A 72,089-nucleotide genomic window follows, 5' to 3' on the forward strand; every position below is an offset into this window, starting at 1 on the left:
AGTCCATTTCTTTGTTAAAGTATTTGTTGTTGCTATGAGTGTGGTCTGTTTTAACAAAAAATTAAATTCCCAGAAAACTACAAACAAGGTTTCTTCCTCAAAACATCAGTGACTCTTGAGTCCTCAGCCTGCTGAACCTCCCTGTGTGTTTCAGCCCTGTGACTGTCTGAGCAGCTTCTTAAACCCTGTCAACCTCTCACTCTCCCTACCTTTCCTGTCTCTCTTTGCCTTTCTGTAAGAATACCCACACTCTCCCTCTCCCTCCCTTCCTCTGTCTCTGTTTCTCTGTCTCTCTCTATGTTGCCTCTCCTTTAGTTTTAAATACATTTTCAAGTAATAAAATTATGGGCTATATAATTCTGTGCCTATAAAATTCCAGAAACTATAAAGTAGCCTGTGATGACAGAAAGCAGACCAGCCTTGCTGGAATGAGCTGCAGGTGACAGGTAGGATTGGAAAGCTTTCAAGAGGGGCGGGTCTGCTCCCTCTCTCAGCCCTTGCCTGGTTTCAGGGGTGCTCAAATATGTCAAAACCTATCAAACTTTACATGTAGCACAAAGGAACTTTATTGTATGTAAATAAAGTGGTTTTATTTTAAACTTTTTAAAAGAAAAAATAATGGCTTCTCAGAAGTAGTAGCAAGTGTCCATATGTACAGGGAAGTTCTACTCTTGTTTTCTTGAAATTACAGTTCTTAAATAGTACTTTCTCTGTTAAATTTGATTATAATCATTTAAAGGAAAAGACCTGCTGACTGAAAAACACAAGGTAACTAAATATTCATAAAATTAGTAATAATTAGTATACAATATTTGTATTTATATACTGATCTTAATAAAATATATATATATATATATATATATGATATCTGTATATATCTGAGAATGTATCCAGAATCTTTAAAGGTATTTAAACTACTAACAAAAAGTATAACAGACACTGGCAAATATTTGTGTAAACCAAGATTTTATCCATAAATATAATTAATGAATACTTTCACTGATGTTACTTTTATTTACTTATATATAATCAGCAGCAAAATGCTCATCCCTCTATGCCTGGGGACTGAACAGTCCCTGGTGGGAAGATTGTATCTGCTATTATGAAGCAGAGTTCAAACACAAACAGCAGCAATTTTTCTTTCCTGGTTTAGCACTATGGAAAAGCCCCTGGGAACAAGTATCCCTGGGTTTCTAATCAGGTACAAAAGCTTCAGAAGCATGTGTCATAAGCTTTAGGACACTTTGACTTTGGTGTTCAGTCTGAGGTTTTCTGTCACCCTCTTTGGGTGAGTGTACAGTACAAGTGTGACCTGTGCTTTGGAAAGGCTTCTGGGACATACCCAATGTGAGATTGGCCAGTGACCCTTTTGCACCTCCAGGAAAGATTTTGTGATTGCATCACGTCTGCTCCGACAGCTCTGAGGTCGCATCCTTTTGAGGACAGTGGAGGTGAGACACGCACAGAGGACCAGCATGTTTTCACTCAGTAGAAGCAGGATGGGATTCATTCTCTAGTTATCTTTTCTCCTCTTCAAGAGCCTGAAAAATGAGAGTGATTATGTTACAAAGAGAAACGCACCAGTGTGGGACTCTGCCTTTATCTACTGCCCACAGTGGTCTCATCTTGCATGGCTGTGTTGGTGTCATTTGCCATGTAGCCACAATGAGCTGTGACAGCCTCAGATGACAAAGAGCACAGCAGCAGCAGGGAAGGAGATGCTTTCCTGTCTTCCTCAAAGAGAGAGAGAGAGAGAGAGAGAGAGAGAGAGAGAGAGAGAGAGAGAGAGAGAGAAAGCCAGCCAGCCAGACAGACAGACAGGCAGGCAGACAGACAGACAGACAGGCAGACAGACAGACAGACAGGCAGACAGGCAGGCAGACAGAGAGAGAAATCTGTGATATGTGGTGAGTTTACATGTCAAAAAGAATATATCTGGCAAATTTTTTCAAAGTTGACAAACATAATAACTACCTAAACTAACCATCTTTCATTATCTCATTCAAAGATCTTTGAAAACATATTTGACCTTGTCATCTTCTTCCTATCTTGGATGGAGTAGAAGAAATGTGTAGAAACACACTGAGCTATGATTAATCATAAATATCAGGGTCCCCCTTAAATCACGGAAGTCCCCTATAATTGTCAACTCAATAACTGAGTTTGTGGATTCTTGCACTAAGGTGTCTAGTAACTGTACAGACTACAGGGACCGCCTTCTAGGAGACAGAGTAACAGAATGTGGTGCAGCTCTGCCACAGGGAATTTTCAAAGGCTGGTTATCTAGAGAAACTGAGGTGTCTGGTAGAATAATGGAAATGTTAATAGGAACCACAAGGTGAAGGTCAAGGAGAGTGAGAGGGAGATTTGCTAGCACTATTTGCACTGTCTAAGCTCATGAACTAGTTATATCTAAGCCACTTTATCTCTTTATCTTCTAGAGAGGACAGGTGGATGTTTACCATATTTAGCTAATTAGAGAAAATAGCCAGTAATTAAAATGTTAAGGAGTAGGATGTGGCCATACTTGCAGATGCCATGAAAAAAAGACAGTCTTGTAGATTCTCCCGAAACCTTCACTATGAAGGAGAGTTTGGAGGCAGACAGCTGAGTCCTCTGTTTAATATTTCTTCTATCTTCCCAGAATTTTGATAATAAGGAAGATGTTGAAAAATGACACCTTAGAGTGTGGTGGGTCCTGATTGGGCCTGCAATGACCTCCTCACTCCTGGCCATGCTTGGTGGACTCGGAGTTCTAACCAAGCAGGTGGGTGCCATCGGTTCCAGAGGCTGGGCTTGAGCCAGCCTGCCCCAAGCCAGTGACCCTCTCTCAATCCGGGGAACTGAGTGGCTAGCATCCCAGGAGCTGAGGGCATAGAAGAGGATTTACAACAGACCCTGGGGAAGCCTTGGAATAGCACTTGAAACACAGAAATATAGGGAAAAAAAAAAACAAAATAAAAGACCAAATTGAAACCTCAAACCTCCAGTTCATCCTAAAAAACCTTAGGAACTATATACATAGAAGAAAATATATGCCATACACCTGAAATACTGGACACAAAAGTAATCTAAATAAAGAAGCAACTCCGGGAAGCTTTAAAGAAATTCAAACTAGAAATAATCTGCCAGTTAAAGGAAGAAATGATAAAAGAAATGAAGGAGATGTTGAACATATCTAAAGAAGACACAGTTAAAAAATTAGAGGAACTAAAGAAAAGATAGAATCCCTGTAAAAGCAATATAAGAAACAAACAGAACACAAAAAGCAGATGGAAAAGAGATATACAGGAAATCAAAAATTCCATTGAAAGCTGTAAAAACCATCGCAATGAAAGTGAAGATAGAATTTCAGACCTCAAAGTCAAGATTGCAGATAGTGAACTGGAAAGGTAAGATCTTTTATAATTAACAAGGAATCAGGAAATGACAATTCAACAACTGCAAGATGACACAAAGAAAAACAACATAAGATTGATAGGGATTAATGAAAAAGAAGGGGACAACATAAAGGAAGTCAAGAGGGTATTTAGAGAAGTATTAGCTGAACATTTCCCAAACATGAGAATGGAAACTGACATCAGTATCAGTGAAGCAGATGCAATTCCAATAGCCATAATCAATAAAAAACTACACCCAGATTAATCACCATCCCAGAAATCCAACATAAGAATAGAGATTGAGTAAGAGGTTGAATTTACTGCTGACCATGAGACTGAAGATAGGAATCATGATGATACAGGCCACTCCTATCTGTTTCCAATTATTATATAAGCCATTACAATTATGAATACATTCACACATATTGAATAAGGCAATAGAGCTATGAAATGTGATCTCCAAAGGATACACTTTTAATGTTTTACTTATGTATTTGACTGTTATTTATGCTTTTAGGCACTGTTTCTTCACAAAAGTCATTGTTTACATCACACTAGTTTTTAAAAACTACCTAAAGTTTTCACAATAAAGAAAAGGTAGATTTAGAGCCAAAATGCCTAGTCACAGTGTCCACTAAACCACTTGCAACTGTGATCTGGAGTAGACCAAAGACATCTGTGAGCATCAGACTCATCCTCTATGAGATGAGGATGAAGATTCCCTCCACTGCTGCCCTTCTAGTTGTTACTGAGGGGCATGAGACTGATGGAGGGGCAGTGCACCAAGCACTGCTGCTCTGAGCAAATGCGACCCTGTGAACGTCTGTGCCTTGATGTCTGGGGTAGATTTTCTGCTTCATGCCTGAGAAAGACCATGAACCTTGCAGGTGATTCCAGCAGCCTCCCACAGACTGAGAAGATAGAATTTCTGCCTCAGAAGTAAAACTTCCCAACGCTGAGTTTTTAATGTGGGAATATACCTTTTTGGTACAACATGGACCCAAAAATAAGCTTTTACATCTGATGCTCAACTGAACTAAGCAAGAAATGTAGCACCTGTGCTAAAATATAGAAAAATTGCTCATCAGCTCTTGTAATTCAATGTTGAGTCAGACAAGACATTTTCAGAATTCTTTCAAGGAGAACGTAATTCTATGGGGAGCAGTGTGAAGAGGGGCACAACGTGAAGGCAAATGAAAACCAGAGCTCAAGGAAGTGCAGGGACATAGAAACCCAGCCCTCTGCTGAGGGATTCCTCAGCTTTAACCAGCGTCCACTGTGATTATGTTCACTGCATACTCACCCTGACCAACCGTCACAACCCGCTTAGAGAAAGTTTGCATTAAACCAGTTCAAACAGCAATGAGCAATGTTCCTTCTGGAAACTTTATTTTCAAATCTCACTCAGAAAATGAACACCTCCCTAATGAATTAGAAATATTTCTTTTGAAGTATGCAAACTCTGGTGAATCCCAAGACTTGCATTTTAAATGTCAGATATAAAACTTTAATATCATTGTACTTGCTTTTTGTTTTCACTTCATTTGAAACATAAACCTTTAAACATTGTATGTAAAGGTGCTGTCTTAGTTATTTTTCTCTCATTGTTGTGTCAACATACCTGATGCCCAAAAATAAGGAAGCAATCACTTCATTTACAGTCGTTAGAGGTTTCAGTCCATAATAAGCTGACTCCATTGCAGGCTGGAAGATGGCAGAGGGGCAACAGTTCCTGGTGGCAGAAGGCAGAAAAGTGCATGAAGGGAAAAGCCAGGCTCTTTCCCTCCCTTATGTTGTATGCAGGCGAGGGCTCCAGGGCTGGTGCAGCAGTCACACCACCACTGCAGCAATAGGCAATGAACCAGTCACAAACTCTAGGCTCAGCTGTCTCTGAAAAGCCCACCCTCTTGTCCTCATGAGGCTTTGAGGGGACATCAACACAAACAGCAACAGCTTCAGCTGAACAAAAACTGTCAATGAAATTGTTTCTTTGCCACCCTTAACTCTCAATATTTTCATGGTTTTTTTTTAAATTGTTTGTCTCCACGGAAAGTGTTAAAGATTTTTATTTCTGGAAATGGAAATATTTTAGTTATATTTTGAGGCTTGTCAAATGAAAGTTAGTTGATCCAGTTTAATCTATTCTTTGTACTCCTTCCATTAGTGATACAACATGTGACAGAATGAATGAATCTCCAAGATGTCTACAAAGTATCATAAATAACAAAGAACGTTTTTACTTATTTAGAAGGATTTATCATTCAATAAGAGAGCTGCTTTTTCAAAAAAAAGAAATAGATTAAAAATGTCAAAAGCAAACTAGATCAACTCTTTTACAGAAGTAGAATTATGGTGAGTGACAATCAAGCAAATTGATACTGGGATGAGAGGATGCAAAGGAGTGTATGACACAGATCATAAGTCAGTGATTTAAAAAGGCTCAACAGCTGTGGATATAACTCAGCAGCACAAGTGCCTACCTGGCAAGCTTGAGGTCGTGAGTTCAGTATCCGGTACCCCCAAAAACATAGATATATAGACATACATATCTATATATCTATGTATTTATATATCTACACATCTACATATCTATACATCTATATATCTATATCTATATCTATATCTATATCTATATCTATATATCTGCATGTATTTGTGGCTGCAGATATACCTCAGTGGCTCAGAAGCTCAGCACTTGCCTGAAGTGAGAGGTTGTTATAATTAATTAATAAATAGAAGAGCTCAGCATCTGAAAGTAAATGGGCAATAAAGTACTTATGATGAATTTCACAATAGGTACATATGAAGTTAAGATTGGCAAAATAGGTAAAATGTCATAGTTTAAAAAATTGATCCATTTTACAATCACAGTATTGAAATGATTTTCATACATTTCTATGCAGTGTAAAATTATTAAAACTCATGTATGTGATTCGTTTCATAAATTGTGATTGATAATTTAAAAGATACGAAGAGGACTCATCATTCTGTGTTATCTATAATTTGGTTTATTCATAAAACAAATTTCAGGTCATAGATTTTTAAAACGTGAAGTTTTTACAGCTCAGAAAATAGTGTATCTACTTGTGGCTCCCTAATGCTGCTTATAAAACTAGATACAATTAATTGTATACTCTGCCACATGTAGGTTTCAAGATAGCCATGAACACTGAAGAAGGCAACAGGGTATCTATAAAACATGAAACAGTACAGATTTGGAGGAACACTTGACACAAGTTGTTGGAGCCTGGAGATATCTTTCCACTTACCTCATCTTAGTTCCAAAGTAGAGGAGGAAAGATAAGTCCTTCTCATTTCAGAAACAACGTATTCTACCATCTCCAGGAATGAAATGTGTGCCGATAGCCTGGAATATGATCAAAATACTTTAAAAGATACCTTTGCAATGTCAGCACTGAGAGAATGAAAAGAAGATTGCTGTAACTTTTACGATAACCAAGCAAGACAAATATCACCTGAAAATTCACAGCTACTATTTTATTTATGTGACCTTAGTCTTAGCCAGCTTTGGTTGCTACAGGCCTATAATTTTGACTATTGAGAGGGTAAAGAGTCAGGAGGATCACCATCCCAGGCCACTTAGTAAGATCTTTTCTAAAAATTAAGTTTGAAAATTGGTTGGGAATATAGTGATTATAGTGAGGATATATGATTCTTGAGATCAATTTCCAATACCACAAAATAAACAAAACAAAATGCACAATATTTTAAATCCTTGAAGTTTAAGAAAAACAACTCTCTTGAAGTCTGAGGAGAGATTAGATGATGCTAGGAGAGAAGTGGTCAAGGATCATAAGAAAACGAGGCCCCACAGGTGACATATCAGAGCTCATGTTCACAAACCTCATCAAGCAGCCATAAAAGTCCATCTAGAGACCTGAGAAAGCACTACTCAGGTTATTAAACAGAAGAAAAGAAGAAAAGGAAAGGTACTAAAGTGTGATGACATCATCACGGATCCTTTTCCTCCTGAGGAAAAAAGCCTTAATCTAAAAGCAAAACAAAAATATTTTAAGGAAATAAAATATTGTACAAATATCTCCCACTGATATAGACAGAAAATAAACAAATACTGCTTTACAAAAATTTAGGATTTATAAGAGAGTATCACCACGATGTGAGTGAAGCAAGGCTATTCCCACAATGAGAAATAAATTATTTAACATATTAAAAGACTAAAGATGGTAAATGGCAAATTTCTCATAAATGTGGGACAGAGGAAATGATTAAAAAATTATAAGTAGGAATTATTTTTTCAAACACCTATTACAAGGATCTTTAATATTCATATTGAAAATCACAGTGAAAGAACTAGAAAGGCCAATAAGTAAATGAAAAAAAAACAAAACAAAATAGGGTTGAACATGTCAAACTCCAATCTGTATATGTGAATGTGTGTAGTTTATAATATCACCTGTGTCTCAATAAAATGACCAAATAAGGGAATAGTTGGTGAAATATAAATGAACTAGAATTAAAAAGCAGAAAATTGATTATGTAAAACTACTTGACAGTTGTACATGGTACCATTTTAATGTAAAATATATCAATAAATAGAAAATGAGAAAAGATGTCACTCTTTGCAAATGAGATGATCATCCAAATAAAAATATCAATAAAAATCCAAAGCATGTTTACAATCCAGTGATAAGTTGTAAGAAACAAAATCAATATATAAATTATATATCTGAAATATCTATTGTAACAGAAAAAACCAGTGGAATTCTTACACGTAAATCTAAGAAAATGTCTGTAAGAGACTTGTGTTGAAAATAATAAAACTTGCTCTTATGACACTGTGATAGAAAAATTCCCAGTGAAATTTAAGAGGGAAATATAGAAAATCAGTTTGCCTTCAGTCATTAAATTGTATGTTAATGATTCTAGGGAATTTCTATGAATCAAGTAATTAAAGGAAGGCTTTAAATTCTGAGTAACTCAAAAATTCAGTGACTCAACGTGAAATCAGAAATTACATTTTTTTTTTTTTAAAGACGTGTTTGCATTTTCCTCGCGAATCTGAAAGCTGGTCTTTTCAGGCTGATAAAAAAAAAAAAAAATCAAACCTGAAAGATGTGTGTCTATTTAATTATTTGACGAGGAAGTCTTTCCGGGGCTTAGGAGGGTGTTCCTGGTCCATCTTTTTGCCTAATAATGTTGGAGTCTTCTTGGCAAGCTCCAGGATGTTATCCGTGAGTCCCGCCCTAACACAGTGCACCGCCAGTGTGGTTGGTAGGTTACAGCAGATCCTACACAGCAGCTGCTCTGCTGGGGAGTCGATAGAAAGCTGAGAGGTCAGGTCCAACGTGGAGGTTCCAGACTCATAGGATGTTTCTACTTCCGGAAACATCTGTTACTGTAGCTTTTCCTCAGGGTGGGAATGGCAGCAATATTTTCCCCTCAAGGCTGTAGAGATACTCTGAGATACTGTTACTAAATGTTAATAACAATATATTGTTACTAACACTGTGGTAGTGTATTGTTATCTTCTCTACAGTGAGGACACTCTGGTACAGTTCACTAGACCAAAACAAAACAAAACAGAACAAAAAACAAAACAAAAAGAAAAAAACCCTTGTCATCCAGGAAAACACTGAATGTTCAGTTCTGCCAGTGATTAAAATGGTAAGCCTTTTAATTAGTACAGAGTATAGACATGCTCATTAGACCAGTCAAATTCCCAGTCAGCATTAATAAGGCTAAAGTCATTTGCTCATCTACATTTTTTTAAGGACTTACTCACCTTTGTATTATTTTTTCTCTCATCTACATTTTACACCCTAATTTTCTCCATATGTGAAGAGAAAAGGAAAGTATTTCGTGTTTTGTCTTTTAGAACTCCAACAAGTGCTCTACCTATTGCATCCACTTACAATCAAATATGTTTCTGTGCATGTAGAGTTTCAAGAGGAGTGCAGCTGTTCGGTACTTCAAATGGAGATTTAGAACTTAGCCTGATGCTGGTATAACAAGTGGACTTAAGGATTTGATACACGTAGTTAACTTTAGTTCAGGCAACACCAGTAAGACAAACTCAATTTTTTTTTTAATTTTGGGGGGCCTCACAACAAATAATTAATATCAGTTTGGCCTGAAATCAGATAATGTTAGCAGGCCCAGTAGGGAAGCAAACAGATTACACAGATAAAAAATGAAGAACAGGCTGAAGGAGACAGCAGCTGATACAGCTGTGCATTTATGACCCTCTCTCCTGAATTATGTTGGCCTTTATTCTGTTTTGCCTTGTTAGGCTAAACAGCATGATTTTTCCCACCAGCACAGCTGCCCCTGAGGAGCCTGCACAGAGCAGTCCTGACAATCTGCCTGCACTCTCAGGCTTACCTGAGGCTCTCTGTTCATGACTACCAGAAACTGAAAATTTTTATTTCTAACTTCATGATAAAACCTGAGAACAGTATCTGTTAACTTCATCTTCTTTGAAGTGGAATTCTAGTCCTTGTTTTCTGACCAAAAGTATATTAGATAAAGGAAAAAATACAGGTTTTCCAGGTAAAGAATCGAGATGATTGAGACACATTCGAGAGCATTTTTCTTTCTGCATGTCTCTTCTACTTCATTTCATTTTTACTGCTTCCATTCCTATTGTGCAACTTTCTTTTTGCTTGCACAGGGATCCTTTGTTGTTGCCCGACAGCACGCAGTTCTGTTGCATTTGGCTTGATATCCATCTTTTTCTATCACTGCAGTCTCATCTTCTGTTTTCTGCTGTTTGCTAGCTGACCTCTCAGCCTGTCCTGTGGGTTACAGATTCTCAGTGAACAGCTCACACAAGTATAGATTTTCCCTACAAAGAAGCGAGTAGTAAGAACAGCAAAATAATATAATGCAGTAATTTGAAAATATACTTTAGTACCTAAACATACCATTAATATCATCAAATATTGTTAGTTTTGCCCAGTCAGATGGCTACAATCATTTCTCTCCTAAGTCACATTTCAATTTAAACCTTGTGTGTTTCCTTGTGTCTCTAAACTATGCTGTCTTTATGTTTACCTCTATTTTTCTCCACTTGCTTCAACTATGTGTTATAAAAATACAGAAAAAGTACATTAATTCTTTATAGTGTTGTAGTTTATTAGGTAGTAAAGAATATGTTCTGGTGTCACTGGTTATCCCCACCGTACTTCACAATTAGTCTGAAATTTTAGCTAAATTTCATAAAATTCAGGCAATTTGCAACTATTTGAGAGATAGATGCTCTGCTGTGCTCACAAAGGACATTGTCTTTGTTTATACACTTAAATATTTATTTAGTGAAAAAGTGTCCTATCTCACAAAGTTATTTATCTTTCAGAAAAGAGAATCCATTTATCTGTCCTTAGCATATCTGAGCCCATTCAATGACAACTTGGTTTCCATCTATGAGTATTACAACATATCTCTTTTTTAAATAAGATATATATGTAACTTGGCTTCTTGAATGCCATTTTTGTGCCTGGACTTCCTTGAATTCTGTATAATTAAATATATTCCTCCATAATTTTGTTCTTTTACACCCTTATTTCCTGTACTATGAAAAAAGTACATGATACGTACACTCACAAGAAATATGTGTAGCAATTCTGATTATTGATTCAACCTGGTATTCCTGGATGGAGACAAAGTTAGTGAGAGAATGTAAGGACAAACATTAAAGAATGAATGTTTTTAAACTAATTGCTTTGTGCCTACTCGGATTTCAAGATGTATTTACAGGAGTGAAATAAAGATTTCACCTACCAGACATCATCCACACATCTCCCAGAAGGCAATAAGCAGAAAAAAAGGGCACACCAATGCTTTGTCTATGACTTCCACTCTACCATGACATTAAATTATCACCATTAACTAAACAAAGAATGAGGAGAACCCAGTAGGAGCCAATACTTACAATAATTTGAACCAGGTATGTCAATCCAGCAAAATTCGCTAATGGCAAATGTTCCATGGGTCTCTCTTTCTCCCCAAAACCTTGCAGTGCGTCGACTTGAGAAATTTTGCAGCTTATATGAATAACTCAGCAGTTCTACATCCTTCAGTGTAGAGGACATACCCTTAGGGCTCTAGGACACTGTTGGTGTCAATTTGAAAACTTTAGAAGTTTAAGGGACTCAGCAGGGTGTCAGGGTCCTCACTTCGTAAAAGTTCTGAGACTGTGCAAGAGGAGGGCACAGAGGATGTGAGTGTCACACCCAGAAGAAAGTGGGTAGCCTGCACACAATATAAGAGAGGAAAAGAGGTTTGTTCTCCCCTTTTTGCTCTTGTTGCTTTGTTGTCTTCTGCAGCCTTGAACTGTTGCCCCTCAGTCAGGCCACCTGCCTTGGAACCAGCTGATTATGGACTGAAACATCTACAAACTGTGAGCTAAATAAACCTTTCCTTCCTTAACTGTGGTCATTGTGCATTTTGCCTCGGCAACCAGGAAAAAGTAACAAAGACACACTCCATACCACAAGCTGTTATTAGTTATCTGATTTCTTTTAGGATAATTGTTCCAGCTCAGGAATCAAGGTAAATACTTTGGCAGTGCATAACATCTAAAATGAAACTGTTTCAGGTCACTATTCTATAACATTTCTTATTGTTGGTACTATAATTACCAGGTACTTAAATCTTATGCTGGGATGTGTATATATGTCATTAACATTGAAATATATTTAATGATTATTATAATGTTATAAGAGAAAATAAACAGCTGTTATAAAGAAAAAGAAATGGGAAAGTTAGTGTTCTTAATATTTCTCAAAGTGACTAGAAACAAGATAAATATGCTCATTGCCTGTGGACTACACTGAAAGTCATTTTTGAAAGAAAAAGGCCAACTATCGTATACCTGATGTATTCCTCAGAAATTCTCCACTCCCTTCTTAGTAATGTCTTCTTTACATTTATTTCATTCTCTCAGCTACTCCAAATGCTTAGTAAATTTTTATACAGGTATATGTTCAGTCCTTTCTCCACCCATATTCTAACAATTTATTCTGCCTTTGTTTTATTCAGAATAATCTGATTATATCTCCTTGTATGTCTTTATCTTTATATGTCAGATATCTCATATCTTTCTGTGTGGCTTATGCTGGAAGATGATACTGATCTTAATGTTAAGGCCTTTATTTCAGAGACTCTACTTTTGATATCATATTCCTACTGCTAGGAACTAGGTAATGTATCATATTATTTATTTAAATTCTACACTGGTTTTCAAAAACCTGCATATAAATTTCTGTATGAATATCATCTATAACCTTTAAAATTAAACTTTGTCTTGTTTTGAGGATGGGAGAAGGTTTCATACTTAGAACTATATTACATTCTTATACTCCCATAGATGTTCAGACATTTAGGACAGACTCTATCTTCCTTGACAGTTATAAGCATGATCATATACCTTGCAACTGTAAGGGAAAACAAGTACCTAGCACTGTGAACCAGGTCTCAAAAGGAAAGACAAAACAAATGCAGTCATATGCTAAAGATAAACATCAGGGATTGATATTCTGCATAGTTACCCATCACCTTGAGGAAGCCAGAAGGGGCCACTAATTCAACTGCTACAAGCAAAGGTCCTGATCCTTAAATTTATCTATCTTACCTGAGCAATTAGACTCATAATGTTACTGGTTGAGCATAATTCTGTCCCACCTCTTCCCCATCTTGGGTGCCCAATTTTCCAATGTCAGACCTGCCTCATCTTGTGGCTTTCGTTTATAAAAGTCCCTAGAAAAGACAGTCTTGGGCAATCCACTTGGGACCCTTTCTGTCTATCTCTCAGAAAGAAATTTTCTTTCTCTCAATAAATGTACTCTGCTCTTAACGTCTGTTGTTTCAAAAATCAGGCTTCAGTTTTAGAGAACACAAACTCATATGCACATCTAGTTTCTTTGCCCTATATCAGATTATGCATTTCAGAGGGATTGCCCCTCCATCCTTCAAGTGAAATAGTCTTTGTAAAATTGCCAAGGAGCTTTTAAAAATATTTGCATCTCATACAGAATTTACAACTACAAATTTTCTAAAGTGCGGAGGAGAGAAAAGACCTGGAAGCAGGAAACCGGCCGATTTAGTGTGTAGCTAAACCAAAAGAAATACTAAATTGGAATTCTCACTTTATTCTTAATTTCTACACAAAATTTTCTTCACTTTTCACACTTTCTCAGTGAATATGTATTGAGTTCAACATTTCCTCATTGAGCTGCTTTATTTTTATTGTTTAACCCTAGCAATGATCACCATTTAAAATCTGATAATGATGTAGGGAAAGTATAATACCAAACCTGCTTGTGTTCAGATGTGCCAAGTTCGAAAATGAATTCCAGAAGACAAAGCAGGTTAAGAGTAGGAAAGATTTATTAAGACATAGTCTCTGAAAGACAAGAGGGGTCTCAGACATGGATTGCCACTGAACCCTCTGTGAAATATAACTTGTACAGCATGTGGATACAACATAGTTCAAACTATAATCAATCAGCAAGTGTACAAGTATAGCCACTTAGCTATTATTGATCCAATAGAAAGCAGGGTGCAAGGGTATGGGACTGACATCACTAGCCTTGGTTATCTATGACTTCTCAAACACGAACATTTTGAGAAGGGATAAGTCCAGCTGTTACTGGTCACCCATTGGGTGTCCAAAACATATGTAGTTTTAATGGACTGGATGATACCAATTACAATGTAATCTCAAATCCCATTCATCCTTGAGCGAAGTATGTAAATCTGTACATTGTATTTTAATGTTGAGGCCTTGCCTTCTTCGGATGCACCCTCATGTTAAAGACCACAAAAATTACAATGGCTAGTTTTGCGCACTTCTGTAAGAGATTTAACAGAGGCTTGAGATTTTGTGTATCACCCTTTTGAGATTTTCCATTATCCCTATAGGGGTAACTCATCCTCTCCCATGTACTAAGTTTACGTCTAAAACTATGAAGAGTAAAGTATCTCCAGGGCATGATTCTCATTAGAGTAAAACCACTGCTACCTGCTGAATTGCTGTCAAGCGATAATCCCCTCCCCCTTCAATAAGTGCTGAGGTCAGGTTTCCTTGTGGCTGCTGTGTAGCCTTGTGAATGACTGGTCATCCTGGATCCAGTTGTACTACCACTTTGTCTCTCTGTCTCTCTCTCTCTCTGTCTCTCTCTCTCTCTCTCTCTTTCTTTCTTTCTTTCTTTCTTTCTTTCTCTTTCTTTCTTTCTCTCTCTCTTTCTTTCTTTCTCTTTCTTTCTTTCTCTTTCTTTCTTTCATCTTTCTTTCTTTCTTTCTTTCTTTCTTTCTTTCTTTCTTTCTCTTTCTTTTGCTTCTTTCTCTTTTTCTTTTTCTTTTTTCTTCTGTGCACTGTAGCACCTAACAGGAGATTGGGTCTCACTGTAGGAGTCTCTGATAAGTCCATTCTCAGGTTTGATGTGTTCTCATCTTCATATTGGCTTCCTCCAGGGCCTGTTTCGGTCTTACTACCTATTTATTTTTACCTAATTTAATTATCTATAATTTTAAGACTGTTTTGTGTCAGTAACCTATTGTGGAATACAGCATAACTGGTAAAAAAAATCTTAGGAGCACATAATGCTTATATTACCCATGCAACTTAAATTATTTAAGAATTAGGAGTTTTTCAGACTGTCACTTGATTTGTGTGGCAGACAACCACATTTCACATTTCTTTCTTATTTTATGAGTCTACTCTGGGCATGTTTGCCCAGAAATCAAAGTATGGCAGAGACCTAAGAATAAAGCAGTCAAGAAAAACATACAAGGCTTCTGGAGGCTTGCTCTTTGAAATAATATGCCCCTACTTTTCCCAAAGCATGTTGTATCACACATGGAGATAAGAAATAAACAAAACAGTGTAAGTTTGAGTACATGCAGCTAACACTTTGAGTGAGAAAACAAAAAAGCAATGGGAATACAGGTGTGCTACATGACTGGCATCAGAATCCACCACTTCCAAGTGTTCTTGTAATCTTCGGCCTTCCCTGCAATAAAATCAGTGTATCCTTCCATGTGTGATATAATATAGTATTTTAACTTCTGCACTATCATTTCTCTTGTTTCATTTTCTTTATTGTGTTAATTAACTCCCCCCAAAATCTCAGGTAACTATTCATAGCTGCTATTCCTAGCAATAGTGTCACTGGTTTTCTTTTAAACCTTGTTTATTAGATTTTTAAACAGAATCTTCATTTAATTTCATCATTCATCTTTTACTTCATCATCTTCAGGGACATTCATAATTCCTGTTCTATGGTCACTAAACTTTTAATGACTACTATTTAAATTTCATCATCGCTAAACCATTAGTAACTTACGATTCCACAATTTACTTACAATCTGATTTGTAAACTATTTCTGTACTATTAACATAGAACTGTTTCTCTGTAGAGTTATTTGCTTTTTCCTATGAGGAGCCCAGAAATCTGTTCCCTTTGGTATTACCAGATTGTGGAATGTGCCCTATAATATATATCCCAGTAGGTTTCTCAAAATCTGAAAACATTTACTTTAAACATACGTCCCCAAAAAATGTTCTTTGTCTGATTCTTCAACCAAAGTATCTTTATATTTCTTTTCTGAGATTTCTAGTCATTGGTCACATTTTAAAATCTTTTATGAAAGTTATTAACATTCCATCAGGGTAAAGTTTCTTAATGTAAGAATAAATTGTTGTCCATTTTGAGGTCAAGGGTTCCCCAGGGCTTCTTTCCAGGTCTTTCATGTCTCACAGATTTGGACTAGACACAGAGAAAAGGCAGCGAGAATGTAGACTTGTTGAAAACAGAAAGCAGAAAAAAAATTCAACTTATAGGGCAAGAGTACACTGTGAAAAAGGCTCACAGTGGCCCAAAGGATAAAGGGAAAGGCTCAATTATTATCAAAATGCCTTGAAAAACTCCTATCACATGTAAATAAGAAATTGGGACAATTGCCCTACAAAAACTCTCTTGGCCTCATTCTCTGAAAGTTGTTATACAGATTTAATCCAATGCCCATCATAATACACTTGCATACCTTACAGATCTAGAGAAATCATCCCTAATATTTATCTGGGACCTGAAGTGATCTAGAATAGCAACGGCAGTTCTGGGTAACAAAAGTAAGGCAGGAGTCATCACAATCCCCTACTTGAATTTATATTACAAAGCTACTGTGATAAAATCAGCATTGTACTTGAATAAAAACATAGCTGAACATCAGTGAAACAGATTAAAAGACACAGCCACACTAGAAACACATTCAACCACCTCATCTTTGACAAAAGGGCCAAACATGTACATTGGAAGAAAGATAGTCTCTTTAATAAGTGGTGTTAGAAAAACTGGCTCTCCGTATGCCAAAAACTGAAACCACATCTATGTCTATCCCCATGCACTAAAGTGAAAAGAAATCAAAGATCTAAATATTGGAACCGAAACACTAAATCTTCTTGAATACACAGTGGGTAGAAATCTGGATGACATAGGAGTAGGCAGAGTTCATGAACAAAAATCAAACTGCATGAGAAGTACTTCGCAGAATCAACAACTGAGATTTCACCTAATTAAAAGTTTTTGCATGTCAAAGGAAATGTCCAACAGAATGAAAGGAAAACCTACAAATTGGGAAAATATCTTAGCCAACTGTCCCTCAGACAAAGGATTTCTATCTAGAATATATAAAGAATTAAAAAAAAAATCAGTCTCCAACATTCAAAGACCCAATCCAAAAATGGGTATTTGAGATGAGTATACACATCTCAGCTGAAGAAATACAAATGGCAAGTAAATACATGAAAAAAGTTCAACAACAATGTCATTCAGGAAACGCAAATGAGAACAACACTGATATTCCATTTCACCCCAGAAAGAATGGCCAAGATCAAGAAATCAACCAATGACAAATGCGGGAGGCGCTGTGAGCAAAAGGAACCCTTCTCCCCTGTTGGTGGGAGTGTAAGCTTTTGCAATCATTGTGGAAATCAATGTAGAGATTCCCAAAAAACTGAATTAGAGATTTCATTTGATCCAGCTATCTTGCTTCTGGGCATTTTCCCAGAAGAACTCAAAACATCCTACCATAGTGATATATGTGCACCCCATGTTTATAGCAGCACAATTTGTAATAACCATCTTGGAAATCTTGGAAACAACCCAAGTGCCCATCAATCAAGGAATGAATAAAAAAGACATATTTTTATATAATGCAATACTCCTCAGCTATAAAGAAAAATCACATTGAGACTTTTATAACTAAAAGGATGTAATGAGACCATACTAATAAATAAAATACATCAAACTCGCATGTGTAAATATTCTCTCTGGTGTAAGAAACTGAAAAAGTATATATGATCCAAAGCTACAATAAATACTGTGTAAGGTAAGGAACTGCTCAAAAAGGAAAAGTAATTAAGATAGGGGAAAGGAGGGAAAAAAGAAAGTAAAATGAAATGAAACATAAATTTATGCATATATATGTGTATTTATATATGTATATATACATATTTACACATGTATACATAACATAGCTAAAATGAAAATACTATTAATAGTATTGATTATTGAAAAATAACAGTTAATATTTATATGATTAGATCAGTTTTACATATCTATAACTGTTAGTCTAAGCCACCTTTTTGAAGGTAACAATACGCAACATTACAACCACTGTCAAATTCTTATCATCTTGTTTTGTAAACCTATACTGTTATTGTATTGAGTTTGTTATTTTTGCCTCTTTTGCTTTTTGTTTTTTTTTTTTTTTGTGATTTTCTCTCAAAAAAACTCTCTTGACCTCTCTCCACATGCAAATTGTCCTATCAAAAATTATCTTGTCCTTTTTCCAAATATAAATGAACGACCAGGAACAACGTCATTTGATTAGTATGGCCATTTGAGACCATCACTTGCTAATTGCTCCCCTGCACAGTGCTCCATACATAAGCCTGAAGACATTTTATTTTAATTTATTTTATTTTTGGTACCAGGAATCGAAATCAGAACCTTGCACTTGCCAGGCAGACACTTTATAGATGAGCTGTATCCCTGGCCTCCTGGAGTCATTTTGGGTGCAGTGTTTTGCACACACCTTCTTTTTAAAGGAAACATCTCATTTCCTAATGTTAACTGCACTTTTCCATGAGATGTGCCACACACTACACAGTTGGTTGTCCAGATTAATGCAGCCTTTATCTTCTGCCATAATTTGAATCTAAAATGTCTCTTAAAGATTAAGTTTTTGAAAGTTTAAACCCTAATTAGGAGTGTTCAGAACAATGTATATGTGGATCGTAAAGACTCCAATTTCATCAAGTAGATTAATCCATTGATGAGTTAATTAGCTGAGTGATCTTATTAAGGATTATAGTAATTAATAATTAGTTAAAGAAAGTGACTGGGATCACGGGCTTTGAAGGGTGTATTTTGTCTCTACCTCATTCCTGTCTGGATCTTTCTGTCTCTTCTTTTTGGCTGTCATAAGAGAAGCAGGTTTCCTCTACCAAGACCTACTGCCACGATATTCCTGGAAGTGTCCTAATGCAATGGAACCACCTGACTGAAACCTCTGTCATGATACAAAATGACTTTCCTTTTCAAATTTTTTTTTAGTATTTGGGCAAGGCCACAAAATCTGACTGACACAACCCACCCACCTTCAGAAAACACAGATAATCATTGAACCTGTGATATAATGATTTAAATAAGAATTAAGAAATCTAAAGTAAATAATATATGCATAATATTTTTATAGTTTCTCAATGACTAATAAAAAATAAACCCCTAGTAATAAAAGTTTTCTGATGGTCCTGTATCATTTTTTATGTTTGCCTATCGTTTTTATTTAAGGCAAATCAAAAAACCTGGCGCACTTTTGTTGCCAACAAACTACTGACCAAATTAAATTTTCTTTCTTTTCTTTTTTATTTATTAATTTGTGGTCAGATAATTCTTCTTCTGAGCTGCTAATGGTTTTTCAGTCATAATATACATAATATTCTGATATATAGTACTGTCATTTCAACATTCATTGTTTAATTTTCTCTTTTTTATAATCAAGGATTATAAAACAATGAAGAATTGTTTCACTATGTAAACTTCTTAACCTCATTAATTGTTTTGTACATATGAAAGCAGCTATCTAAATATACTTTTTAATATCATATGAATGGAAAAAAACAAATAGCTATATAGCAAAGAAATAGTACTCTGAAAACACATTCTAATCATTGCTATTAATTAAAATAGATTATTTAAACTAATTACTTAGGAGTTTAAATTGATCAAATTTGTATGAACTACACAAATGTTTTTATCATTACAAGTTCACAAAATTTTTTTTATTCTTTTAGGAAAAGAAACTTTTAAATGATCTGTAATAATACCTCTTACAAATGTAGCATTAAAATTGCAAAACACTAGTGAACAATTATGACAATCTCTAGTTTTCATACTAGTGGAAAAATCTTTATTTTCGATGCAAGTTTCTAATGCCATCCTTTTTCATGATACTGGTATGTGACAATGAAGAATATTCTGTATTTAGTCATTCCCTGGCATAAATCTTGCTAGGCTAGACCAATACTTATTTCTAGTATTAGAGTTTCCACAAAATTAGATACAGAAATTCTTTGTTATAAAAAATCCCATAATTGTAGTCAGATCAATGTGGTCTTCAAGACACAATATTTTCTTATTTCACTTGTCATGAACTGTCACAAAACTTTGGTAGGAGAAGGGCTTGATAAAAATATTCAATCAGATTGTTGTGTAGATATGGTACATCACGTGGCCATGACCTAGAAAGAGTACAGCAGTAATTCCCAATGGTGTAATTTGTATTTGTGAATGTTACTGACTAGTCATATACATTGCTGTGTTCATTTTATATTGTTGGCATTGCTATGAATCCCCAAAGTAAAACCTTCCTATATATGGCCTATTCATCTTTGTATGTGCAGAGCATGAGTAAATGGGTTTATAGTTGGAAACAATTTTATGGAGAGTTTTATATGTGGAAGTCTTCACAGCACGCAGGTTATCCAAAGGAATCCTATCAACACCCCTACATCATGAAGACACCAACAAATAAGTCAAATGAAGAAAAATTGGAAGTAGAGCCTCTCCATATTTCCTGAAAATCATCCTATGTTTCCATATATTTATTTTCACAAATAAAAATGTCAAGAATAGTAAATTAAAGTGTGAGTCACCTCAGAAAGGATTACAGTGTGACAGTATAAGTTTATTCTCACTCCTGATGGCATGGAAGGAGTTAGGTTTTCCAGTTTTCCATTCTATGCTCAACAAATTAAGTCTCTGTTCTCTGATGAACATCTCTTCTCCTAGTATAGAGAGAAAGTATTACATTTTGAGCTATGATTTACATCCAACTTACCATACATGGTATGGAAAGCTAAGTGATTTGCCTTCAGTCAAGCTATTATCAATTTTCTTCATGAAATCACTTAAGACCACTGCTATTCCTGAATCATGGCTTAACTCCTGCCTAAGCTCTTATGTTTTCTTCCTCAGAGGTGAGTTTGGGACCCCATAGCCAGTGATACCCCTAAACATCAATCTCAGTAACAGGTTCTGAAGCTTCAACTCCACAGTAGCTACAAATGCTTGTGTAAGTTTGTTTATAAAGCAATCAGTTTAAAAACCAATTGGAATAACAGATGCCAATATTATAAAGGCACTTAAAAGTATTAAAGGGACATACATCAGATATGTAATTTGGGATTAATCTTGCGTTTACTCTTTGCTGTTCTGAAGCAACTGAATGGGCCAGGTCATGGACTATGTCCATGCAGTTCTGTGAAAGAACTACAGTAAGAGCACATTAGGTTGCATTTGTCTAACTCATCACTTACTTTGGCCTTTTTTGGGCTGACATTTATCTCTATGAGATATGTAAGGAAAGAATGTGTTAATCTAATTAATAGTGTACATAAATCAACAGACCATATGAACTACTTAAGGTAATAAATGTTTCAGAGTTTTAGAACACATTCAAAGCACCCACTTGGTGTCAAATAACTGAAATGCTAATTTAAATAGTTCTTAGTTAAGCAGTAAAACATTCCCCCATTACAGCAATGAGAGAATCAACAAGAGAAGCTACATAGTAACAGAAGCGCCCGAATATACTTCAGCTGGTGCTCTGAGCTGTGGTTTTCCTTGTTTTCTCTGTTGACTCATCCAGGCTCCTGCTCAGTCCAAGACAGGAAGAACACCTGTAGTGGTCCTAAGGACTGAAAAGTTCTATGCCAAAAATTGTACATGGAACCCAATACTTGTATTATCAAGATCCTACTTTGGCAATTAAACCTAAAGAACTATTTCTAAAGTAGCACTTAAATTTGAACATGATATCATATTTTTGGTTAATTTTATTTCTCCTCATTTGATGTTTGTGTGAGTGCTGAATTTTGAGAATTATCATTGAACTAGCATTTCATCTTATTCTGTTAAGGTTCGCTGTTGTAACGCTAATCTTTCTCATTTTAGAAGCGGTTGCCTCTATGATTAATCTGTACACCAGACATTGTTCCGCAGCATGTGACTGTTTTCACATGAAATTACTAATGCCTTTAAATAGCATGTGGCAAAAATCAAGTGAATTGCCTCTGAACTTATAATTAAAATGTGACACTTGATTTGAGCTATTTTTCAGGGGTAAGACTCAAAGGAGTAGTTCCATGACTTACCCATTTAGACGAATGCATTATGCATTAAATGTGATTACACAATTTTTACAACCATGAATTTCCCAATTAAATGAAAAAAAATTTTTAAATTTGAGAACTCTGAAGTTGAAAATAATGCTAATAACAGTATCATGGTCAGTTTGGTACCTAAGAATCACAGTATGATCTTACCATAAACAATATAATCTTGTTTGGTTTGTTTTGTTTTGTTTTGTTTTTTAAGGTACTCAGAGCTGAAATTAGGGCACTCAATCATTGGCAAACTCTCACATCTTTTTATTCTTATACGTGATCTCACTAAAGTGCCTAAGACTTGAATTTGTGATTCCTTTTCCTCAGTCTCCCTCAGGGTTGATGTCACAGAAGCGTGTTACCACAGCTGGTTCAGTATGGTCTTTATGAAAAAAGCTCCTTAAACCAATAAGTCAGAATAAGTATAAACTGTGGGAGTTTTTCATGACATCTAAAATTTAATTACATAAGTGTCATAAAATTGTAGTGCATTTGATATATTTGAAACAATAGGGTTGGAGCCAAAGATGGCAGATCAGTAAGCAGCAAAATACAGAGCCCCCCTGACAGAAACAATTCGATGAGAGAATAAAACATCCTGGAGAGGAGAAGACAGGGGGAGATGGGTCCTCTTTACTGAGGAAGAAACTAAAGGGAAAAGAGCTGTTCAAAGGAGTGGTCCGAGGCTACCATCTGAGGAGCTAAGATTAGCAGCCGCAGTGCTCTCCCTGGAGCCGCCTGAACTCGCTCCCACGACCTGCTGGAGCTTTGGTGGCACTGAAGTCAGGGGTCACCAAGCCCAGTGGAGAGCAGAGCCAATATGGAGACCTGACTTCAGTAACTCTGCTAGACTCCACCCATCAGGCATTCCAAGCTGGTATTCAAACTTCAACCTGGCCTCCTGTTGGTTTCTCTGGAATCTTGGTAGATGCTCTGATGATATTGTATCACTTTGGTTCTGCATTTTGAAAGATCCACTGCAACATGTGTCCAACCAAATCTTGATAACACACACATAGGAATAGCTGATTTTGGCTCTTTAGGGTTCCAAACTGGAGAAGAAAATAAAATTACCCTGTCTCATATGTTTGATAGAGTAACAAACAATTGACTATGACACATAAATACGGACTTGCTATACCTTCATACAATAATTATAAAATGCTAAATTTCTAAACAATAAATTATCCATTTTGATTTTCAATTTTAATTGCTTTCATATAAAAAGTCACAGCAAATGAGACGCAAAGTTTAGCTCTTGCCCGCTGAATTACTACTTTCCATATTTTTGAAGAAGTCAGTTTGATGGAACAGAAGAGTGATCTTATCAAGACCAAAGTACAGAAAAGCTAGGTTGTGATTCACTGGTGGTATAGCACAAGATTCTTCAAGAGGTTTTATACGTTATGAGTTAGTACCAAATAAATGGTGCTGTTTTACTCATCACAAGGATCCAAGTCAGACAACAAAAATTGGACCATTCACTACAGTGAGAGACCCTTTAGTAAAATTGTTCTTTTCTGTCTCCATAAATTCATGGTCTGTTGGCTTAGATGACATGGTTCCAGGAGGAATGTTTCTACCAGGATAAACACAAATTTCCACTGAACTGGAATCTAAAACCACTACTTACTTTTTTGAGCTCTTTCTTTCTCCAAATGATCCCAAAAAAGTTAGAATATTCTGCTTTTGATAAATTTTTATCTACACACTAAAAAAAAACTGGAGTGTTTGTCCATAATTGAGATATGAAAGAAAATTCTAGTATATAAGAGATTCCTTTGGTCATCTTTTTTGTCATCATGATCTGTTATTATATTCAGAGGAAAACTTTCATAATTCAATCCAGGGAGAACTCTGGCACAGGTCCTTTAGTTCTTACACCAAATAACAAACTATGACTACTTTTGGTACCGAAGGAATAATGAACATATAATAGTTTAGTAAAAGGACATAAATACTAGTTGACTGTGTACAGAAGTGAAGAATATAATTTTCATAAATATTTTCTTCTTTTTGGGTGTGTCTCGGATACTTTTTTTTTTCTGTCTTATCATTTACTCCTGAAGAAAGCAGATGGACTTGGTCCACCTGGGATGGCATAATCTGATGTCTTAAGGCACTGATAAAAAACAGTCTAATGAAATTTTAGTTTAATCTCTATGTATACCATGCTGAAAGTGTAAGAACAAATTGTTTCCAATTAAATTGGGAAAAAGTTAATAACATCCACTGTTATCATGTCTATTGCATATATATCTTAAATTTTACAACAACTACATAAGAAAACAAAACCATTGGTTGCAAACTGGAAAGGAAGTAATCAAATGATTTCTTTTTACAGACAATAGAATTGTTCAATAAGACACCTAAAAAAAGTAAAGCTCAAAATGTTTAAATCTCCTAAGAAATTCAGGAAATTGACAAGACAAAAATTGATATTAAATATTAATGGGCTTTCTATATCCCAATAACAATTTTGCTGGGAAAGAAATGAATACAATCATGTCATTGATAGTCACTTTAAAATTAATAAGATGCTTTATAAATAAAAATTGTGGAAGGAAAACATCTCTACAATAGAATTACAGGATTATTAGGGAAGAAATTAACAACACTGGATAAATGTTTGCCTTGTCATTTGTATAAGAATGCAACTGGAAAATATCAGACTTGGTGAAATAAGCCTAATTCAGAAATTCAAGTATTACATATTTTATCTCACATGAAGAATGAAAAGTAATTTTTAAAAAGAGAAAGTGATAATGTGCAAGTCTAAAAAATATGATTAGGGAAGGGATTTAGGAGTCTGAGGAAGATAAAGGAAGATTGTAATGAAAAAATATGTTATACACATGTACAACTATACCAAAATGTAACCTACACTCTGTATAACTAATTTGAAGCAAAGAAGAAAGCATTATTCTATATGAGAAAAGATGGAAACTTTACATAAAAATATATTGTCACCATTAACACTGATATATCAACTTCACTCCATTAAGAAACATTTAGATTATTAGAGTACACTTCTGGTGTATATGAGCCTGTCAAAAAGGCTGACCTTGGGTGGCATATGTTGTCTGCCGCCTGTTTTCCACTGGCGCTATTTCCCTCCTCTGCTTCTCAGAACTATGAATTAAGCATGTTTGCCATCATGCCTCCTGTCATAATGTTATTGTCTTGGTCCCTGCTGCCCATATAGTGGGATACTTTGAAACATGAACTAATTTAAGTCACTTTTCCTTTACACTTTGTGTGTCAGGTATTATGTTTCAGTGTCAAGAAAATTTATTAATGTTAAGAAAAAAACTTCTACCAAAAGTGGGTTGTTGTTGTGACTGTATCTGGCCTAGTGGTTTAGAAGGATTTGAAGCAGGCTTGTGTAAGGAGTCCAGAAATGTTTTCAGATGAATTCTAAAAGACTCTAAGTAGAGCCTGATTCATGATTCATGAATCAAAAAAAAAGGTCAAGATGCTGACAGAAATGCAGATAATAAACATCATATTCAAGGGGTTTCAGGGGAGAACGAAAATTGCAATAGAAAAGTTTGTGATCCAAAATTTAGCAACTCCTGAAGGAGCAATATTACAATTTATAGAAATAAATTTCTACATCCAAAATAAGAGAAAATTTTAAAGTAATTTAAAGAAACATCCAAAGAAACTAGTAAAGAAAGAACAAACTAAACCAAAATTGTAGAAAGAAAGAAATAATAAGAAGAGAACGAGTAGATGAAATAGGATATATGGAAATGATACACATATCAAGTAATCACAAAACTGGCTGTTTGAAAAGATAAAACTTTAACTAGAATAAGAGAAAAATTAAATTAAATAAATCATATATAAAAAGTTAATATACAACTGATATCACAGAAACAGGAAGAATTATTAAAACTACTTTTAAAAACTAGGTGCCAATAAGTTTAAAAATAAAGAAATTAATAAATTTTGAAATACGTAGGACGAACCAAAATTATAAACTGAATACACACAAAAATTGAACAGGCAAATGAGTAATAATAATACTTAATCTACAATGAGGTTTTTCAAAAATGAAGGCCATGTAATAGTTGCTTTCCTGTTGTTGGGACATGATACAACAATCACAATTTGAAAAAAGTAAGCTTCTTAGAAAGCTGACCTGTTCAAAGCTGTCTAAATCTGTACAGAATTTTAGTGGGCTCACAGTTTCTTCAACAGTTCAAATTTAGGTGACTCCGAGGCCAGAAAACATGGTGGAAGGACCAAGGTGGAGGGTTACAATTCATCTTAGGTCAGTCAAGAAGGAGAGAGTGAAAAGAGGAGTCAAGGACAACAAAAATAATCCCTTACATGCTGTGCCCTCAGTGACCCACCCCTTTCACTTGGTCCCATCTTTCAGTGTGAGAACTGAAGGACATTTTAGATCTAAATCTTAAAAGTTAAGAACAAGTTGATCTTTCAGATCAACTTTGTAACATTCAAAGAAAAGCTAGGGCCAGTAATGAAACTACTACAAAATATTGAAAGGTAGGAATCTCTTCCAAAAACACACAAAGATGCCAAATTTACATGTGAACCAAAATGAGATTAGAATGTTATGAATAAGTAAAATTACATGATAATATCTCTGATGAACACTTATGTAAAAATTCTAAATATAATATAAATAAGCTGACTCCAAGTGCACAGCTAATAATTATACATTGTGGTCAAGGAGAATATTAAAACTACATAAGAGAGGTTCAACAAACAAAATCAGTAAATATAATTCATTATATGAACAGAAGGAAAGATAAAAATCACGTGATAACAATTGTTGCAAAAAAGTATTCACTGAAGTTCCTCGTTTCTTTTCTTGAAAATTCTTAATAGCTTTATGTAAGAAACAACATACTTCAACACAATAAAGATTAAATATATACTAATCCAATAGCCTAATGGAGCTAAATAGAGAAAAACTGGAAGACCTGACACCAGTGTGTGCAACAAAATGACTATCACCTTCACCATAGGTATTTATGAATGACCTGGAACAGCTACCCAAGGCAATTAGGCAAGACAAAGAAGTAATAATCATCCAAACAGGAAAGGAGGAAATCAATTTATCCCTATTTATGGTTGATATAATTTAGTATGTCCAAAAATATGAAGCCATTTTCAAAGGGATAACTTAATGAACTGAGTAATAATGTAGAATATAAATTAACAGACAAACATAAAAATTGTTTTGCACACCAGTAACAAATTTGTAGAGAAACAAATTAAGAAATTAACTTTATTTGCAATAAAAAACAAATGAAAATGAAAAACAAATATTTGGGATTAATTTTAACTTGAAAACAACAATCTCAGCAGTGAAAAGTACAGAACATATGGAAGATTTTAGTGATGATATGTATTAGAGACCTAAATTAACTGGTTGAAAGAATTAAAATGTCATGCAACTCAGATATAATACAATCCCAATCAGAATACAAAAAGTTCTTCACAGAAATAGAAAAAACAAACCTCAAACTTTTATGGGACATAGGAGAGGGAAGATACTCAAGCATAACGCAGTAAGACATGTTACCAAGAACCAAAATAAATAGTTTAATAAGAGGGCAAATTATGTTATCTGATTGTAGGAATTCAGAAAATTTTAGTCACTTTATTGGGAGCAATTTTATCATTTAATAAATTAAGATCACAAAATAATTGAAAGCATATTGGAAATTCATTAACATAGTTGAAAAGAGGATGAAAGAGTAACTCCAAGTGACTGGAGCAGTTCCTATTTTTATGTTGTGTGTATTCAAATGCAATTCAAATTTCGTGTACAACATCTAATAAAAGTTTTGAAACAGAGAGGACATGGGAGACCAAGGTGGTCGAAAAGTGATCAGCAGACAAAGAGCCTCTTGGAGAGTCTCCATCTAGACACTGTAATATAGTAAAGTGAGGAAGACAAGAAGAAAAAGTGAGTCATCTGGATACAGGAAGAATCTGAAGCATGAATTTAAGCTTGTGGAGATATTGAAGAGAACTTCAATAAGTAAGAAAGAAATAGCTGGTGACATCTTCTCTCTGAGATGTAACGCACTGCACAGAGGAGTGGTTCAAACATGCAGACACATGTTGATATGCTGGTGACCCCAGAGGCCTACAGAGAGAGATGCAGCAGGGGAGGGGAACAGTGGACCTGAAGGACTGCACTGGCTGGCAATGAGTGCAGAGGGCTCAATCCTCCCACAGAAGACAGCAATTGGCCCAGAGCCATCTTTGAGATGGACCAGCTGAGATCGATTTCAAAACTGCTGGTGTTTCTATCTGGTGGCTTCCAGCTGGGCTAGACCCTCAGAATATGTTTGGACAGCAGCATGTGGAATAAATCTCTTTTTAACCAAAAAAGTGCAGGTTTGATGATATTATCCACTGCCTTCCCAATAAGCTGCTGCTGGCTTGCTGGAACAGATTGTCATGGAAACCTGGAAGTGGACTTTTTTTTTTTTTTTTTTTTTTTTTTTTTTTTGCTAAAGAAGAGATCCAGTTTATTCTGTGCACCGTTACAATTCCTTTTTTTTTTAATTTAAAGAAAAGGAAACAAAAAAAATACATGGAGATAAAAAAAAGGGTAGAAATAATACAAAATTACAGACAAACAAAAGGTAAGAAATTGCCGGTTGATAAGTTACAAATTGTCATCTAAAGTGGACTTTTTCTTCCCTCTTTCTTGTTTGTGTTTTGCTGTGGAGGGATTGTTTCTTTTTTTTTTTTTTTTTTTTTTGAATTTTGATATAATTTTATTTAAATTAAATTAAATTAATTTTTTTATTTTTATTGTTTGACCTTATTTTTATGAGCAGGGATATGGTTTATAGCCTGTTTGTGGTTATGGTTCTGCTCTGTTCTTTTTAACTCCTTCTTCTCATTTCTTCCAGTATTCTGCACCAGTTTTCCAAAGTTAGTGTGATCCCCTTTGTCCTCTACCCTTACTTGTAATGTTTTCCTCTTCTCTATTTTTTCCTTAATCCATAATAAAAATTAACCTTGTAGACAAAATTGATGTATTAAGGACTTGTATACCACATGCAGTTTTCTGGTTTGTTCAAATTTTATTATGTAACCAAAAATCTAGTTCATATTGTTAAAAGTAGCAAATTAATGGTTTGCTCAGTTTGTCATTTTCTACACTGTGTGTGATGCTATTGGTACCATTATAGCCAAAAGTGGCATAATTGTTGTAAACAGCTGTTCCTTCTGGCATTCTATGACTGAGATTGACTAAGGTCATAGAAAATATTGTGACAGAGTGCCAAAGAAGCAACAACTTCTCGATGCCAACAAATTTAAGAGGTACGATCTCTCAACAGACTCAAAACCCCGAAACCAGCTACACCGGAAGATACCCCAGAAAAGTAGCCATTTACTAATTGTCTTCAATACTAGCAATAAAGCAACCTACCATAGGCAATTTATAAGCATTTTTCCAGAAATTAAACTAAGAAAAGGAAAGAAAATAAGAAGATACAAGATGCAACCCAACACATTGAGTTCCCTAAAGGCAAAACCAGGGGAAATGATGTGGAAAAGTCTGAAAGCCCCATCAGTGTTCTCTCTGAAATGGTTACAGAAGAGGAATTGAATGAGGCTCTGGAAAAAATCAAACCAGAAATGGTTTCTCAGGTAACTGCAGAGATGGTGTCTACAATAAAGATGATTCTTCGTGATTCTAGAATAGATACAGATTAAAATAGATGAGCCTAAGAAAATTATAATATTCATGAATGAACAGCATAGGAAGAAGTGGAATTCATAAAGTAGATTAAAGCAGATGTTCAGGAGAATAAAAATTGTATTGAAAGTACACACAGCAAATTAAGCCAATGTGAGGACAGAATCTGAGATGTAGAAGACAGGCTTGCTGTTTCATAATATCAAGGGACTACAACAAAGGAAGCTAGCAGCTGCTAGATGAGACAAAAATAATTTAATATTGATTGGAGTCTATTGAAAAGGCAGGAGGTAACAAATAACTTTTAATAAACTGTTCACAGACATCATGGCAGAAAACTTTGAAGATAAAGAAAAAAACAATGTGCAGATAATTGAGATAATAGGAATTCCAGTTAGTTAAGATAGAAAGCAATCTAAAGTAAGGCATATTGTAATCAAGAACCCAAAAATTCAGCACAAAAATAGAATCTAAAACCCTGTTAGGGAATAGAAAAATAGCCTATAAAGGAAAATATCACAATAACAGCTGACTGTTCAACACAAACCTTCAAGTCAAGGGAAGCTTGGAGTGAAGTATATAAAGGAAAGCAACCTTCAACCCAGACTGATATATCCTGAAAAACTGTCTTTCAAAACTGATGCAGAAGTAACACACTTACTATCATTCCATGATAAAGAATCTGAGGAAATTTATAACCACCAAGTCGGCTCTCAAAAAATATTTGAAGGACATTCTAAAAAGAAATAAAATGTACTATAACTCTATGAACCCAAATTGAATGAACCCAGCAGACAAAAGAGAGTGGGAAAAAGGGGGGAGCCAACAACATGAAAATAACATGATATATATCAGTTCTAACCATCAATGTTAATGATCTCCATTCACCAATCAAAAGACACAAACTAGCAGAATGGATCAAGAAGCAAGATCCAAAAATATGATGCATACAAGAAACACATTTAACTAAAAATGTAGATTCATAGACTGAAATTCAAATTATAGAAAACATTATGCCATGTAATAGGAGCCCAGAAAACAGCAAGGGCACCTATTGAATTTTCAGACAGACAGAATTTCAAGCCAAGACTGATTAAGAGCAATAAGGTCAATATATCTTCATAAAGGAACAATCCAAGAAACAGTTAAAAATGTTAAATATATGAGCAACAAATATATAACCAGTACACACAATGATATAAAAGAAATAATCTGAAAAACCAAATAAGGCTTAATACAATTGTGTTGCGGTATTACAGTAAACCACTCTCACAAAAAGACAGATCAAGTAGACCAGAAAAAAATCTGAATCAAAGGTTTGAACAAATGGACTTAGTAGATGTCTGCAGAATGTTTGACCTCTTAGCATCAGAATACATATTCTACTCAGCTGCACATGGGACATTCCCCCAAAATATACCATATACCTGCCCATAGATCAACCATAAGTAAATGCAAAGGAACCAAACTTATCCCATCCCTTTCATATTATCAGACAGTAGTGTAATGAAATTGGAAATCCATGACAAAAGAAACCATAAGAACTTCATAAACACATGGAAAGTAAGTGGTACCTACCTGAACAACCAAGGGGTAACAGATAAAATTAAAGAAGGAATCAGACAGTTTTTACAGTTGAATGGTAGAGTACAACATATAAGAGTTTATGGGACAGGATGAAAGCACTCTTAAGAAGAAAATTTATAGCAGTAAATACTCATACCAGGAAAACAGAACAAGGACACAGAAACAATTTAATGGTGAAACTCAAACTTCTAGAAAAAGATCAGACTAAGCCAAAATCTTGTACAGGGAAGGAAATTATAAACAGCAGAGCAGAAATTATCACATCGGAGACCATAAAATGATACAAATGACCACTGCATCAAAGAGTTGGACACTGTGAATGTGGGCATGAATGAGAACTCCACACTGTCCCTAGTCATCACAGATTAATAAAATCATAAACTTCAAGTCACAATAAGTGTTTTACAACTAAAATTTTAACAGCTAAAACTGCATGGTGGGGCATATCCATAATCTGAGCATTTGGAAGACTGAGGCAAGAGGATCGGTGTAACTTCAAAGCTAAGTTGAAATACAGAAAGCTTCAATTATAAAGCACATCACCCAACAAAGATGTTGTTATAAGTCACAAATAATGCCAGTCTGAGCAAAAAAAGCAGCAAAAATTCATATGCCTATATATGAATATGTGTATTTACATACATACATGAACATTGACATATAAATTGGATAATCTGGATATACTGATGTCCATATCAATTTATGCCGATCTACATAATTATACCATAAAAGTATTGAATCCAGAGAATGAGCAACCCAAATTTGCTGTCCCAGCAACCCCCTATGATGGCAAAATACATAAAAAATTAGAGTGATGAAATTTAATGAAAGATACTTTATTTTTGAAGAGGGAACAATAAATGGAGAAGATAGATAACTACCTTAAGAAACATTCAGAGTGGGGACTCCAAAAACTGGGGGAGTCATCACTTCTTTATTCTTGGCTGCTTTTATTGGGTGGAGACACCACCATACACAGAAGTATCTATAATTGGATAGGCATCTGAACACCTCTGCATAATGGCATTTTTCATCTTCTTTGTGTCTATTTGATTGTCCCTGACCTTTAGGACTTTATTTTTGGAATGGGCCACTTATTGGCAAAGAGATACCTTGTTCATCATTAACACAGAGTTAGTAAGAGGGAGTATGGATGTCTATTGTAGTCTATAATGATGAAATTTGTATAGTGACACTAGACTGGATATGAATATAGTGATTCTAGAGTGAATGCATATGTATATGGAAGGTGTGAATATATTTTGTCTTAAAGTTACTCACTGCCCCCACCCCCATTTGCTTCACCTATATTCTATTGAACAGAAGGGCAGTTTACCATTTCTGTACTTGGCTTTCTCTCTGTGTCCTGCCTGTCAGCTCTTTTTCTACTCCCTTGGTGCAAGTACTAAGGATATTTGGTGTCTTTTTTAAATCCTTTTTTTCTCTCTTACTCTACCTTTTATCTACAAATTACCTCCCAGGGGAATCTGAGATTTTATAGATAAATCAATGCAACTTGAGACCATACTCATAAGGAAAATAAGTCAGACTTGCATGTGTAAACATCATATTGTCTCACTAGTGGGAAATACTGAAAGAGTGAATGCCTAATAAATATTGTAAAAGTGAAAGGAAAGAAACTGCTGAAAAAGAAGAGTGTGGGCTTTCATTGTTTATCATTTTTTCATGCCTATATCTTATAATCTGAGCACCTACTTTGATAATAATACATAATGTATTAGCCATTGTTTCATTTGACATTCTGTATCACCATTTTTATTCTTTTTACATTTTTAAAAAAGAGATTAGTTAGAAGACATAATGAAGTACCTATTATATCTGTCTACAGAACTGTGATTCTACAGAACACTGTGACCTAGATCTAGAAATAATGACAATTCAATATGTTATTAAATTGGGACATGAATGAATCTGAAGTATGTATAAGAAGAAACATGTTATAGCAAATTAGCGAGGCAGAGGAATTAAAGTATAACCAGAATTGAGGATATATTAGCTAGAATTCTGTACAAAAAAGTAATTTTTAGGGTGAGGGAATCAGTGGTATCACAAGAAAAAAAAATGTGGAATTTTACTATGGTAGTATATATGGCCTCCGTTTTTGGCTTTATGTCTAAAATTAGTCATGAGAGAAAAATGGCAAAGGGAAACCTGTAGCATGATTACAAATTATACTTAGAGAATCTGAAGAGCAAAGAAACCCAACATTCAAAGTTTTTTTTTTTTCCCCAGCCCCAAGCTGGATAGTACTTCATTACATCAGAGTTCAACAATTTGTACTTTGGTAAAATCAATTTAAAACCCCTCATGTGAGCAATAATGTTTGGATGTTAATCATTTTAGTTTTGTTTACACTTAGGGAAGATGAAAATTTCCTACTCTGCCACTGGTTTCAATGTTCATCCATTATTTAACTTCATCACTAGTTTTCTGAATTAGCAAGGATTTTTACATTGCCCAGAACAAATCCAGACAGCTTTAAAGAAGGTGAATACAAATCAGGGACAAAAAAAAGCTAGCACACTTCTTTTCTTTACTTGAACACCAATTTAAGAACAATTCTTACTCTAAGCCTTGACGCCAATGTTTTAGTACCCATCTTATTCTTGAGTATTCAAAGCTTAGATGATATTTCTCTAACATATACGAGTTGAATAATTCCAAGATATGAAACTCACCATTCCCTCTCTCCAAAAAAGTAGAAAGACATTTTTATGACCAGCAGTATATACAGTGGCTTTTTTTTTAACTCAAAAACAAATTTGCAGCCACAGAAACATAACTGTGATACAGTCCAAACTACACAATGTTAATATTTGGGTAAACTTGGCATACTCATGTCATTTGGAACAATGTAGTTTATTGATCAATATATAAATAATGCAAGAACACAAATTGTAAACTGTTTTACTTCTTTTCAGCTTTAAATTTTCTTGTATTACATGAATAATATATTAAAACTATTTATGAGTGAAGGATGCAAATGTTTTCCGAACATAATAAGACACACACTTAAGCCATTAATATTATAGAACTATAACCACAAAAATCTGTGAAAAATAATGACAATGTGCATTTTTATGCTTTATTTTAGGTAAAAGAGAGAAGATATTAATATGAGACCTAAGCATTTCTCTTTAACATCTTTCTCAGTGAATCTATGACTTGTTTATTTCTCAAACTGTAGTAAAATGGATTTAATGCAGAGTTTATGATGTTGTAAAGCATAGAAAGATCATATCCTGATCATCCACTTGTGAAGATGCTGGGTGCACATATCTGAAGAGAAGGGGGCCACAGTATAAAGACACAAACAAGAGATGGGCTCTGCAGGTGGTGAAGGGTTTCCTTATGTCTTTGAGAGACTTCTTTTTTTTTAAACAGTGAAGATAATAAGTGTATAAGAGACAAGAACAACAAAATAGTGAGTAGGTGAATTGAATCAGAGAAAATTAAAACAAGTAGATAATTAAGAGCAGGATCTGTACAAGAAATCTTAAACAATGGTATAACATCACAATAAAAGTCATGTATGATGTTGGAATTACAGAATGTTAATCTGAATAAAAAACTATCATGAATTAAGGCATGAAGAAGCCACCTACAAATGATAAAACTAATAGATTGATAGATAGTCTATTGGTGGCAATGACTGGGTAAAGCAAAGGATTGTATATAGCTACATAGTGATCATAAACCATTGCTGCAAAAGAAAACATTCTGTGTTTGCACTAACTATATAGGAGAAAGATTGTATTATACACTCAGAGAGAGACATTATATTTGTCTAATAAGTTATGCTACTAGAATGCCCTGAGTATGTAACACGCATAAGTGTGGTGCATACTCCATATGTATTGTAACAGTGTCAAAAATCAGGACAGTGAAGAATCACTATGATTTGATTTTTAAGAAGTATCAAGGGTCAGTAGGAGACTAATGTTCCTTGGCGACTGTACTGTATTCAACAAGAATGTAGCAGAAACTTCAGTTTATTGTTAAATTTGTAGAAGGACATCACTTGAAGCATATCAAATGTGTTAAACTACTAGATGCTAACAGAATAACATGGGTGTCTTTGGAGTACTCGGAGGCACATTTATTGGTAATATGTCCATCAGGAAAGGTATACAAAGAAGATTAGAGAAGAAATAATCTGGAGAAGGTTACGTTAAAAAGAATGTAACAAGGGCATATATCACTTATTAAGCACATCAGAAACCCTTTCTACCACATGAACCTTTTGGTTGGAAAGGGATGTCATACACTTGAGAAACCAAAATGAGTAGAAACTCATTTTACCGTGCACTTCTCACTTAAAGAAAGATGCTTTAATCCCCATTTTACCAGACAAAACAACATGTAAAGGATTTTTAATATGGAGAGAGGTAAAGCAAGGTACAGAGACAAAAGAGGCAACTAACACAATAATATCAACACTCCAGCACATTCAACTGGTGTCCACAAGCAATACCATTCTTGATGTTAATCACACCATCTAAGAACAATAGTAATGGGGTAATCTTTATGAAGATAGTGTTGGGTCAAAAATTTGTTTTTCATTTGCTGCTTATTTTCCTGCCCATATTTCAAGTTGATTTTGCTATCCCCTCTAACATATTTTCCGTAAGTAAATTTCCATTTAAAATAATCACTTCTTATTGGAACCTTAACATTGTGTTTAACAAAACAGAGGCAAAATATTTGTCATAAAACTAATGAACAGATCAATCTTAAAAATTAGGGGAAAATGAAAAGCGGAGTTATGACAATATAAGAGGGGGAAGATACACAAGAAAAACAAAGTATAGTACCACATACAAAAATCAATGCCTTCTACCATAAGGAATCAATAGAATCATTTGATTGTAAAACTAAGAAATTTCAGTGACTTAATGAAAACAGTTTCTGTTACCTAATAAAATTAAGATCGGAGAATAATTGAGACTATATCGGAAACAGCATAACATTGAAGAGATAGAAGAGTATGCTAAGTGACACAAAGAAGAGTTGATATTGTATATTGTGTTTAGCCAAGCATAATTTGTATCTGAATAAAAAGTTTTGAAAGAAATAAGGCAGAAAAGGAGAAAAAACTATAACAAATATTGTGAAATGGAAATTTGATTTAGGTGAAAGCAATTGAAAGGTTTGAAGAAAATAAACAGAATAACGTAACTACACTTATATTAATTAGCAGAGAAAAGTAAAAGACAGAGAACAGGTATACAAGCAAGACTGAGCTGAGAGAAGGAAAGAGACTCTGAGGTGTGGATGTGAAAGTATTTGCTAATCTTGGAATTTATTAAAAGTTCTCTATCATAGGGTCAGTTTATATTCTTCAAATTGGAGGATTTTTTTTAACATGGGATTTCAGTACAATGTAGACACCTGATTTAAAATGTTGTAAAACAAGTTTTTCATAAATGCATTGACATTTCTTCATTTTTTCTGCATTTAAATGCTCCATTTTCTTTACATATAGAGATGATATGAAAACTACAGTTTTGATCCTTAGTAATATTATATACTGGTGATTTAAGAATAGTACTTTATGGTACTATCATAGTACCCTCATCACCAAAAACAAAATACTTACTATATGAAATGAAGAATGCTGACTTGATTTTCTACACTAGTTCTTTGATAATCCACATGCATGTCAAGGCATCATATGCTGCACCTAAATTCATACAATAAAAAATTTGTTTATTTTAATTATTTTTCTAGAGAAATAAACTTTCTGGAAATCACATATATGATTTTATATGTATTTATATGAATTTATGCTCTTCTGATTCATTTCATCACATACATTATCAAGTACATATTTAGATGACCCCTTAACATTTTTAATCAGACACAGTTAAACACATTGGGCTGCTCTACCAGCATCATCAGAAATGACTCTTATGTAAGAGTTGTTAGAAGTATGTAAACCTCAGTTGAAATTGTCTAAAGTTTAGAGGCATGGTGGTCCACCCCTGTAATTCCAGTACTCGGGAAGCTGAAGCAGGAGGATCATTGCAAGTCTGAGACCAGGCTGCTCGCAAAGAGAACTCAGGGCCAGTCTATATTGCATAGCAATATTCTGTCTCAAAAAGGAAAAAAAATGTAAAGTCGTAGATGACCATACAAACTCACTAAAAGGAAAAAATCACTCTCACTACACTATTGCTAACCACATTTTATCTCAAATTGAAATATGAAGATAATGTACTAGTTTTCATTTCATACCTGGGGTTTTGGGATGTTATATAATCAATTTGAATTCTAACAAATTAAACAATATTTTTAGTTTATACAAAATGCTTAAAAATAAAAATTACTTTTGCTTACCATATATTAGAAGAGAATGTGCACATCCTTCAAAAATGTTAAGCTGTATGAAACAGAAAATACACCAATCCAGGATTAACAATAACAAATATGATAATTCTTTCAAGTACGGATTCATTTGAGGGTTTCATTTCCAACTCTCAAGAATATGTAACACTATATATGTTATTTTGAGTGCAAGACTCAAACATTTGTACAACTGTAATTTTTCCAGTTGTAGGAGTATGATCTAAAATTCCCCTAAGAGCACCAGAGAATTCCCAGTAGGACAAAGTGTGGCTTTTTTACTGAACACCGTGAATTTGGACATGAATGAGGAACCCAGGTTGTCCCCAGGCATTTCAGACTTTTGCAATCATATATATCAAATCATCATAGGCTTTTCTCATTTTACCACTAAAATTCGACTTTTATTGAGTGCTTTGTATCACAAATGATACTTCTGGCATACTGGAATAAACCAGTTTATGTGTAATTATATTGTTCTGAAAACTTTCAGTCAGCATTTGATAGATCACAAAGAATCTGTGAAGTGAGATTAGGTACTTGTTCTGTTCCCCAAGTTAAAGGAAAAGCAATGAATCAATTATGAATAATTGCTCACAGAACTTGTGAGCAAGCAGCATGAGATCTGATCTGACATATAGTAAATGATGCTGTCACATACCATCCAACAGAAATATTCATAAAAATGTTAAAGCATTTCCTCATCCACCTGATTTACTAGATGGGCACCATGCAACTCCTGCTTCTTCCTCAAGAGAAAATGAGAATGAAAGGTAAATAATTTCAGTTGCTTCAGAATATCAAGTGAACCATGACAGTGCAAATTTAAACACCTCATCCTCTGGGTGAGATTCGTAAATCCATCAGTCTGCTTGCTTTAGAATATTGCTAATAAAAAGAATAATGTACAGTGTAAAACAACACAGAAAAAATACTGTCATTCTAAAACCTCTGCAAAAATGTGGAATAAATTGCCTGATTTGGAAAGATATCTGTTAGTATAACTGTAGCTGTATTAATAATGAATGCTTACTTCATTTTTTGAACAATTTTTACTTTACTCATTTTGTTACCTATCTTTGATTATAAAAGTTCATCATTGATGAATCCAGTATGGTTACTTCTTTCAATTCTTACCATTGAGTTTATTTGGATTTTTGTTTTCATTTTTTACGTGTTACTAATGATTAACATAGCCCAGTATTATTTTATATCATTTGAGATCCACATATATTTATATTTGAAATAGCTACTCACATCTTTTGCCCATTGGTCCTTGTATAAGAACTGGAGATCAAATCAAGGATCTTGTGCATACTAAGGTACTACCGAGCTTTAGCCCTTTTGCCCATTTTCTAGCTGAGTCATTAGTTTTTAAATGGTTGATTTTTTTCTTTGTATATTTTATTTTAGATATATATCATGCAAATATCTTCTCAGGGATATTAGTCCCTGCTTCCTTTCAGGTTACATTTCTGACCTACTTCAGTGATGACGCTGCAGATTTCACATAAGCAGTGAAAAAGATACAGCAATTCTATTAGATTTTTGGATAATACTATTATGCCAAAGGAGGGGAAACAACAAAAAACTATAGATGCCTTCTAACTCAGTGGAATTACTAAGAATCAGTGAAGTAGGACATATCAAGATATCCTTTCTAAGATAAAGCATAAGACATTTGCTTGTGGTCTCTCACACAGCCAAGAAGAGGCATGAAATTTGGTGAAATTATAAGAAAAACTTGGAGGTCAAACATTCCTTGAATATGCTAGTCTGGCCCATTTGCCTAGTGTTCAGAAAAGATTCTACTTCTAAGTGGACATATAGGAGATGGGTGAGCAACAGGGTTTTCCCTGTCACTGATATCATTTACTCAGCATCTAGTTATATGCCACCTGTCAGTCACATATTCAATATTTGTTAGAGTCTTTGATGTCTTCTGTAAATGAACTATAGGGTAGACCCTTAGAATTTTGTAGCAAACCCTTATGTCTGTAGCAACTGTGTCACTCTTTTAACAAACATAATTATTCAGGGTTAAATTCTTAATCATGGGTGCCAAGTTACCACGTGTTCTGGAACTAACATCATGAAATGAATGCTGACTGATCCAGCAAGCAATATATTTGCACAGACATATTAATACTCTATCATTAAATATAAAGATATCTGGATTCATCAGAATAACCAGAAGTGAACCACGCCCTGAAAATCCAGTATTAGGCAATGAAATTGAAGCAATAATAGAAAATCTATCGACAAATATAAACCTGGGGAACTGATGGATTCACTGTGGAGTCCTATAAGAACTTCAAGGAAGCTCTATGGCTAATATTCTAATAAATTTGAAAAGGAATGAGTACTCATATAGTCATTACTAGAAGTGAGCATTACTCTGATTTGTTGGCAACCAGATGTGGATCCATCCAAAAGCAGGCAATGTTCACACACCATGACCTAGTCATCTTCACTCCAGGGATTTAAGAATGGTATAGTATACACAAATCAATAAATGTATCCCACCATATAAACAGAAGAAACAAAAACTTCATGCTATCCTCAAAATAAAGGCTAAAAAATTCTTTGACAACATCCATTCATGAGTAAAACCCTAAAGGAAAAAAAATAAAATAATCTTCTCTCTATCTAGTTAAATGCATTTATGACAAATATGTTGCTGACATAATATTAAATCTTGTAAAAATGGAAATTTCCCCCTCTAAAATAAAGATCAAGACCAGGAAACCCACTGTTACCACTCTTGTTCAGTACAGTCCTCAAACATTAGCCAGAACAATCAGGAAAGACAAAAATCTAAAAGTGATAAAAGTTATATGTATAGGAAAGGAAGACATAAAAGTATCATGATTTGTCAACAACATGACTTTCTGCTTATAACATCCCCAAAATACCACTGAAACACTCCTAAAATTAATAATCAAATTTGCAGTGTTGCAAAACACAAAATCAGCTTGCAAAAGGGGAAAATTGCACATCCCCTTACAGAAGATTAAGTCTAGACTGATATATTTCAGCATGTACTAAACTAAAATTGAATGGATCAAAGAGCTAAATGTTTAGAAATATTGAATCTGCTAGAAAGTGAAATAGATAAAAGTCTTAATGATATAGGGGAAAGGTAGGATTTTCTTATTAGAAGCCCAGTAAGAAAGGAAATAACAATAAGAATCAACAAATGTTACCCTATCAAATTAAAAATATTCATATCAAAAGAAACATCCAACAGAGTAAAGGGAAAATGTACAGAATGGGAAAATTGTTTTTCCAGTCATTTCTAAAAAAGAAGACTAACTTCAGAAATAGATGAAGAACTAAAATAATAGACACCTTGAAGTAAAAGACCCAATGAAAAAAGGGCAATATAATGAATAGACACTTAAAGAACAGGTGGGGATGGAGAATAAATACATGAAAAAATATGTAAGATAGCTGTCCATTTGAGGAATCTAAATGAAAACAATACTGGGATTATATCTTAACCCAGAAAAAATGGATACCAACAGTAAATTGAATCATAACCAATACTGATGGGGAAGAGGAGAAAAGATGGCAGATAAATAACAACTGGCTACAGAAGCTCCCTGAGATAGTCAACATAGAATTCAACATAATACAGAGTAAAGGGCCCCAGACAGAGGAAGATGAATTCTCTCATCTCAAGCAGAAATTAAGGTGACTTGCTGACCATCTGAGGTCCCGCCGCAATTTGCCGAGGTCCCGCCACAAGTTGCCAGGGTCCCACCCCAATTTGCCATGATCCCACCACAACTTGCCAGGGTCCCACTGGGACTTGCCCAGGTCCTAGTGCAACTTGCCAGGGTCCTGCCCTGAATTGCCGAGCCTTCTGAGGTCCCATGGCAAATTGTCAAGCCATCTGAGGTCCCACTGCTTTGACTCATTGGAGGCACAGTTACATTGAGTTCAGGGGTCAGTGAGCCCAACGGAGGGCTGAGTTGACAGAGTGCCTACATTGAACTGTGGTGACAGGAGTGGAGCCATTCCATAAATAGTAGGGGGGCTCATCAGATGACATTCTGGGACCTGGCAGGACTGGCCAGTACAAGGGGCAGCAGTGACTTCAGTCAATTGTTCCCTTCCCAAATGGGATTGGTGGAATGAGGTAGGCCTGAGTCACGTGACTCGGCTGAGATCCAATAGTTTGTCTGAGGTCAAGTCCCTGCAGCGATGGCACACACTAACCACACTGGCCCCGTGGGACCTCCGTGATTTGACTGGTCCAGAGGCGAGGTGGCACAAAGTAATACAGTAGTGCAGGCCACAGCAGCTGACTGATCCAGAGGGGACTGGCCAGCATATGCTATTCCTGTCTGCAACTCACTAGCACACAGCCTTGGAAAGGGTCACCTACCCAGTGCACTTCAAAAGAATTGTAATCAACAAAGAAAGAAACTGGGGCCTCATGGAGGAAGCAAAACATGGGAAGAGGAAACAACAACAAAAAGTCCCCAGACCCCAAACCTGTGAACATTGATGTAGGACATGTAAATACAAAGGAGAATGAGAACAGCAAACATGCAATATCATATATAGCACGTGTGGACATAAAGTGATATATTCAGGACCTCATAGATGAGTTCAAAAGTGAAATATTTAGCCAAATAAAGCAAGATATAAGAAGATTAATAAAATGGATAATAAGCACCCCTCAAGCAGACACAGATAGAAGAAGGGAGGAACTCAAACAAAGAATAGAACCATTTGGTGAAGAATATAAAAAAATATAGAGTACATGAAGCAGATTCAAAGAGATCACCAGGAAATAAAAACTCTATGGAAAGATGGCAAATCAGCTTGAAAGAAACTAAAGATAGATTATCCAAACTGGAGGACAATTTTGCAATGTCGGAGTATTAAAGGGAAAACATTTTAAAAATAACAAGGAAAGAAGCAGTAATAATACAAAGGCTAGAAGATGACAAAAGGATCTTTAATTTGAGAATATAGAATGTGAATGAAGAAACTGGGATACAAACAACAGAAATATTCACAGAAATAATTAAGGAAAATTTTCCAAACATAAGAAAAAGAATGATATTCTAATATATGAGGCATAGAGAACTCCAGCCACCTACAACCAAAGCAGAGCTACACTCAGGCATATAATAATCAAAATCCCAGAAATTCAATATAAGAACAGAATATTAAATGCTGTTAGAGACAAGCAACAGATAACCTACCTAAGAAGACCCATTAGAATAATGGCAGACTTCTCGACACAAACCATCAAATCAAGAAAAACCTGAAGTGAAATATTCCAAACCCTGAAAGAAAATAACCTCCAGCTCAGATTGATATACCCTGTAAAACTGTCTCCAGAAATTAATGGAGAAACAAGATGCTTTCAAGACAAAGAGGAATTTGTGAAATTTGCAACCACAAATCCAACTCTACAGAGAAGGGCATTCTAGAGAGAGAGAAAAATATTAGGATTCCAGGAACAGTGGCAGAGAGGCCTCAATGAATGGAGCAGAAAACAAATGAAGAAGATAAGCAGACAACTGATGACAAAAAAAAAGAGCATAACAGAAATGAGGCAGAGAAAATTTTATTCAAAACTGATATAGTTGATAGTATCAAGTCTGAGAGTACAGGCAACTACACTGAAGATGACAACACTCTACAATACACATTCTGGTTTGATAACTGCTGGTTTCTGAAGTTCTACACTATATACAAAGTTCTATTTTTATTAATACTATTATGTACTGATATAGTCAATTATACTATGTATTATGATATAGCCATTGGAGATAACAAGAGACAACACAGGAACCATGGTAGAACTCTTGGTACAACGGTCTTATATGTTTATTTAGTTTCATGTGTTTATAGGAATAAGTTTTGTTTTGTCTTGCTTAGTTTAGTTTTTCCTTCTAATATAGAAAGGATAGAAATATATGTTAAGACTCATGCATGTGTACAATCTATAAACAGTTTGAGAAATGATCTTATGACACATGAACAGATACTTTGAAAAAAAAGGGATACCAAAATACCCAGTGCTGATGCTGGAGTGCCATAATGTGAAACCCAACAATAGTATTATTCTTGTTTCAGAGTGATATTAACCTGCTTGGGTTTATTCAATCTCAACATAATTGAAGAGATGGATAACTGCATGTATGTTTAAGTGTATAGGATGAATAACCATATTTTTAAGTTTTTGTTGTATAGTTGAACAGAACTGGTTGCAGTCTCACTGATTGAATCCCAAATTTATATGCTCCACTTTAGTATCTTGAATAACTATTTGTAAGAAGACAATCTGTAATCATCAACTAGTGATTTCTTACTGTTTATTTTTTTCTTTGAAATTTTGTTTATTTATACTCATTTTCTGTTTTGTTTAGTCTTTCTTTAAATTAAATTTTCTAAAAAAGACACTACAGTACCCAGTGATGATCATGAAGTGTCATGATGTGAAATCCAGCAATACTATTATTCTTTGTTCAGAATGACTTTAACCTGCTTTAGTTTGTTTAATCTAAACATAAATGAAGATATGGAAAGCGGCATGTATGTTTAAGGGTATAGCATTGACAACCATGTTACTAAGTTTTTGCTGAACCGTTGAACAGAACTCTTTGCGGTCTCACTCTTTGATTCCAACATTACATGTTCCATTTTAATATCTTGAAAAACTATTTGTAAAATGACAATATGTAAACATCAACTAGTGATTTCTTACTGTTTATTTTTTTCTCTGAATGTATGTACTATTTTCTGTTTGTTTAGTCTTTCTTAAAAAAATTAAAAATTAAGAAAACAAATATTGATAAGGTTTAATGGAATGAGGAACCTTAAACATTTTAGTGAGAACACACACTAATACAATCACAGTGGAGATCATCAGGGATATTTCTCAATAAACTAAGAATAGAAATTTGATTTGACTCAGCTGCTCCCCTTCTCAATATCTTTTTGCAAGAGTTAAAGTCATCATATTAAGATGTTAAATACATCTGTATGTTTATAGCATCAGAATTATAATACTTAAATCTTAGAGACAATCTATATGCCCATCAGCAGACAAATTGTTAAAGGGTAAAGGATAATGCTGAGGCATTTGTAAATAAAGGCATGTATTTCAAGAGCATAATGTTAGCTGAAATAAATCAAAGGCACAAATGTGTACATCACATAATTTCTCTTCTGTGAGATAAATTATTTAATGGAAAAGCAAAATATCAAATATCTTATAAAATATTATATTGATAAATAAGTTTGTTATCACCTCATTTCTGGAATTCTGATTAAGAAAATGGTACATATAAAGGAATTAATAAAAGAAGTAAAAAGAGAGTTACATCAATGACAATGATCTTGATCAATTTATGGAAGGCAAAAAATAATGAGTTTGTATTCAGAACAAAGCAAAGAGGAATCTGTAGATATGGCAGTTATGAGAAAGCTGCAAAGGCTAAACTTCTGAGAAGCCCTGAAATCCTTTTTTCAGACTCTAAAACTAAAGTAAGATTAGACAGGTTACAGACCTTGCCCAAGAATTCATAGCTTAAGGTTTAAAGTTTGGTAATACACTTTCATTACTGTAGAAGGAAGATGCCACAGATCATTATAATGAATTTTGTCTTTGTGTTATAACAATAGATATACAAACAAAATGCTATGTCATTGACAGGAAACAGTGCAGGGGGACATTATACAACAACAAAAATCATTAAACAATGGGGACATAACACAGGCTCTCTGTGGAGAAATGATTACAGGACACAGAGTGTTAGACTTACAGAAGCAAAAACATATACCTAGATAGTGAAGCATGTCCAGAAGCTAAAAGACAGCTAAAAAAGGTGGTTTATAATACATATTTTAATGCAAATATTATAGAACAACAAAACTCAAAGATAAATCAAGACTTTAGTGTTAAGGGTCTAGAAAATTGCCACCATGAGCAAAAGTGGAGTGAAGACTAACAAACATATATAGATAGATAGATAGATAGATAGATAGATAGATAGATAGATAGATATTTGTTATTACACTCACATCAGTGAAGCACATGTATATCATGCAATTTGGACATACTGATGAACAAATAAATTATGTTGATGTAGAACAACATAAAAGTCGTTTCACTGCAATCAAGATTAACATTGCTGACTCAATCTCATAGAAATAACAGTCCACTAAAAGTTATTGAAGAAGGATGAAATTTATTCTATGGCTTGTGTATGAATAATCATTTGACAGCAAAGTATGGAAAATCAGTGTTGGCAGGATGAAAGAGAGGTAAATAGCAAAGACACATTTATCAAAATTCATCACAAATTAAAACAATATTAAGAGTGTACAAATCTAACAGTTAAGAATTGTTTTCTAAGGTAAACGTCGGGCACTATAGCATCATATCATCTTATGCCTATTTGAACTTTGGTAATATTATTTTAAAGTCCCTCATGTGACATATCTGTATACTTCAAGTGGTAATGACCTTCTTTTATATCTTCTAAAGGAGTAATAAAAACTCTTTTTTCTATTCTGCCACTTCTTATATATGTTCATCCATGCTTCGTTATTTATTCTATTATTTTTCTGGATTAATGAGGCACGTTACCTACAAACAAGTACATCTGAGAGAGACCTAAGAATGGCACCAGAAACAAAGAGACATAACACATATCTTTTCTTTACTCAAACACACTGAACAAAGGGAATCTCCTAGTATTTTTCCTTAGCTTATTACTTTAAATCCCATATCATTTTTAAGATCATGTTAAAGCATTTGTGTATATTTCTGTATGTTAAACTTCTCCAGATGTAAAACTCTACATTTCCCAAACGAGTAGAATGAAAGAAAATTTTGAGAGTTAGCAGTTTTCCTGAATTTTCTTCTCATTCAAAGACAAATCTTCCATCACAATGCAGTAAAAGTGATGATTCCCAATTTGCATCTAATTATAATCCTTGTACACTTATCATACTAAAGTGCATTTGAAAAGGAACTATGTGTTGTGCTCAGTATATTTATAATGGAATAACACAGCATGTAAAATGATTTCACTTTTCTTTAGCTTTAATTTTTCTGGTGTTACATGAATAATATATTAAAATCATTTATACATATATGATGGAAATGTTTTAAGAAGGTAATAAAGTACAAAAAATTTAATTCAACAGCATTGTAGAATCTTTGACTGATAATCTTTGAATACCACTAAAATATTAAAATTTTCTTCAAAATGTATTTTAATTAAAAGTTGATATTAATAAGGTCTAAGCATTTCTCTTGAATATCTTTCTCAGTGATTCTATCACTTGTCTGTTCCTCAGACTGTAGATAAATGGATTTAATACTGGGTTTATGATGGTATAAAATAGAGAGAAGATCATATCTTCATCATCTGCTTGTGAAGATGTTGGATGCACATACATGAAGAGAAGAGGGCCATAGTATAATGATACAGAGAAGAGATGGGCTCCACAAGTGGAAAAGGCTTTGCTTGAACACTTTTCTGATTTATTTTTTAAAACTGTAAGGAGAACAAATGTATAAGACACAAGAATTGTCACAATGCTGAATATTTGTATTGAACCAGAGAAAATGAAAACCATTAGATAATTAATGGCAGGATTAGTGCAGGATATTTTTGTCAATGGAATTACATCACAATAAAAATGATGTATGATGTTGGAATTACAGAAAGTTAATCTAAATAAAAAACTTTCATGAATTAAGGCATGAAGAATGCCACCTACAAAAGATAAAACTAATAGCTGTCTGCATAGTCTATCGGTCATAATAACTGGGTAAAGTAAAGGTTCGCATATAGCCACATAGCGATCATAAGCCATGGCTGCCAAGAGAAAACATTCTGTGGTTGCACTGACTACAAAAGAGAAAAATTGAATCAAGCATTCAGGGAAATATATCATCTTATATTTATCTAATAAATTAACTAGCATTTTTGGTGTCACAGTGGATGACAACCAAGTATCTACAAAGGCTAAATTCCCAAGGAAAAAATACATAGGTGTGTGGAGGTGAGGGTCCTTCATGATGAGAGTAATCAGACCCAGATTCCCAACCAGGGTAATGAGGTATATTGCCAGGAATGCCAAGAAGATGGGGATTTGCCACTCCAGTTGATATGGGAGCCCTGTGAGGACAAACTGTGTCAGCAGTGTTGCATTTTTCATCTCCAGGTCCTCACTGGAAGTTGTCTGCAATGAAATGTAGTTTAAAAAAAAACTCTAAGTTACTAAGGTTTTCTAGGGTGAATATTGTAGAAAAAGAATTAGGATAAAAATCACTTATCATACAATGATAACATGCACTTTTCAGAATAAATGTAACTTCAGTAGCAGAAAAAACCTTGCAGGAATTGGAAAGAAAATATTTTGATTAATTTAGTTCAAGCTATGGGCCCAAAACATAAAATTTAGAGAAAATGACAGACTATGTTCCAAATTTATTGAGAACTTTTGAATATAGTAGTAAATTCTATATCTTACACATTCTGAGCTGAGTGTAAAGCTACTTGAATTTTCATGGTTTTAAACTGAATTGAATATCATGTTAAGGAATTTGAAATTTATTTCTCAAGTAGTGTATATATGTTAAGATTTTTTTAACTATGGAATAATATTTTATTTGGTTAAAATGTTTAGTAGTGTACATAACAGCTACAGGAAGACAACATTGAAATTAGGGACAATACTCAGGATACTATTTCTATTGCCCAATACTTATCGCAACATGTTATTCATCTCCATTGCCTAGGGGAGTTCACTGTAGAAAACATAGTATGAGGTTTTACTTGAAAAATAGACAAAAGTTCAAGATTGAGTTAAGAATTGTATTTTTAAAATGTTCCTCTGATGTGAGCTTAAGAGTCAAGCCTTCTCCATATACGGTGTGGCATTTGCAATAATTAAGAGAATGCAGAATCATTAGGATTAGGATTCACTCTGGATATTAACAGGTGGACAGTGAAGCAAAGACATGTCCCTTGGTTACTGGGTAAGTGATCAGCAGGAATGAAATTGTTAACTTGTCATATCTGTAGAGGAAACCTTTAGCTAAATATATTAATCTATTAGGTACTAACAGAAGAAATACCATGGATGTCATTGGAGTGGTGTGGCTGGAGGCATATAATGGTTATCTGTACCTGAGCAAATGTATACAAAGAAAAGAGATGCAGGCAAAATAGTGAAGAAATGTTATTAAAGAGATTGGTAACTAGAATGCAGCCAGATGTCATATATTACAAGGCCACAACTGAACCTTTATTTGCTTGGCAAAGGCTACTATTAACTTGAGAACCATAAGGAAAAAACTTTCTATACCATGTCCTATGCACTTAGCATGAGGGCCTTTTATCTAGATTTGTACAATGCAACACACATTACAGGACTTCCAAAATGGAGACATGTAGAGAAACATATAGAGACAAAAATGAAAAGGTTCCAAAGGCAATAATATCAAGATTCCAACAAACACAACCCATCTCCTCAGCAATAGCATCGGTAGTGTGAGTTGTGACATGTAAGGCCAATAGCGGTAATAGCAATCTGTATTATGATAACATTGAGCCCTAATTTGGCTGCTCATTGGTGTCTTGTTTTCTTATTGTCTACCCATTTCAAACTGATAACTGTAATCTCTCTAGAAGTTTTTACTTTGAGCCAATTTCCATTTGAGAAACTCAACTATTGTTGCTATCCAAAGCATTGGACAGAACAAAGGTGAGGCAAGATATAAGATGAAGAATCATGAATAACATGACTCTTCAAACAGAAGAAAAAAAAAAGAGCAGGGTCTTGTGAACATAAAGAGAAACTGTGTACTCCAGTAACACACAAAGTAAAGAGTAATACCCAGTACCAAAACAAATGTTCTAATAGATGTGGAATTAGTAAAGTTATCATATTGTAGAAATTAAGAAATTTTTAGTGACTTCACTAGCAGGAGTTTCTGTTTTGCAAAAAAATCAAGATAAGAGAACTTTTGAAAGTACACAGGCAACAAGTAGCATAACAACAAGAGAATGAAAGACGATATTCCTTGTTGTAAAAATGTTTGGTATCTTCCTATTGTGTGTAGCCAAATGTAACCCAGAATTCCTGCAGAGCATTTTAATAAAAGTTTTAAAATAAAGAAGACAGGAATAAATAGAGAAGCAAACAGGACAGAAGTTCAAAGTGAATTTGGGGTGAGTAAACAAAAACATGAAAGAAAAAGAATAAAGAAGTTACGAATGTAGATAAGCATAAAAATCAGGCATGAGAATATGTTTCTTTATAGTGATGTAATCAAGCTCATCATCTCACAAGGGTTTCTGTCTGAATCACAGGCTTTTAATGTCCCTGTTCAGATCAGAGTTTTTAGTGATTTTTCAGTTTCTGCATCAGCATTTCCCCAAAAAAGTTTTAATCTGAATACAAAATGTGCTTCCTCCAATTTAAAAAGAGAAAGAATCAAAACAAAAAAAAAAAAGGAATAGCTTGCACTCTAAAACAGGAATTTTATAAACAAAAGCTCCAAAATTATACATTAAGCATATTTATATGAGGAATGGAAATCATTCCGTGAAATCCTAAATCACAATATAGTTACAAATAATCACATTCAGTTGTGTGGGGCACTGATTAATGCATAAATGCTGGAGGGAGCAATGTTAGAGCACTTGTCATATTTTAAATCTGTGTAAAATAATAAAACCATGAAAAATTGGGTGAAAGGTCTGCCAGTATTTAAATGACACCTTAAAATGTTATGGCACATAAAACACAATGGACCATTTTATACATTTCAGAAATATTTCTTCTGCAAAACTCATTATGCCAGGAATACATAAACCTAGGTTTAAATCATTTAAAGTTAAAGATCACCATATAAATTCATTAAATCTCAAAGTCCTCTTAAGCAATACTGTTTATCAAATTTTCCACAAAAATAAAATAAGAATACAATGCCCTATTTAACAATTTTCATCTGGATCTTTTGGTATCTTGTACACCTCATTTAAATTATTAAAAAATAAAACAATTTTAAACTTTTGTAAAAAGAATTTTAAAGATTATTTTTAGCTTACCTATATATTGGAAAAAAATTGGAGATCTGTGAAATGTATGAGTCTTTACAAAACAGAAAAACTACAATAATTCAAAATGGACAATAACAATTACTTTCATGTCTCACTCTTAGGAAATCCAGTTTATATAAAATGTTTTTTGCTTTGAATACAGGTGTCAACCACTTATATCACTGTTTTTTTCACAGATGGAAGAAATATAGAACTGAAATTCTCCTAAGAGTACCAGAGCATTCCCTGAAGGAAAAACTGAAGTTATTCTACTGAGCTCTGTAAATATGGACATGAACAAGAAGTCTAGGTTTTCCCCAGGCATCACAGACTTCTGGAATCATAAACATCAAGTTATCATAGATATTTCCATTTTAAGAACTAATGGTGCATTGTCACTCAATATTATCCATCTCAAGGATAATTCAAGTTTAATTATAGGAACCACAGTGAATCAAAATGTACTGTTGTGAAGGCTTGATTGGTATGGTTCTGTCTGAGCTAATCAAAGCATGCTGTGAAACTGAAGATACAGGCTGCTTACTGAAACTGACTCAAAGTATATCTGTATTCCTCATAAAAACTCTTCTCAAGCCTAGATAAATACATAGCTTTTCCACTTTAAAATTAAACTTGATGATTACTACCAGTTTAATGTTAAAAGGAGTAGCTAAGGAAAAACAAAGACATATCAAGGGACAGTGATCAATATCTATCCTTCTCAAACACAAAGCCCAATTATGACCTAGAGATTTTCTTAAAATGCATGTTTCTTTCAGTAGCTCTGGGACCGAGTTCTGGAGTCTTACTTTGTAAACATTTCATACCTGTTGACCCACCACCTGTAGCATCCTGATCGTTGAAGGACTTAGCTTACAAGAGTCTTGATGTTAGAGAAAACAAAAATTACAAACATGACTAACCTGCACAATCAGAAGTGAAAGAAGTTAGATGGCAACACAGGGAATCAGAATTTAGGATCACAAAAAGCATGGGAGGCTAGGCCAGCAGTTTTATCTTTTCCCCAAATTGAAAGAAAACCAACTAGGACAGTAAACATGGTAGTAAAATACTCAAATTTCCTTTTCATTGTAAACAAAAAGACTTATGAATAAACATTCATTTAGAAAAGTAAAACTCAATATACACACTATGAAATTTATATTAGATATATGAAGACTGATATATAATCATCTCCATAGTAAAATGTTTTTATTAAATAAAATATTTAACCTCCATTCATTTCATGAATCAAAAAGGGGAAAAAGTCATTCAAAGTGTTATCACAAAATACAGTGTATCATTAAACTTACAACTTACAGTCAAAATATAATTTCCTTTCAAAATGGTCTTTCTTGCTAGTGACACATTCATGCAGTCATCATTGGTCTTTCTAAAACTGTTCTGAAAGTTTTCTTCTGTGAGTGTCTCTATGAGATGTGATCAAACACATAGTTATATTGACTATTGTGCATACTGCTTTTAAGGACAGTTGAACAAAAAAGCAGGTTCATAAAAAATACAATGTGTCCTCATTCTTCACTGGAGCTGACACTATGCAACTTTTGGTTCTTCCTCAAAATCCAAGAGACTATGAAAAAGAAATGAATTGATTATTAACATTCAGACAACCATGAAAGCACAAATAATAACACTATATTTTTTCATTAATCAATTGCACTGATTGCTTGGAGTTTTGCTAGTGAGAAAGAATTGCGTATAGAGAAATATAACACAAATGAAAGAGAAGTTATTGTAAAAACTCTGAAAAATCTGGACTAAGTAACCCAATATGCAGGGACAGCTCCTACCATATTTGGAAGTTGACTTACATTGACCACCTTCTTAATTTTTGGTACAATTTTTTCTTAACTCATTTTATTATCTATGTTACACTGACAATGGTCTTCACTGAAGATTCCAGTACAAGTAGTTTTTTTCATTTTTGATCATCTGAGTAAATAAGTTGTGACATACGCTGTGACTTTATATACATTTTACTGATGATTAAGGCAGCGTGTTATTTTTGTGTTCTCATTTGTTATGTGCATATATTCATCTTCAAAATATCTGCCCAGGTCTTTTGTTCATTGGTCTCTGTATGTGGTGCTGAAAATCAAATTAAGGACCCTGTGCATGCTAAAGCACCACTGAGCTATATTCCCAAGCACTTTTGCCCATTTTCTAATTGGGCTATTTTCTAATTATGAAATATGAAATTTGTTCCATCTGTGTTAGATACGTGATTTGCAAATACTTTTTCAAGGATATGGATCATTGCTTCCTGTATGTAGCAGCACACTGGTCCATTACATTGGTGACATGTGATGATTTGACCTACTGAACAACTGACCTACTATATTTAATTTATTAATGTTACTGTTGAGGAAAAAATCATACAAAAGCCTAATCCTTTTTTTACCTAAGTGAAATTTTGAAAAGTTAGTGAAACTGGACATTTCACGATATCACTTCTAAGGTAAAACATAAGGGCCTCTTATAAAACCAAAAACAAAACACAAAGTCTAATAAATTCTGTTGTTTCATTTAGAGACCATATATAAAGAATATATTCATTATTTGAATGTGTTATACTTGTGCAAATTGCATTTGCCAAGTGTCCAAAATAATTTCTACTTCTGAGTGCAATACATATAAGACAAGGCTGTGCAGCAGGTTTTTTTCTGCAAACTGATGTCATAGGACTCAGCATCCAGTAATGCTTCAACTCACAGTGGCATGTACAATTTGAATGGGAGCATTTTGCAGGGCTGTATAGCTGATTTGAATGGTAGGTTCTTAGAATTTTCTAGAAAACATGTTATATCCTAAGCAAATCTCCATTATCCTTTTGAGAAAATAAATGCTGGCATGTTAATGGTATTTAGTGGAGGCTAAATGATTAATAATGGACCCATGTTACAATGTGTCCTGAGTTTTCTATATGAAATGGATGCTATAAATTTGTACATACACAGTAGCATTTCATCAGTAAATGGAAGTGGTATACATGTTAGACATGTACTTTTTTTGAAATGATCCCAATTTTCAAAGTTTCTGCTTTTTTAATGGTGCTGTCTTATCTTTCTCATCCTAGATGTACAGTTGCAAGGGGCTGGGGGGTTTATTTGATCAACCAACAGTGAAAGAAAAGAAAAATCAAGATTAGAAAACATGGGGCGAGATCTGCCGCCACCACTCTTAACCAAAATGCTATAGTACTAATACTCCTTTATGAGCCAACCTAAAACAAGTATACTACTGAAATTCTTTCAATAAGTTGAACCTCAAGCTGTATACTTCCATTTACCTATAAAGACAAATGAGGAGCTGTGCAATTTTTATACCATTATGGGCTGTTGCGAATTATTTTGCTGCAATAGTAAGGGCTTGAAAGACACATTGTTGAATAAATGGTGTAGGAAATCTTACAGGAATGTATGAGAAGTAGAACTAATGAGTTTCTGTAATAAAGTATCGGAGTATGAGCATTTATTTGCTCTTTTTAAAAAATAACTTGAGTTTTTCATATAAAAGAAATTTTGACATATTCAAGATTGTATATCTGATTTATTTCAATTAACATTATGATCTTGAGATGCATTACTGTTTTAACATAAAAATTCTGCCATTACCCCAGTATATTTCAAGGTGTTTCTAAATATTTTAAGGATGAATTCTAATTATAGATGTTTTACTCAAAATACGTACTGTAAACTTATGTGAACCATTTAAAACAAAAGAATAACCTTCGAACTATTACAAAACTGTGCCTCTTCATACAAAGGTTATTAATAGTTTCAAAAATACTCACATTTGCATCCCAAGATATGCCATGCATAGATGTAAACACTATAACCTCTTGAATAAAACAGACAAAATACTTGATGGGGAAAATTCGAAAAAAAATTTTTTCTGAAACTTCCAAGTCTTCTATATAAAAACAAAGCAATTAAAAACCGTACAATTTAAGTACTTAATTTCAATAAGGAATGAACTTAAATAGTTGTACTTTATCTATTAAAAAGATACAAATGAGTTTTTTAGTATCTTAAAATTATTACCATTAGGTCACATAAACAGACTCATTAAGAGACTAGTGAAGTTATAATTACTGACTCTTGACCTTAAAAGATATTTTTCTTAAAACCAACTGTTGTTAGACTACTAAATGAGTTGTACTAATATAAATTCACATTAGGAAATCTTAAAATGATGAACACGTGCATCCATCAAGCACTTTGAGAATTATACAAATTTTACCATTAATTTGTAGTCTATAGTTGGAAGAAAGTCTTTATATTTAGAAATGTAATATAACTCTGAAACTTTTAAAGGCTTGGATATTTTGACCTACAGTAGTGTTAAACTTGTACATACTTGTGAAGTATCTTTTGAGACTAAAATATATTATAGTTCATAAATTTTTAAAAATATGCAAGTGTATACTTAGAAAATGTTTTAGTATCCTATTTATAAATAATTCAGTGATTCACTTATACATATATTTAATTTAAACTGTTATGTCTAACTTGCAAAAAATGTGAGATTTCTGATAAATACAAATTAATGTCCCAAGACAATTTTTCTTTTCTTGAGGAAAAAAACCCTCAAGAATTGTAATGAAAACTTGAGTCTTTCTGTGCTAAAATACAATCTGACTGAAAAATGTCTGAAATGGTTTCTTGGATATTTGAACTTCATATCTTCATTGAAATAGTGAATTTTAAAAAAAAAATACCTCACCAAATGTAAACTCTCATGGATAAAGTTGGTGATAACAGGAATGTTAATAGTCAGGGGCATTTAAAGTGGTAAAGTGCAAATGTAGAGAGAGCCATGAAACTTTATGGGTAAATGCTCTGGTCCCCCATCAATGCTTTCTGGTTGCATTTCAAAAACTGTTAATGCTCACTTAGATAAACATGGTCAGGTTTGTTTGCTTGCTTCCTTTTTTTGTAAATGAAAAAGAGTATTCAAAGCTAAGTCTGAGGTAATGGAGGGGCCTGTTTGCTTCAAATCACTCTTTACCCATCTTCACATGAATGGGAATCTTTTCTAATGTGAAAAGGAGAGGAGAGGAACACAGAGGAATAATGTAAATCTCCACATTAGTTTTATCACTTCCAGCCAACTTCACTATGTTACCCACTTTCTGGTGGAAGGAAATTGGGTTCTTGGCTCCTGTGGAAAGTATCTGCATGTTTTGTCCTCTCATTTGCACTAAAGAGATGTGCAGGTAGCCATTTGTGCCCTGGGCCTCAAGAATTTTAGAGTGGCCATTTATCTCCAGAAGAAAAAATGTAACTTTTAACGTTCCACATTTATAGTTCATAAAGACACCAGTTAGAGGTGTTACTAATCCATTATATCATCACATTTTGGACCAAGTTCCCAATATCTGAAAATTTCAGGGACACAATTGACCTATCACCAACACTAAAGCATTCTGCTCTTGGCCTCAAATGCTCATGATTTTTACAAAATGAATAACATATTCTTCCATTCTCAATTATTCTAAAGGAATAAAATGTTTCAAAATTAATAAAAAGTACCTGTCCATTGTCTCATCTGTGTATTTGGGTAAGGTTTTTCTATCTGTAATACCCAATAAAATAAAATAAAAAACAGCAAGTTATATATTTCCAATATGCAATGGAAAACAAAGATAAGCATTTCTATTCCACAAAGGAGACATAAGCACATAGAATGGAGTGATTGCCCCCAAAACCACATGGAAAGCAAGCAGAAAAGACATTAAATATTTAAGGTCTAAATCCACTGTTTTATACACACTGAATTGGTGAGTAGGTTACCAATATTTTATGCCCTCTCCCTTCCATGTTTTTGATGGTCATAAATCATATGCTAACTCTTGGTGCCTGTAATAATCAGCATGCATATTCCTGATGGCTCTCAATTTCTCAACTCCTCCTTGTGGCTCAACTTTAGTGACACAACTAAACATCATGCATAAGTTTCTTTTGAACATCTCTCTGGCCTCCCATAGTTTTCTCTAAAATCTAGATTGATGCCATCATGACACCAAAAGTTCTGCATTTCTACAAAACAACTAAAACATGGATATCATAAGTGCCTTTAACACCAAACATAGGAATAGCTTATTTTGGACTCTTCAGATTTCAAAAATGGAGAAGAAAATAATTCATGTACTTTAATAATTACCATTTCTCATATATTTGATATTATAAACAAATAATTTAGTAAGACCCATGAATACAGACTTGTATTCCATCATGCAAGAAATATGTCAGATACAACAGATCTAAAACATGAAATTACTACCAAAATTTATCCATTTTGGTTTTCCACTGCCTTTACTGAAAAAATAAATCACAGCAAATGAAATGTGAGAATTTGTATCTAATTGAATTTGTAAACTGTATTGTATTTCCATCATCTGAAGAAGATAGTTTAATAAAATAATACGGTGCCTCTATTAAGATCAAAGTAGAATAAAAGCTAGGTAGTGATATTTTGGTGGTAAAGGGCAATATTCTCCAAGAAGTAATATATCTTATGAGCCAGCCTCAAATATATGGTGTTATTTTACTCAGTGAAAGTATTCAAGAGTCAGACAATAAGAACTAGATGTAAGAGTGTACCATTCATCATAATGAGAGATCCTTTAGCAAAATTATTCTTTTTTGTCTCTATGAATTCATGCTCTGTTGACTTAGATAGCTTAGTTCTAGGAGAAATGTTTCTACCAGATTATACACAAATACCCATTAAATTGAACCTAAAATTGCTACTTGCACATTTTAAGTTTTTCTTCCTCCAGATGAACCTGGAAAGACTTAGTGATTATGCTGATTTTGATAAAATTTTATCCTGACTTTCAAGAGGAATTGGTGTATTTCTCCATAGAAGAGATACAAAATAAAATAAACTCTAGGGTACAAGAGATTCCTTTGCATCATCTTTTTGTACCATCATGTTCTGTAATTAGTTCAATGGGAAAGCTCAACAATCAATCCATGCAGTATTATATTGACATAGATCTTTTTATCACACCAAAGAATAAATTGTGACTAATTTTGTTGTTTTTTGAAAGCAAAATTAATATATATTAGGTTTGTAAAAAGTAACAAATACTATATGACTGGGTAGAAAAAGGAAGACTAGAATTGTCATGAATATTTTCTCCTTTGTGCATGTGTCTCAGTCCATTGTTTTCTTTGTTGTTGTATTACTTGATCCTGTAGAAAGTAGAAGGTCTTGCTGCATCTGGGTGGGTATCACCTGATGCTTTGTCAGACAGGAAAAAATAGTCTAAATAAATTTGAATTCACTACCTTCCCATGTCATATAGAAAGGGTAAAAATGTAAATATTTTCCTAAATTTGGGAAATAGATAATGGTATCTACTATTGCTGTGTCTGTTCAATTATATGACTTTAAATTTTACAGCAGCTAGGCAAGAAAAATAAAACAATTGGATGTAAACAGGACAGGAATAAAAACAAATTATTTCTATAGACAATGGGCTTATTCAGTAAAAGAACCTTAAAATCCACTGAAGATGTTTAAGTCTGCTAAGAATTCAGCAAAGTGGTTAGGCAAACAACATAAACTGAATTAATAGCTTTTCTACATCCCAATAACAAAATTTCTGGGGAAAAATAACAAAATAATGTATTTAATATTCACCTCAAAAAATAAAATGATACTTTAGAAATAAGCCTAAACATGGATAGAAAACAACTCTACAAGAAAAATTACAGGAGACTTAAAGAAGAAATTGAAAATGCTGCAAAAGATGCCTTGTAATTTACATAAAAACAAAACAGGAGCCCACAGACTTGGTGCAGTAAATGCAACTCATCATCAAATATCATATCTTATCTCACATGAAAAATGTAAAATAATTTTATAAAGAGAAAGAGATGATCTGAAAATGTAAGCAATACTATTAGAGAAAGGTGTGGGGCTTAGTAGATTCAGGAAGAAAAGGAAAGGGTAATGAGAAAATATGTTATACCCATGTAAACCCATGCCAACATGAACCCACAACTCTGTATAATATGCAGCAAAAAAGAAAGATATAGTATAAATTAAAGGTCAAAAACTATCATCATAAAAAGCATATTGTCACCATTACTATGAATATGTCAGCTTCATTTGATTAAGAAACAGGAAATGGAGACAGCCAGACCCACCCCTACACACCTGCTGCCATTGGGATGCTTGCTTCCCTCAGGTAAAAAGCACAAGCAGGGAGAAACAGCAGACATGTTTCTGTGTTCCTACCACCAATGGGATGCTTGCTTTCTGCCTTCAACCAGTGTGGGCAGGGAGAAACAGCCAGATACACCCTGTGTATCTCCCACCATTAGAGGAGTCCTGGTTAGCCACCTAGGACAAGAAAAGCAGCAGCATCACAGCCACACACCTATGTCCATCAAGAAAGTCTCAGTTTAGCTACATGGGTCTGGAAACCCTCCACTCTCATGACCCGCTGCCTCCCCAGGAACCAGGGTTTAGAGAAATCTAAACCATGATACACCTTGCAAAACTATCTTTCAAAATTAATGGAAAAATAAGATACTTCCATGATAAAGAACAACTGAAGGAATTCGTGATCGCCAAACCAGAGACCAAAGCCAGATCAGAGAAATTTAAAAAGAGTAGAATTTGGCCCAGAAGTTAGCAGAGGTAAAATTGGGACCAAAACTCAGGAGTATTAAAGAGATTATTTCCTTTTTACAGAAATAAAGTAGTTTTTCCAGAATAAAAAAGAAAAAGAAAGATGCCACAAGAGTATTTCAAACATCAGCAAGGCCTCAGCCCCTGAGGCTCAGGAGTGCAAAAATGTCAGTCCTTTTTTTTTTTTTTTTTTTTTTAGGTATGGCCACTTCCCAGGTCCCTTTCTTAAAATGGCCTTATGATGAATGAGTTGCCTGTGTTTCATTTTACTGTGTTCAGTACTCAAAATACCTACCATCTGCTGCAACCATGGTTTAATAGACTCTGGACACTAGTTCTACTGAGAGCAGAGATAGGTTTCTTTGGTATGATGCTGATTTTATGTACATGCAGGATCTAAGTGTTGTGGGTTAAAGAAACATCTGTGCAGATTTCAAAGAAAGGCTGGTGAGGTCAAGCAGTGGCCTGAGAGGGGAAGACATAAACCTGTGGGAATAAAACCAAAGGTACAATAGCAGTCACAGGAAGTTGAAGATACGAGGCATATGAAATCTCTACTAAAGAAAGCTACAGGCTGAGGGGAGCCAACTCAGTAGAAATGCTATGTGGGCTGCAATCAGCAATGTCATGGTGGTTGCACCAGTCAATCCTCTTGGAACCTACATTTTACCATGGTGTGCCTTGCATGCCAGATATGAAGCAACAGTGCTTGATGATGCCATGCTGTGTTTTAAAGTGGCTTTGATTCAGTTCCTTTCTATTCCCCTTCTCAATTTGGAATGGAAATACTTGCCTTCCAACCACTGGACCTTGGGATTACATAACTTGTATTGCATTTTTAAAATCTCACAACTAAGATTTGGCCTGTATCTTAGAAGAGACTTTGAATTTTGAGAAACTCTGGAATCTTTAAAAATTTGTAGCAGGGATGATAGCATTTTTCATTATAAACAGTGTATTTTCTTATGCTAAGCAAAATTATAAATCTGAAATGTCTTCATTTGTGGATTAGGAATGATTAGGTCTGATATATGTTGGTGTAGCAACAATGAGTTGTCTCTATTTACCCCAGTATGTTACTTCATTTGATTAAGAAACACCTACCAGACCTGTAGAATGTCCACTATGACCAAGTGAGTCAAAGAAGAGAGTGACATAAAGAGAGGTGTTTGTAAGTTTTGGGGGGATAGTTGGAATGTTATGATTAAGTTTAGACTTACTCCCCAAAGAGCTTTCTTCTTAGCAGAGGTATGCTTTCTGAAAGCGGATTTGTACAGTGCCCCAGCTCAGGAAAAACCTCTTGGTGGTCATATCAATATGGCATAGATGACCAGGAATTGAGAAAGGGAAGAGGAGTCTGGATGGAAGATATGTCTTTCCAGGTTATACCCACAGGGACCTTAATCCAGTTATGTGTCGTCTTCTAAGAACAAGTCAGCTGTATTTCCGAAATGAATCCAGTCATTTTTTTCAAAAGCTCCATTGCTGTCCATTGGAGAGTTTTAATGGTCATTCTTTCTTTTTTACCCTGGGGGAAAGATTTATTTAGCTCACAGTTTCTAGAGGTTTCAGTTCATAACCAGCTGGAGCCAAGACAGAGTTGCACATGACAGAGGGACAATAGTTCATAGTGGTAGAAGAGAGCAAAAACAAGAAATGGAAAGAATATGCCTCTTTCTGTCTTTTATAAGGGTATGCAGGCCACCCACCTTAGGGTGGGTGTAGTACTCACACCCTTAATCCTAGTGTTGGACCATGAGTCAGTCACAAATTCTAGATTCATCCGTCTCTGAAAAGCCCATCCTCCATGAAAACATGGGAGGATCAAGAGACGCAGGGTGGGGATAACAAGGAAAAAGGAATGAAAAAGCAATTAAGATGTGTCATATATTTGTACCAACTACTGCAGGGAAACTAAACATTGTATATTACAAACATGTACAAGTTTAAAAACATTAAAAATTAACAAGATTTAAAATCTACCTCCTAGCAAAAACTTAACTACACAGCACAGTAATGCTAATTCACATTTCATGTAGGTATTCAGAAATTATTCACCTAATAATAATTAAAACTTCCTTGCCTTTGAACAATTCCTCATTCCACTCATACCCTGCCCCTGGAAAACACTATCATACTCTCTGCTTCTATGAGATTCTTTCTTTTAGTTTCTTCATATAGGCAGAATCATGCAGTGTTTGTCCACCGTGTCTTTCCTATTTCACTAAGAATACATTTTTCTAGGTTCTTCAGTGTATTGTGCAAATTGCAAGCTCTTCTTTGTTAAGGATGAGTACTGTTTTGTTAAATGCATAAATACATTTAACCTTTCATCTGTCAAATTACATTTAAATTGTTTCCTTGTTTTGGCTATTGTGAATAATGATGTAGTTAATGTTGGAGTGCAGATCTCTGTTCTGAAAACTACTTTAAAATTTCTGTGGATATTTAATTAGAAGTGGGATTGATTGAGTGCTCCCAAAATCCAGCCATAGTGGGACTTAGGCAGTTTATTCATCCACCCCCTTGTAAGCATCCAGGCATGGGCCAGGAGGAGAACTAGTGCTCCTGAGATCTGGCCATGGTGGGACTTAGGTCCTTTATTCACCCATCCACTCCTCTTGGTAGGCACCCCCAGCATGTGACAGGAGAACAACCAGTGCCTCCCATAAACCTATTGTGGGCTCAGCTACTGGACTGAGAATCAAACCCCCTGCCCCTATGTAGCTACTGGGGATAGATGTCTCAGCATCTCTTGGGAGGAGGACCATATGCAATATAGCAAATATAGGGGGTTTTATTCTATCTTCTGTTGAAGGTAAAGATTGTTTTCACTGTTTTGTTTGTTTGTTCTATTCAATACTCTCAAGTGGTTTTATAATATCCTGTTTTTGGTTTGATTTTACTATACCTCATTGACAGGACAACTGTTGTGAAGATAATGAGCTATACCATAGTACCTATTACTACCATCCCAGTATCCTACTGTGCAGTATCGTGCAATGTAATTTCACTGCATTGTGTCAGTTGGCCTTGTTCTGTCCTGTTCTGTTGAATTTTTACTCTTTTAAAAGTAGAATTTTAAAAAATCACAATCTCAAAAAAAAAGTAGTGGGACTGATCAGTCATATAGTAGTTCTGTTTTTAGTATTCAGTTTTTAGTTTCACAGGAATCTTCACACTATTTTCCATAAGGGGTATGCCTATTTACATTCCCATCCGTAGTGTGATCATTCTTGAACTAAACCATGATGATGAAATTATCTAAAGGGAACATTATTATATGTAAAAAGACAGACAGATTTAAATACACTAATAGAAGTACGTTTGGTTTAGTAGGCAGATCACACAGACTTAAACCAATAAAATAGTACCTCAGTTAATCAAAAGCATTGAAATTGTAAACACAACATAACAGAATCCATGGAATCCCAAAAAAGCAACATTATAGAATTTTAGAAAGAAATGTTTGCCTTAAAAACAACAGATAATTCAAAGTACTTTAATGAAATATACAAAGAAACTAGTAAATCAAGAGCAAAACAAATCACAACTATTAGAAAGAAGGAAATAATAAAAAGTAGAGGAGAAATGATTGAAATGGAATGTATGGAAATAATGTAAATATCACACAGTCACATAACTGGCTATTTGAAAGCATGAACGTTCAGCTAGATTAAGAAAAAAAGACTCAAGTAAATCATAGATTAAAAAGTCAGTAGTCCAACTGATAACTCAGAAACTGAAAGAAATACTAAAAACCACTTGTAAAAACTAGATGCTGGGGCCTGGTGATATAGCTCAGTGGCATAAGCACCTCCCTGGCAAGCAAAAGATTGTGAATTTGATTCCTAGTACCAAAAACAAAATAACCCTCCAGAACAAAACAAAAAAGCTGGAAGCCAACATAGAAATTAATAAATTTTAGGGTCCATAAAGCTGGCTAATATTGAACCTATATACATAAAAATGAACAGAAAACGAGTAATAATAGTACTTCATCTATAATATCATCTTATGAAAAGAAGACCAATGTATAAGTCCTTTGCTGTTGCTGGGACATTCTATTCAACAGCCATGACCTAAATAAAGTGAGCTTCTAAAATCGCTGTCCTGTTGAACCCTGTCTAATTCATACAGATGTTTATTTGGCTCACAGTTTCCACTTTATTCCATCCTAAATTGGATGACTTCAATGCAGAAAGGCAGAAGGGCTTGGCCTAGGGTAACAATTCTTCTCAAGTAAACCCAGAAACAGAACGAGGAGGGAGGAGCCAAGAGTGATAATGCACCCTCTAGGTCATTCCCCAGTGACCTGCTCCTGCTAAGGAGCTCTTTGATAAGATCATCAGTTCGTTCACTGTTATATGGTAAAGCACCTGTTAAGAAATTTAAAAATTTTTAAGGAGATCAAAAAAACTTTATTACTTAAATCAGTCAGTTAAATGTTGTAAGTTGTTTTCAATATTTTGATTGAAATAGAGCTTCAGAGCTGACAGATTCAGTCTTCTGAAATTTGTTTTAAGAGTTTCAATGAATTCGTCTCAGGAATGAGTGGGTATTCTGGTTCCTAGATTGTTGGCCATTTGTAAAAATGACCGAATTTAAAGGGAAACATCAGAAAGCACAGACTATGTAGTCTTGTGTGCAACCCTCAAAATAAGCTTTCCCTAAAGAGACGGCTGTTATATTCAAGAAGAAATTCAAGCAGGAAGGGAAAAGACCTGCACTGGGTCCATTCTGGGAAGAAAAGATTCCCCATATCGGTGTATCTTTAATATAATTTTTCAATAAACTGCCTTCTTTAGCTTCTGGCCTCACATCAACTTAGCACTGTTAACAGTACACCAGTCAGTGTGTTCTTTTTTGCTATGAACTCACAATTAAATCAAAATGCTCATTAGGTTTAAAAATGATCTTATGATGCAGAAAGAAGTATTTTATTAAATCTCAACACTTGCTTATACATCTTTTATTTTTATGTATTGCCATGGAGGTGCACATGATACAATCCTGTGCAGACAGCAGTACAAAGCACTCAGGTGACTGTTTTTTACAAAGTGAGCTGAACTCTTGCTTTATGATGTATCATTACTTGGAAAAATAACTGATTGACAAACTATGTGATTCACTCTGGGGTATATTCTCAAATAAATTCATGAAGCCTGTCATGTCAGGGAAATAATGGATAGAACGCCTTGCAATAACAAAATTTTGAACTTTCATGCGAGAATTGGAAATTCTTATCTTTCACCACTAGCTATGCAACTTCTCAGTAGTTAGATTTTTCACATGATGTATTGGTAAAGTTAGCAAATGGGAGGGCGCTTTATACATTGTAAATTGAAGGCATAACCATTTTGAAGTTCCACAAAATTCAAGTGGACCAATATTTTACAAATGATCAATGAATTATTTTTTACTCATCTTGGTAAAAGATCTGTTCAGATAGTAACAGCAATCAATGGATTTTAAAGTGAGATTAGGAAAATTTCATTGTTATATATTAAATTCTAATTTGTAAGTAATTTTTTGGTATTGGGATTCAATGAACTATGATGCCCTTTCACTGAAATACACCCTGGTCTATGTATGTCGATATCTATATTTATATCTATATCTATATCTATATCTATATCTATATCTATATCTATATCTGTATCTGTATCTGTATCTATATCTATATGTATATCTATCTATATCTTTTATTTTTGTTTTGAAACAGGGTCTCACTAAATCACCACAGCATCCAGGCTGGACTCTAAGTTATGCTCCTGCACCTGAGCCTTCAGAGTGCTTGTTTAACAATCATGCATTACCACACCCAGCTTGCAACAGTCTTTGGTTCTCTTGTGTTCCATTTAATTATGGAGGCAACTATTGTCCACTTATTTTAATCAAAATAACATATCAAAAACAATTAAATACAAATCCAGGTAGATGATTTGTCTTCCATAAAATCAGAAACTCTACTTAACAGATTTGCAAAGCAAACAAAAGCAACTCTTCTCACTAAATTTTTAGCATGCCTTATAATTTTTTTCACAATATATTATTTTATATAGTATATTTATTTATATATTATTTTATACTGTTTTATGACATTTTATATTTTGCTTTCTTACTTTTAGTTGTATATTTTTGGAGATAGAATCTTACTTTGCAGTACAGGTTGGCCCCAAACTTGCACAGATCTGTCTCAGCCTTCTGAGCCCTAGGATTACAGGTATGCAGGATCATGACTGTCCACTGCTGCTTTGAAAACAAAAAATTTAAAACTTTTTGTTACAATTTTAGATACAGAGAAATGTAGCTCAGTAAAACCCACAAAAACTAGCTCTTAGAACTTTCTCTTTATTTCTAAAACATAAAGAGATCCTGAAACTAAACATGTGACACTATTACTGCAGGTCATAATTCTAATCATTTTTTTCTATTCAGTAAGAAAAAATAAAACTGAATAGAGCAAAAGACTATGAAGTATTTGTCATGCTGTATTTCTGCTTATTTGTGCCAGGAAAGGGATCGTTCATTCTAGGTACATGTGGTATCTGTTTCTGCTGGATGTGTTTTCCATGGAAATTCTGCCTGGATGTCTACAGAACTGGCTTGAACCAAGCCAAATTGACTCATTTTCATCTTTTGGTGTGATTTTTCTGGCTTCTTGCTGTGAAATTATTCACTAGGTAACTTAAATCAACAAGAAGTTATTTAGCACCACCAAGTGGAACTCACAGGGTTGTCAAATAACATCACAGCGTATTACAAAGAAAAACATGCAACAACAAAGCTATTCATGGCCACAGGTATGATTCTAAGTGCTATTCCCCTGATATTTAAAAATTAATTTTCTGTGTTAGAATAATTTCCATTCATCAAAGGAGAAAAGGGAGGCTTGGGAAAGATGAGTGTCTTGAACATCATCCTCAGTAACTGAGAGCCATGAAGAGCGCACAGGTGTATTTGATGTAGATGTCTTAATTTTGAATTGTCCCTGAGAAGGATGAATATTAGAAATGTTTCACAGAGTGAGACTCCCTTGAACAGGGGAGAGGAAAATACTTTGTAAGAGAGAAATCCTGACACTGAGCTGGATATCAAAAAAACGAGGTCTTCAGTTTACAGAGGGATCTTAGATGGGTGCAGGAAGCACATTCTGCTGTCTGAATGGGGAAGGTCACACCACTTAGCCTTTTGGAATATTGTGATTTGAGATCATAAAAGTGCAGAGAGGAAACCAGGGAAAACTCTGAAGGGATGTTGAAGGTTTTGGACTAACTGGGAGCTCAAGGGCTGTAACTCTTACTCCAAAGGAATTCCTGGTGATTTCATTGGCAGAAGGTCAGAGCTTCTGCCATTTGGCATTAGGGTGTTTGGTGTGCGTGGTTTCATTTTGATAAATACTGGCCACAACTTCTTAATGTGAAGAGATCTTGGAGATTATGACTCTCTCCAGTAAGGAGCTCCCTATCAACTGTCAAACCAAGTTCTCAAAGACAAGTCTTCTCTCAGCCTTGCTGTCCCTCTCTCACCTTCCTTCAAATGATGGGTTTTAACTTATGGAAATCTCCTTGAAGTTTGCAGAAAGTTTGGTTTTTAATCACGTGAGGTCTCCAGCTTCATTTGTACAGCCAGAATTGAGAAGCAGTAAGTCTTGTGCATCCATCTGCAACCTTTCAGGCTGTCTCCTCCACAGTGCTGGAGAGCAACAGACTCCTTTGGGAAGCTTCCTGGCAGATTGTGGAGTGAGAGGTCACTGATTTTTCAGCATGCAGTGCACATAAATGAGTTTCTCATAATGGAGAACCCTCTCCTACTTCCCACATGTTGTTGAGGTGACTTGTCGCTGTAAAATTTCCATTATAGCCTTCTTAAAAAACCCAAATGAAGTCTTTAAAAACTAAAAAAAAAAAAAACTATATACAAAGTTGCATCTGCTCATCTTTGTGGAGGTGAGGGAAGTGTCGTGGTTTGTGTCTGGATCTCCTCCCACAAGCCTTATTCACTCATAAGTGAGGATTTTTGGAAGTGGCTGAATTCTGGCTGTGTGACGCTGGATTGGCCCAGTGATTTGCTTAGCATAGTTCTGAGGGTGGATGATGGATTCACTGAAGAGGGGAGACCCAATTTGAGTATGGGTGGCACCAATCAGTAGGCTTGTGGCCTGAATGGAGTAAAAAGGGAGAGAAGAATCATGGTGTCTCATAAAATGGAAAACACCAGCGTCATTCCTGATGGGACAACAATCCTTGCTTCAACATACATTATTGGCAGTGCAAATGCCCAGTCCAGAATCCACCTACCAGAGTCAAGACCAGTGGTAGCAATTTACATTACTGGCCACAGGAGGCTGGAATTGCAACACACAGTTGCTCACGTCCATTACCCAGCATCTCCCAGAAAGATACACCACTGTCCCAAACTCAATGCCCAGACTTCGCTGATTTTTTTAAAATTAAATTAACTTCAAGACTCACAAGGTGACACCCAACAACCAAAATGCCCATCAACCACAGAATGGATGAAAAACATGTGGTATTTTTGTACAATGGAATATTACTCAGCTATAAAAAGAATAATCTTGAGGCTTTTATAGGTAAATGGAGGCAATTTGAGACTATTCTCATAAGTGAAATAAATCATACTCACATTTGTAAATACCCTATTGTCTCTCTAGTGTAAAAAATAAATGATAATAAAAAACTGAAAGAGTAATAAGATCCAAAATGTATAATAGATATTATAATAATAGAAAGAAAGAAAGTTCTTGAAAGGAAAGAACAAATTGTATGTATCCACATACAATGTGGCCTAAGTTTTAAGTCCTGTTGAAAACCTACTGGAGTCTGTGAGTAGTCACTTACCTCACTCTTCTGGTGTCCCTGTTGTTCATCCTGTGGGGTTTTGTCCTGGTCTCTGCTCCCCAGCAGTGATCACTCATGGTGGCTTCCCCTAGCAGACTATGATGCCCCATGATGGGCACCAGTAACCCATTGTGTGGGCCAGAACCACTGGTGTCCTGATCAGGGAATAATGACAGAGTAAAACACAGACAAGAGGTGTATTTAAGTTACCAGGGAACCACTATGGTCACACCACAATGACAGGCTGAGACCTGGAGGCATGATGTCTTTGTCTTTTATTAGGTGCACAGCTTGATTGGGGGGAGGGGGTACTGGTGGCTGCAGGAAGCAGTAGAGGTGACCTGCTGTTTCCATCAAGATTCAGGAACTGAGGGGCATTGCATTTTTGGGAAAGCGCAGAGGAACACATCACAGTTAACCGATGCTTATCTACTAACTGGACTACCTAGCTAGAAGGAGTTTGCACAAGTCGAGTCCCCGGCTGTCATGTTGTCCTGCTTTGCTGCACCAGAACTCCACACAACGCTAGTGTCAGCTCTAATGGAGGCCTGAAGTTTCATCTGTCCTTAGACCACCCGTGGATCTCACCGGAAGTGAGCTCGGCCTAGCACAGACTCTCAATTTATTTTTGTCTCAGATTGTTAATATTAATTATTGCCTACTGTGTACCATCACAAGTTGATCTTCAGCAGGAGTGTTTGAAATCTACGGAAATTGGGTAAAAATGGTGAGGGGTGGCTAATTTTTGTCTTACATTTAAGGTCCACATTTCTGTCCAGTTTTATTGTGAAATCTTGGGTGTTCCCAATTTCTTATAGTTAACCATCTTTAATACGTAGGAGAATACTATTTAGGGATTAGAAATGAAAATAAGTTGCATACTAAAATTACATGTAGAAATTCAATGGCACACACTTGTACTTTCAGCTATAGAGGAGGCTGAAGCAGGAGGATCACTGGGTCCAGGAGTTTGGGACCAACCTGGACAACACGGAGCAGCTCTGTATCAAAAATAACAAAGCTCATCATAAGATCTTTTGTATCTTTCCTTCTTTCTTTTTCTCCTCCCTCACCTGTCTCCTTCCCTTATCCCATCTCAGAGCTGGAGACAGACACTGTTGGTTGGTGTGCAGTGCTGAGTGTACTTTTAAAATTTTGCTCTCCATGCCTTTATGTAATAATAATCATTTCCATATGCTAAAAATTTTACATAGCGTGTTTACATAATGTGTGCATGTCGTACCTGTGCTTTTACAACCTTCTTTCTTTACTCAAAAGCATGTTTGTATAAATGTTCATTCATACCAACACCAGCAGGCCTTTGTTAATTTTAAAACCAAGCATCAAGGCCTGCTCAGATAGCTTCTGCTGAGGTCAGCTGACACTTGGCTGAGGTTCGATTCCCTGCCTTTTCACTTGCTTCCTCTCCCACTTCCTGTTCATTTACTAGTTCTTTCTTGGCTCTTTTAGCTTTTCTGAACCCTGGGCATCTTTATTAAGACCAGAGTGGACTGCTCTGTCTGCCTTCCCACAACCATAGACCTTTGAAATAACTCAGTAAGCCTCAGACGCTGGTCCAACCCTTATTTTCAAGGTGCAGTCACCTGGGAGCTGCCTTAGATATACTCAGCAGCTGATTACAAGTGGCTGTTGGAATCCCAGTCCCCAGGCCAGATATATGGAATTTAATTTTCTCTTTCTTTTCATTCTTTGGTACTTGTAGTTTGAATTTTATCATTTTATCTCAATCAAATACATTCAAATTTAACAACACATGAGCTAGATTTTCTGGGTAATTGTCGCAGATTAGTTCAGTGTGACATAACCTTTCAGATCAAAATTTCATTTAGTTATAAGTGTCTGTTATTATTTTCTGCATCGTTATTAAAATATATTGCTAATACAGCTTTTTAAGTTAAATTTTCTCTGACGTTGACAAGGTCAAACTCATTGGACCTAAAAGATTCCAAATGAGAAAAGTTGCTGTTTGAACCATGCTTAATTCACATGCTTTGTTAAAAATGAATTACACCAATGGGATCACCATGCAAAGGAAACAAGGAAGAATATGAGGGAGTTTTGCAATGTGAGGACAGCTTGGGGTCCTTCTATGTCCATTCCATATTTGTCCTGTGGACAATGGCAGGATGGGATGTGAAAATGACCTTCATCCTGAGCTCTGGATTGGGAATTGACATGAATTGCTCTGCAATATGAGTCAATATAATGGGACCTTTGGGGGAGCATTTCATGCTCTTGCATCACCTAAATAAAAATACTCTATATTTCATAGAAAACACAGGTATTAATCACCAGTGTCTTCATCATTATTGTGACTGAGGAATTTGGACTTAGGGGACACATTTCACATTTATGTTCAGGGACTTTTGGTCCCTTAGTAATTTGGGGAGTGTTTTGTTTTGTTTTGTTTTGTTTTGTTTTGTTTTGTTGTCTTTTTTATTTTTATCGGTACCAGGGATCAAACTCACCACTGCCTGCTTGCAAGGCAGGTGCTTATGCCGCTGAGCTAAATCCCTAGCCCCAATTTTGGGAGTTTTGAGAATAGAAACTGTAACTAATTTTAGTGGTTGTAGGATATCTTTTAGCTAAAGTATCAAATCTACAATTTAAGGTTTTCAAAACTGTTTTGCTTGGCTTTTTATTGTTCTTTTATATTCTCTCATGGAGTTTACCAACACTGTTTGTTAAATATCAATGGAAATTATCTTTGAACTTGTTTCTATCCTCTGTCCTATCTCCCAAGTTTTACTTAGCATTATGTACATATTTTCCTATTGCATACTTTGCTTAGATGCTTTTTCAAAACTGAATGTATAACTTTCACTAATTTTTATTTTTATTTTTTTTTTTATTTTTATTATTTTTTATTTTTATTTTTTCTGACTTTTCTCTGTAGCAGCACACAAGGCAGTTACCTGGGCTATTTTATGGCCTATTTCTATGTGCTTTTTGACACATTTTCCTGAATCTCCCCTGGATAGACTTTCTACATATGACTGTTTCTCAGAGCCACTCACCCAGCAATGTTAATTCACAACAGTTTCAATTCTCTCCAAAATGATGAATAAATCCTTGTGTGGCTTCCAATATTCTCCCACAGGGGCAGACCTTGGCATTTGTGGACTTCCTAAACTGCACTGCTCTAAGCCTGTCTCTGAGCCTTGTCTATGCTGCTGTCCTGTGATGAGAGACCCTAGGCCTGCCCTAGAGGATGCGCAAGTTCCCAGTGATTTTAATGAAGAGGAAACTTATACTGTATAGTTATGTTTTAATGACATCAGTAATTCTGACACAGGTTGCTCTCAGACTGCCTCTGAGAGTATAGCAGAGGTCCCTGCATGTTTTACTAAGTTCTCTTGTTCCATATTTTTTTACCTAAAAATAGAAGCACTGCCACAATAAGCCTTCACCAATGGGATAAAGAGATTTTGTACTTTCTAGTACATGTTATAGAAAAAAATGAGAAAATTGTCTTCATTTGGAGATGTCCTTATTTGCGACGTAATCAGAATATATGTAAAGTGGTATAACTTTGATAAGCCTATGTCATAGTCATTAGCTGGCAAAGACAGCACAGATAATTTCTTTTAGTTGATCTCTTGAGAAAATATCAGGAAACATAAATCTTCCAATATTTAATCATTAGTGAGCTGATGAACACAGCATAGTTATTGTCTTTTAGCTGATCTCTTG

At 34.8% G+C, this 72,089-nt stretch overlaps 1 protein-coding gene and 1 pseudogene across 1 annotated transcript; both read right to left on the minus strand.

Moving 5' to 3' along the window:
- Positions 1-34,525: 34,525 nt before the first annotated feature.
- Positions 34,526-35,180, minus strand: LOC134477536 (olfactory receptor 5H17-like; annotated as a pseudogene).
- An 11,846-nt stretch (positions 35,181-47,026) lies between these two features.
- Positions 47,027-47,962, minus strand: LOC106025966 (olfactory receptor 5H17-like). The gene has a single exon (XM_063255648.1). The coding sequence runs from the start codon at positions 47,948-47,950 to the stop codon at positions 47,027-47,029; it is 924 nt and encodes a 307-aa protein (XP_063111718.1). The 5' UTR covers positions 47,951-47,962.
- Positions 47,963-72,089: the final 24,127 nt, after the last annotated feature.

The sequence above is a fragment of the Cavia porcellus genome, unplaced genomic scaffold (genome assembly GCF_034190915.1).
Source record: "Cavia porcellus strain 051 isolate PalLab524CR breed Dunkin Hartley unplaced genomic scaffold, mCavPor4.1 scaffold_9, whole genome shotgun sequence".
Classification (NCBI taxonomy): Eukaryota; Metazoa; Chordata; class Mammalia; order Rodentia; family Caviidae; genus Cavia; species Cavia porcellus.

Excerpts from the sequence above, each read along its gene's own strand:
- LOC106025966 (XM_063255648.1), bottom strand. The coding sequence starts at position 47,950 with ATGAAAAATGCAACACTGCTGACACAGTTTGTCCTCACAGGGCTCCCA.